The 72,089-nt window shown below is 44.0% G+C and overlaps 1 protein-coding gene across 1 annotated transcript; it reads right to left on the bottom strand.

Moving 5' to 3' along the window:
• Positions 1-41,744: 41,744 nt before the first annotated feature.
• On the bottom strand, positions 41,745-69,602 carry LOC143767283 (oocyte zinc finger protein XlCOF8.4-like). The gene is made up of 7 exons (XM_077255499.1): positions 69,569-69,602; positions 67,603-67,752; positions 67,294-67,473; positions 67,088-67,211; positions 66,915-67,012; positions 65,447-65,537; positions 41,745-45,536 (listed from the first exon to the last, which is right to left on the bottom strand). Exons 1-7 carry the CDS (start codon positions 69,593-69,595, stop codon positions 44,641-44,643), a joined length of 1,566 nt encoding a protein of 521 aa, XP_077111614.1. The 5' UTR covers positions 69,596-69,602; the 3' UTR covers positions 41,745-44,640.
• Positions 69,603-72,089: the final 2,487 nt, after the last annotated feature.

The raw sequence follows: 72,089 nt of genomic DNA, 5'->3' as shown, positions 1-72,089 counted from the left end.
GTACGTGTGCTTCTACCTGGCAAAAGCAGTCGACTTGCTCTTTCTACGTGCACATTTCCTTGGCCAGCTTGTCAACTTTTTCCTCTAGTTGTCGGGTGATACCGGTCGAATTGGACAACTTCTCCTGCAGGCTCTGTTTTATCTTGGAGTTGTTCTCCAACTGCGATTCCAACTGTTGGAGCCCTACCACCACCCTGGGACAGTTTTATGTTTCCTACGTTCTCAACTACCTCAGTGCTGGGTTTTGTCAGTTGTAAAGTTTTCTTCTTATCAAGGACATCAACCTTGTTGGCACCTGTCCATCACTCTTCTCCGCGGGTGCAATTTGTTCACCCTCTTTTCCCCTTTTACGTCTCCGGCGACGGGAAGTAGATTTGCTATTTATTCCAGAGTCAGTCTTACTGCCCTCTTTTCCGCTTTCGTCACCGTCTGAATGGGAGTCACCACACCCGATCGGTCATCTGGGAACCAGTAGTCCCCACCTAAACAGGTCACATTTTCTGGCATGGCTGCCACCGCCATCCTGACTTTACCCTGTGGAGCCCTGTCATTCCCCTGTGTCAGTAATTCTGATAGCATAATATCATACTCCGTTGTAGCGATTGTTACTGGCCATGACATGTCACAGTCACCCCCAGAGCCTGTCTCAAACCCCACAACATGGTGAACCCTCAAGTCACTCTCTAACCGGGTGTCAGCTTCAGAGGCTTTATTCACCAGGTCACTTACAGTCATATTGTGACACACTTCAGGTGACGTTAGGTCAGTAAGTTGGGCAGATGCATCTTTTCCTCTGGTCACCCGTATGTCTGACCCGTCAACTTTGGGAGGTATAAACGCTTTAAGGTATGCAACCCCACAAGCTGAGAGCCCTCCATTCTCCTGCTGTAGAGAAGCTCCCATCTCCCACAAGTCTACGAACAACCCAGATTCCCAGCCTATTATCAATGGACAGGTTATATTTGAGTCTACAGCGACACCATGGATTGCACTGTCCCTGGCCGTCTCGAGGAAATCCCTGGCCACTGGATAGTACTTAGTGTGCCCATGGACACAGGTGACCCTGACCTTCCTATCAGGTATTTCAAATACCTCAGGTGCAACCCTCACCAGAGTCACTGGGCTCCCAGAATCGACCAGTCTGCACATTTCCTTCTCATGCACCCGCAGGGCACCCCCCCGTAAACTTTCACCAGGTGGATAGTTCACACAGCATACCGGACACACATAACTTGCATGCCCTGGGCAACCATTTGTCTGTGGCACCCCTTTGGGATGCTCCACCCCTTTTGGGAAACCACCATTCCCTGGGACTCCACCCCCTTTTGGGTCACTAACCCTGTTCGGGTTACCGCCCTTTTTGGGATTCCACCCCTTTTTTGGGCTACTACTGCTGTTCGGGTTACCGCCCTCTTTTGGAACTCCACCCCTTTTAGGCAACCATCCCCATTTGGGTCACCGCCCACTTTTAGGGACACATCTCATGAACTCCCACAGTACTCTTAGGCACCAGTTCGCACAGTACCCAAAACGTCTCTTTAGGTCGCACTGGCCCTTTAAGACTGGACAATCTGGTCCACCAGTGGGTTTCTTTTTTCCTTTCACTTCACCAGTCCCTGCTGTTACTGTCACAGCTCCTGCTGCAGCCACAAACACCGGCACCTCGAGTGCTGATCACAAGCTGCTGCTGCTACTGCAGCTCCTCTTCACAAAGCTCTGTACGGTTCCACCGCAGACTTCGTGGACCCGCCGATCCACAGCAAGATGTTTGTCACCTTTGTGGACCCGCGGATCCACAGCAAGATGCTAGTCACCTTCGTGGACCTGCCGATCCATAGCAAGCTGACCTGAGGAAACAACTTTGTGACCCCGCCGAGCAACAGCAAACATCGCACATGCTCCCTGGACCGTTGCCCGCAGTCTAGCACCATATGTAAGATTGCACTTACTAACGGGTTGGGGAATACTCGCTTGGCAGCGATATAACACACAGCAAGACTTTTTTATTCAAAAGTTCAACTGGGCTTATTACTCCATAAACCCCAGTAGCACAAAACACAAAGTAACAATCTTCATAGCATGGCAAAACAAAGTAAAAATGTTCACAGTGTGACTCTGTTCCATCAGGACTGTGACCATACACTCTTGCTCGAGTCCAATATTCAGGCTCGCTCTGGAGCCAAACGCACACAGTCTGGTATTACCTGCTCGTCAGCATTGCAGGTTTTCACTGGCAGTACGACATGGGTCCTGTTCTCCGGAGAAGCTGCCTACGGGGATCACCAACTTGCCTGGCCAGTACACTATAGTCAGTTCCAGACCCACCGAAGGACTGTAGCTTCCCCACACAGTAGTTGTCACTGGCTCTGCAGATACCTCTCCTCACTTCGTGCTGTTCAGGGATCCGGTCCTACTCCCAGGACCTCCCAACACCCAGGTTACTCAGGATTACACAGGTGGCCTGTCCAGGTACTATTCAGGACGTCCATCCCCGGCTGGGACCGTCCAATACCCAGGCCACCAGTAGCAAAGTCCCACCACGTGCTCTTCAGGGCTAGCACACCCAACACCGAGGTTTCTACCAGGACCTTGCACCTCGACCATTTAGGTCCTCTCACTCAGACCCATGTGACCCACACCCTGGTCACTGTTGTGGATTCTGTTTGTGGGCTCCCTCTGGTGGTTACTGCTGGTACTGGGTGACTTTGGTGGGTTGCGGCCTTTGGTTTCCACCTGTCCATCAGAGGCTGGGTGTTTCCTATTTTACCTGGCCTTTCTGTCATTCCCTTGCCGGCTATCAATGTATTCAGATGTGCTCTGTTTGGTTCCTGCCTACCTGCTCCCAGATCTTTCAGGATAAGCTAAGTGCTGATTTTCAGTTGTTTGGTTTTTTGTCCAGCTTGCTTATTATGTCTCTATGCTAGCTGGTAGCTCTAGTGGACTGAGGTTCTCCCCATGTGCCATGAGTTGGCACATGGGTTCTTGTAATCTCAGGATGGTTTTTTTGATTAGGGTTTTTTGCTGACCGCTCAGTCCCCTTTTGTATCGTTCTGCTTTCTAGTTTACAGCGGGCCTCAATTTGCTAAATCTATATATATCATCTCTATGTGTGTGCCTTCCTCTCATTTCACCGTCAATACATGTGAGGGGGCAACTATATCTTTTGGGGTTCATTCCTCTGGAGGCAAGTGAGGTCTTTATTTTCTCTGCAGTACTAGTTAGCTCTTAGGCTGGTGCGTGGCGTCTAGAACCAACGTAGGCACGCTCCCTGGCTATCTCTAGTTGCGTTTGTCAGGCGTAGGGCAGCGGTCAGCCCAGGTTCCATCACCCTAAAGCTCGTCCGTTATTTATTTGTACTTTGCTTGTCCTGTGCTATCCCTAGCCATTGGGGATTCATGACAGTATAGCCGGCCCACAAAGTGTTAATTGTTTGGGCTGAAGCAGGAGAAAAAGAAGTGTTTAAGGGAAATTTTTTTTTTTTTTTTTTCCCTTCAGAGTTTTGCTGCCTAGCCCTTAATTGCTGTCTAGCTGCTTCTTACCTCCTCTTAACCCTTGAATGGCTCTGATCTTAGCTGTTTAACATGGATGTCCAGAGTTTGGCTTCCAGCCTGAGTAATCTCGCGGCAAAAGTTCAAAACATACAGGATTTTGTTGTTCACACTCCCATGTCTGAACCTAGAATTCCTATTCCAGAGTTCTTCTCTGGAGATAGATCTACCTTCCTGAATTTCAGGAACAATTGTAAATTGTTTCTTTCTTTAAAATCTCGCTCCTCTGGAGACCCTGCTCAACAGGTCAGGATTGTAATATCTTTCCTGCGGGGCGACCCTCAGAATTGGGCATTTGCATTGGCACCAGGGGATCCTGCATTGCTCAGTGTGGATGCGTTTTTTCTGGCATTGGGATTGCTCTATGAGGAACCCAACCTGGAGATTCAGGCTGAAAAGGCTTTATTAGCCCTCTCTCAGGGGCATGATGAAGCGGAAATATATTGTCAAAAATTTCGGAAATGGTCGGTGCTTACTCAGTGGAATGAGTGCGCCCTGGCTGCAAACTTCAGAAATGGTCTTTCTGAGGCCATTAAGGATATTATGGTGGGGTTCCCTACGCCTACAGGTCTGAATGAGTCTATGGCTATGGCCATTCAGATTGATCGGCGTTTGCGGGAGCGCAAACCCGTGCACCAGTTGGCGGTGTCTTCTGAACAGGCACCTGAGACTATGCAATGTGATAGAATTCAGTCCAGAAGTGAACGGCAAAATTATAGGCGGAAAAATGGTTTGTGTTTTTATTGTGGTGATTCAGCTCATGTTATATCAGCATGCTCTAAACGCACAAAAAAGCTTGATAAATCTTTTGCCATTGGTACTCTGCAGCCCAAGTTCATTTTGTCTGTGACTCTGATTTTTTCACTGTCTTCCATTTCCGTTGATGCCTATGTGGATTCGGGCGCTGCCCTGAGTCTTATGGATTGGTCATTTGCTAAACGCTGCGGTTTTAGTCTGGAGCCTCTGGAAGTCCCTATTCCTCTGAAGGGAATTGACTCTACACCATTGGCTATGAATAAACCGCAGTATTGGACACAAGTGACCATGCGCATGACTCCCGTTCATCAGGAGGTGATTCGCTTCCTTGTACTGTATAATTTACATGATGTACTAGTGCTGGGTCTGCCATGGTTACAAACTCATAATCCTGTCCTGGACTGGAAAACTATGTCTGTGTTAAGCTGGGGATGTCAGGGGGTTCATAATGATGCACCTCCGATTTCTATCGCTTCATCTACTCCTTCTGAGATCCCTGAGTTTTTGTCTGACTATAGGGATGTTTTTGAGGAGCCTAAGCTCAATTCGCTCCCTCCTCATAGAGATTGTGACTGTGCTATAGAATTGATTCCTGGCAGTAAGTTCCCTAAGGGTCGTTTATTTAATCTGTCACTGCCAGAGCATACTGCTATGCGGAATTATATTAAGGAGTCCTTGGAAAAGGGACATATTCGTCCATCTTCGTCCCCTCTGGGAGCAGGTTTTTTTTTCGTGGCAAAAAAAGATGGTTCCCTGAGGCCTTGTATAGATTATCGCCTTCTGAATAAGATTACAGTCAAATATCAGTATCCATTGCCATTATTGACTGACTTGTTTGCTCGCATTAAGGGGGCTAGGTGGTTCACTAAGATAGATCTTCGCGGTGCGTATAATCTGGTGCGGATAAAACAAGGTGATGAGTGGAAAACCGCATTTAATACGCCTGAGGGCCATTTTGAGTATTTGGTAATGCCTTTTGGACTCTCCAATGCTCCGTCAGTCTTTCAGTCCTTTATGCACAATATTTTCCGTGAATATCTGGATAAGTTTATGATTGTGTATTTGGATGATATTTTGGTGTTTTCTGATGACTGGGAGTCTCATGTTCTACAGGTCAGGAAGGTGTTTCAGGTTCTGCGGGCCAATTCTCTGTTTGTGAAGGGCTCAAAGTGTCTCTTCGGAGTCCAGAAGATTTCTTTTTTGGGGTACATTTTTTCCCCTTCTACTATTGAGATGGATCCCGTTAAGGTTCAGGCAATTTGTGACTGGACACAACCTACATCTGTTAAGAGCCTACAGAAGTTCTTGGGGTTTGCTAATTTTTATTGTCGGTTCATTGCAAATTTTTCCAGTATTGTTAAACCTTTGACTGATTTAACTAAAAAGGGTGCTGATGTTGCTAATTGGTCTCCTGCGGCTGTGGGGGCCTTTCAGGAACTTAAGCGCTGGTTTTCTTCTGCTCCTGTGTTGTGTCAACCAGATGTTTCACTTCCTTTTCAGGTTGAGGTTGATGCTTCCGAGATTGGAGCGGGGGCGGTTTTGTCACAGAGAAGTTCTGATGGCTCGGTGATGAAGCCATGTGCATTCTTCTCTAGAAAATTGTCGCCCGCCGAGCGCAATTATGATGTGGGTAATCGGGAGCTTTTGGCCATGAAGTGGGCATTTGAGGAGTGGCGTCATTGGCTTGAGGGTGCTAAACATCGTGTGGTGGTCTTGACTGATCACAAGAATCTCATTTACCTTGAGTCTGCCAGGCGTTTGAATCCTAGACAGGCTCGTTGGTCGTTGTTTTTTTCTCGTTTCAATTTCGTGGTTTCATACCTGCCAGGTTCAAAGAATGTGAAGGCAGATGCTCTTTCCAGGAGTTTTGTGCCTGACTCTCCTGGAGACTCTGGGCCTACTGGTATCCTTAGGGATGGGGTAATATTGTCCGCCGTATCCCCAGACTTGCGACGTTCATTGCAGGAGTTTCAGGTGGATAAACCGGATCGTTGTCCACCAGAAAGACTGTTTGTTCCGGATGATTGGACCAGTAGAGTCATCTCCGAGGTCCATTCTTCTGTGTTGGCTGGTCATCCTGGAATTTTTGGTACTAGAGACTTGGTGGCCAGGTCTTTTTGGTGGCCTTCCTTGTCTAGGGATGTGCGTACCTTTGTGCAGTCTTGTGAAGTGTGTGCTCGAGCTAAGCCTTGCTGTTCTCGGGCCAGTGGGTTGTTGTTATCCTTGCCCATCCCGAAGAGGCCTTGGACGCACATTTCCATGGATTTTATTTCTGATCTCCCAGTTTCACAGAAAATGTCCGTTATCTGGGTTGTGTGTGACCGCTTTTCTAAGATGGTTCATTTGGTGCACTTGCCTAAGTTGCCTTCCTCCTCTGAGTTTGTCCCTATGAAGGTCTCTTCTCCTAAGTTCAAGCCTCGGTTCATCGGTCCTTATAGGATCTCGGAGATTCTTAACCCTGTATCTTTTCGTTTGGATCTCCCAGCATCGTTTGCTATTCATAATGTGTTCCATCGGTCGTTGTTGCGGAGGTATGAGGTGTCCGTTGTTCCTTCGGTTGAGCCTCCTGCTCCGGTGCTGGTGGAGGGAGAATTGGAGTATGTTGTTGAGAAGATCTTGGATTCTCGTGTTTCCAGACGCAAACTCCAGTATTTGGTTAAGTGGAAGGGTTATGGTCAGGAGGATAATTCCTGGGTGGTCGCCTCCGATGTTCATGCGACTGATTTGGTCCGCGCCTTCCATAGAGCTCACCCTGATCGCCCTGGGGGTTCTCGTGAGGGTTCGGTGACCCCTCCTCAAGGGGGGGGTACTGTTGTGGATTCTGTTTGTGGGCTCCCTCTGGTGGTTACTGCTGGTACTGGGTGACTTTGGTGGGTTGCGGCCTTTGGTTTCCACCTGTCCATCAGAGGCTGGGTGTTTCCTATTTTACCTGGCCTTTCTGTCATTCCCTTGCCGGCTATCAATGTATTCAGATGTGCTCTGTTTGGTTCCTGCCTACCTGCTCCCAGATCTTTCAGGATAAGCTAAGTGCTGATTTTCAGTTGTTTGGTTTTTTGTCCAGCTTGCTTATTATGTCTCTATGCTAGCTGGTAGCTCTAGTGGACTGAGGTTCTCCCCATGTGCCATGAGTTGGCACATGGGTTCTTGTAATCTCAGGATGGTTTTTTTGATTAGGGTTTTTTGCTGACTGCTCAGTCCCCTTTTGTATCGTTCTGCTTTCTAGTTTACAGCGGGCCTCAATTTGCTAAATCTATATATATCATCTCTATGTGTGTGCCTTCCTCTCATTTCACCGTCAATACATGTGAGGGGGCAACTATATCTTTTGGGGTTCATTCCTCTGGAGGCAAGTGAGGTCTTTATTTTCTCTGCAGTACTAGTTAGCTCTTAGGCTGGTGCGTGGCGTCTAGAACCAACGTAGGCACGCTCCCTGGCTATCTCTAGTTGCGTTTGTCAGGCGTAGGGCAGCGGTCAGCCCAGGTTCCATCACCCTAAAGCTCGTCCGTTATTTATTTGTACTTTGCTTGTCCTGTGCTATCCCTAGCCATTGGGGATTCATGACAGGTCACATTATCTAGGTGTTACCACTCAGTGTGGGTGTGTAGCTAGTTTGACCCTACCATCTCTCATAACTAGCCCTGCGAGCCTCCCATTAAAACAACACAATTACTTGTGGGACTACAGGTCCCAGAACAACCTAACTTCAGGCTGACAGCGCAGAGTCTCCTCTGCGACACACATATCGGCCATTCACAATACTGCCGGATTTTATCACATCACCACAGTCATGCCTGCTATCGCCATGCATTCCTATGGCCTCAATACGTCTCCGTGCGTATGCTGGGGGAACCATGCAGCGCCCCCTACCAGTTACAGGTGTCAAGGCATCACTATATATATATATAGATAAAAAAGAACACAGAAGCACATGTACATGAATCTAGGCCATGTGAAAACACAGACAAATATCCAATATGAATCATACTTCTCAAAAATATTTTTTCACAAATTTTTTCTAAAATTTTTTTTTCATAAAACTTACAGTAATAGATTTATTGAAGATTCTTAGCGCATAAATTGGCCAATTCATGTGTGCCCATCAACCACGGCAAGGTGATCTCCTTCTGATGGGTCCTACTCTACCGTACATGCCACTCTTGGGCCACCAGCCTACAACCATGGACAAACATGTCACTCTAGGGCTAAACCTACAATTTATGGGCAGGTAGAGTTGATTACCGCCACCTGCAGGGTCAATGGGAGGAGTGCAAGATCAGCCTGGAAGCAGCCAGCATCCAGTAACTAAATAGAGGAAGAAAAAAAACAACCAGCACTCCTAATGTGAACACGTGCACGCTGCAAACTGCATAATATAGATAAAAAAGAACACAGCAGCACATGTACATGAATCTAGGCCATGTGAAAACTTGTAGGTTTAGCCCTTGAGTGACATGTTTGTCCATAGTTGTAGGCTGGTGGCCCAAGAGTGGCATGTACGGTAGAGTAGGACCCATCAGAAGGAGATCACCTTGCCGTGGTTGATGGGCACACATGAATTGGCCAATTTATGTGCTAAGAATCTTCAATTCATCTATTACTGTAAGTTTTATGAAAAAAATTTTTTTGAAAAAATTTGTGAAAAAATATTTTTGAGAAGTATGATTCATATTGGATATTTGTCTGTGTTTTCACATGGCCTAGATTCATGTACATGTGCTGCTGTGTTCTTTTTTTATCTATATTATGCAGTTTGCAGCGTGCATGTGTTCACATTAGGAGCGCTGGTTGTTTTTATATATATATATATATATATATATATATATATATATATATATATATATATATATATATATATATATATATATAGGGTACGGAAAGTATTCAGACCCCTTTAAATTTTTCACTCTTTGTTTCTTTGCATCCATTTGGTAAATTCAAAAAAGTTCATTTTTTTCACATTAATGTACACTCTGCACCCCATCTTGACAAAAAAAAACGTAAAAAATGTAGAAATGTTTGCAAATTTAGTAGAATAGAAAAACTGAAATATCACCTGGTCATAAGTATTCAGACCCTCATATTTAAGTCACATGCTGTCCATTTCCTTGTGATACTTCTTGAGATGGTTCTACTCCTTCATTGGAGTCCAGCTGTGTTTAATTAAACTGATAGGACTAGATTTGGAAAGGCACACACCTGTCTATATAAGACCTCACAGTGCATGTCAGACCAAATGAGAATCATGAGGTCAAAGGAACTGGCCAAGGAGCTCAGAGACAGAATTGTGGCAAGGCACAGATCTGGCCAGGGTTACAAAATAATTTCTGCATCACTCAAAGTTCCTAACAGCACAGTGGCCTCCATAATCCTAAAATGGAAGAAGTTTGGAACCACCTGAAGGCTTCCTAGACCTGGCTGTCCAGCCAAACTGAGCAATCGTGGGAGAAGAGCCTTGGTGAGAGAGGTAAAGAAGAACCCCAAGATCCCTGTGGCTGAGCTCCAGAGATGCAGTAGGGAGATGAGAGAAAGTTCCACAAAGTCAACTATCACTGCAGACCTCCACCAGTCGGGCCTTTATGGCTGAGTGGCCAGACGGAAGCTTCTCAGTGCAAGACATATGAAAGCCTGCATAGAGTTTGCTAAAAAAAACACATGAAGGACTCCCGGTCAATGAGAAATAAGATTCTCTGGTCTGATGAGACGTAGATGGACCTTTTTGGTGATAAATCTAAGCGGTCTGTGTGGAGAAAACCAGGCACTGCTCATCACCTGCCCAATACAATCTCAAAAGTCAAAAATGGTGGTGGCAGCATCATGACATGAGGGTGTTTTTCAGCTGCAGGGACAGGACAACTGGTTGTCATTGAGGGAAACATGAAAGCAGCCAAGTACGGAGATATCCTGGATGAAAACTTCTTCTAGAGTGCTCTAGACCTCCAGACTTGGCCAAAGGTTCACCTTCCAACAAGGCAATGACCCTAAGTACACAGCTAAAGTAACAAAGGAGCGGCTTCAGAGCAACTCTGGACCATTCTTGACTGGCCCAGCCAGAGCCCTGACCTAAACCCAATTGAACCTCTCTGGAGAGACCTGAAATTGGCTGTCCACCAGTGTTCACCATCCAACCCAATGGAACTGGAGAGGATCTGCAAGGAAGAATGGCAGAGGATCACCAAATTCAGGTGTGAAAAACTTGCATCATTCTCAAGAAAACTTATGGCTGTACTAGCTCAAAAGAGTGCTTCTACTCAATACTGAGCAAAGGGTCTGAATACTTATGACCATGTGATATTTCAGTTTTTATTTTTTAATAAATTTGCAAAAATTACTACATTTGTTTTTTTTCAGTCAAGATGGGGTGCACAGTGTACATTAATGAGAAAATAAAATGAACTTTTTTGAATTTACCAAATGGCTGCAATGAAACAGTGAAAAATGTAAAGGGGTCTGAATACTTTCTGTACCCACTATATATATTTTTTTTTTCTTTTTTCCTATAGTGCAAACAATGGAGTTGTCAAACAAGAAGCCAGAGAAGCAACATAAGTTATTTTTTACTTGGGATAAATTACTTTACCATGTAGAAGTCACAATGCCCACCCTATCATATTGCCAGATATAGAGCCCTCACATACTACAGATACGGCAGCACGGTGGCGCAGTGGTTAGCACAGCAGCCTTGCAGCGCTGGAGTCCTGGGTTCTAATCCCACTAAGGACAACATCTGCAAAGAGTTTGTATGTTCTCTCTGTGCTTGTGTGGGTTTCCTCCGGGCACTCCGGTTTCCTCCCACATTCCAAAGACATACTGATAGGGAATTTAGATTGTGAGCCCCATCGGGGACAGCGATGATAATGTGTGCAACCTGTAAAGCGCTGCGTAATATGTTAGCGCTATATAAAAATAAAGATTATTATTATACAGTACCACAATGGCCAATAATGCCCCAACCCCAATGCAAGGTAGTGCCTCAAAACAATGCCAGTCAGTGCCCTACTACAATAAAGCACATGTCTGCTCAACCACAGCTCCCAACTGTTCCAGATCCAGTGGGACAGGTTTGGGGAGCTGTTCAGGGAGGTCAGGGCAATATTCTGTATCTTCACAGCATAGACAATTGCCTTACCATACGAGATGTGCAGCACCTGAAACAATGGACACTGGAAGCCTGTGCTAGCATTTCTTCTTCGGTGTTGCTGTCAGAGTGTTAAGAGTGGGACAAGAGGGTTGCATTGACAATCCAACACAATCGGCAGCACTTTGAACACATTTTATAAGTGGTCAAAAACTTGTAAATAACTAATGAAAGATTAAAATTACATAAAAACCAAGCGCACCACTGCTTTTCTTGTGAAATTCTCAATTAGTTTGATGTGTCACATGACCCTCTTCCCATTGGAAAAAATAAAGTTGTATCCAAAATAGCCAAATTCAAAATGGCCACCATGGTCACCATCCATTTTGAAAAGTTTTCCCCCTCCTATATACTAATGTGCCACAAACAGGAAGTCGATATCACCAACCATTCCCATTTTATTTAGGTGTATCTTTATAAATGGCTCACTCTGTATATGTTTTACACCAAAGTAGTCTTTTGATATTACAGATGTTTATACTACCGCAATTTTGTTTGATTACATTGTGAATGTCCTGTACCATACATAATGCTATGAATTTCAATATGTTGTATGCCTTGTACTGAGTACTTTCATTTTTTCTTATAGTTTTACACTGATCCTATCAATAAAAGTTGTAAAGGACCCCCTGCATCTACCTCAGTGCATCGATAGGAAAGAGTTTAGCTGTCTGTCAACTCGCTTTTCTTAAGTGCAAAGTAGAGTTTACCAGAACAAGAAAGCTTGGTCTCAGTCGCAGGTCATGGGTCTTGCAACAGGATAATGACCCAAAACACACAGCTAAAATCACCCAAGAATGGCCAAGAGGAAAATATTGGACTATTCTGAAGTGGCATTCTATGAGCCCTGACTTAAATCCTATTGAGCATCTTTGGAAAGAGCTGAAACATGCCATCTGGAAAAGGCAACCTTCAAACACGAGACAACTGGAGCAGTTTGCTCTTGAGGAGTGGGACAAAATACCTGTCAAGAGGTGCAGAAGTCTCATTGACAGTTACAGGAATCGTTTGATTGCAGTGATTGCCTCAAAAGGTTGTGCAATAAAATATTAAGTTAAGGGTACCATCATTTCTGTCCAGGCCTATTTCATGAGTTTTATTTATTTATTTTTTTTAAATTCTGTGGAAGCAAGGTTGAAAAGCAATGTCTGACTTTCATTTGATCATTTTCATAGATTTGTAATTTATTATTACTTTTGTCAGATTCAAGTTATTTCTGTGACCATTGTGGGTTTTTCTGTCATTAAACGAGAGGTACAAACAATTTTGACCACGTGTGTGTGTAAAGGTATGAGTTGGGGTGTGGCTAGGGGTCGTGGACAACATCTGGCATGGCACGATACGGATAGTTTGTCCCTCTTTCTGTTCTTTAAAAGTTGGGAGATATGGCTCAGGATTTCAACCAGTCCACAGTCTTATGTTTCATCTTCAGGATTAATGCGCTGCTGCAATAATACAGTTCCAGAGTTAATGAAGTAGTAATGGTGGTTTATTCAACGCGTTTCAAGGTCTACACACCAAACAGGGATGCTAGACTGCACTAATAATATAATGTCAACTTTATTAAAGAACAGGTAAAACCGAATACATAAAAAATGAGACACCACAGAGAACAGACACAACTGGAAGGGATGGCTGGAAAATAAGTGGCTAACATAGAACAACTACCTCCCAGTACGATATCAAAGCAGATAGTAATAGCACTCAACCAGTTCCAAAATATAACTACCGATATGGTGACTGAAAAAGTGCAACAGTGCAATCAATCAGACAATAAATTAATAAATATTCACAAATGTGAGGTAGTACCAAGTGGTATACTATATATTATATATTATAAGAAGTATGTAAAAAGCATCAGTCAGCATATCGGAAAGTATATCATACATCCATTAGTACATACCAGGAGGAACTTATTTACCTAATAGATGCCACCAGCCAGGGACCCGACCACACCGTTTCAAGGTCTTAATGACCCCTTCTTCAGGAAATGCCACACAAAACATAAAGAAGCAATACACTTTAAGTACATGCAAGATTCAAAAAACGGAGCCAAACACTCATGACACGTGATGTCGGAGTTCAAAATTAACAGACAATAAATGTATGTTTGTCAACACAAAATAGAAGTTTCAATTGCTTACTAATGAATTCATATCTGTTACAGGAAATCAAGCAGAAAACTGATAAATAAAAAACGTATTACTATCGATTGTATAAACTATGAGTGCTCTACCAAAAAGGTTCCCAAAAAAAAGGATGAGAACCCGCAAGTAGAGGCATCCATGTACCACATTTGGCCACGCTGCAGTCGAGCCGCCGTAACAGTAAGTGAAACTCGTGAAGGGATTGAATGAGGAGAAATAAAATATTTTGTTGAAATACCACCAGAAAAAAAACAATAAACCTTTATATAATAAAAATTATTAAAAATTGTTACCAAAAAAGTGCTGTTTTTTTTTTTAAAAAACAATAAAGAGGATATCTATAAACGACAAATAATTATACATCCATCTTCTAATAATCTTTAAAGAAACATCCTAACCTTTTTTGGTAACAATTTATATATATATATATATATATATATATATATATATATATATATATATATATATATATATATATATCAATTATTTTTATGAAAAACTGAAAGCACTTTTTGGTAACAATTTTTAGTAATTTTTATTATATATTTACATACTTTCATAAGATAAATTATTAATAAAAGTTTATTGTTTTTTCCTGGTGATATTTCAACAAAATATTTTATTTCTCCTCATTCATTCATTATATCCCTTCACAAGTTTCACTGACTGTTCCGGTGGCTCGACTGCAGCGTGGCCAAATGTGGTGCCTGGATGCCTCTACTTGTGGGTTCTCCCCGGATTCTCATCCTTTTCGTTTGGGAACCTTTTTGGTAGAGCACTTGTAGTTTATACAATTGATAGTAATACGTTTTTTATTTATCAATTTTCTGCTTGATTTCCTGTAACGTGAATTCATTAGTGAATTCTATTTTGTGTTGACAAACATACATTTATTGTCTGTTAATTTTGAACTCTGATATCACGTGTCATGAGTGTTTGGCACCGATTTTTGAATCTTGCATGTACTTAAGGTATGTGAGTGTATTGCTTCTTAATGTTTTGTGTGGCATTTCCTGGAGAAGGGGTCAATAAGACCTCGAAACGCGTTGAGTAAACTACCATTACTACTTCATTAACTCTGGAACTGTATTATTGCAGCAGCGTGGAAGTAATCCACACTCCTTGTGTACATTGTTCCATATGGTCATTAACCGTCCCGTGGATCTGCAGCAGCCGACATTTTGAGCCCTTACCTAGCACCACCAGGTGAGCAGTTTTCTTGGAGATTATTGCATTAAAACTTTGGGATAAGACCCTATTTGCGCTTTTTCCATCCCTCTGTCTCAAAAAATCTTCAGGATTAAAACATTCCTGGTGATTGGTACGTCAGGCTGGCAGGTGATCGGAACCTGGGCAATGAGCTGCAATATATAGAATTAAAAATCTGCAGCAAATAAATAGAATTTTACGAATAGTATACAATTGTCCTCTTTTAACAAGATGAAACAACCCTTTGAAAATTTGGACCTCAAGATCTAGACCAAGTTTTGATTTTTAAACTCCACAAGGTCATTCCCATTTTGAAAATGCTGTCGCCTGAAATTCATTTTGGGTAAATTATAGGCCTTGAGTTGCCTGGTCCCGTCTTATTCCCCGTTAAGGATAAATAAGGTCGGGAAAACGTGGCAGCCTTGCCTTGTTCCATTTGTTATATAGAATCAGGGCCATATTTGCCACTAGGCACGTGAGGGCACGTGCCTAGGGCGCCAGGATGCGCGGGGTGGCAGCTGAGCAAGGGTTTTTTTTTTTTAAGGTCTGGGGTCAACCGCCTGCCCACCTCCCCCCGCCTGCCCATACTTACCCTCCAGTTCATCGCGCTGTGAAGAGGGTGAGTATGACGGCCCTCCGCCCGGGAGAGTATGAAGGAGGACAGGGGAGGATGCAGGACGGGGGAGGATGCAGGAGGATGGGGGAGTATGAAGGAGGACAGGGGAGTATGCAGGAGGACGGGGGAGTATGCAGGAGGACGGGGAAGTATGCAGGAGAATGGGGGAGTATGAAGGAGGACGGGGGAGGATGCAGGAGGACGGGGGATGATGTAGGAGGACGGGGGAGGATGTAGGAGGACGGGGAGGATGTAAGAGGACGGGGAGGATGCAGGAGGATGGGAGAGTATGAAGGAGGATGGGGAAGGATGCAGGAGGACGGGGACGTATGAAGGAGGACGGGGGAGTATTCAGGAGGACGGGGCAGTATGAAGAAGGATGGGGGAGGATGTAGAAGTACGGGGGAGGGTGTAGGAGGACGTGGGAGTATTAAGGAGGATGGGGAGGATGCGGGAGGACAGGGGAGGATGAAGGAGGACGGGGAAGTATGAAGGAGGACGGGGGAGTATGCAGGATGGGGGAGGGTGCAGGAGGACGGGGGAGGGTGCAGGAGGACGGGGAAGTATGAAGGAGGATGGGGGAGGATGCAGGAGGATGGGGGAGTATGAAGGAGGACGGGGGAGGATGCAGGAGGACGGGGGAAGATGTAGGAGGACGGGGAGGATGTAGGAGGACGGGGAGGATGTAAGAGGACGGGGAGGATGCAGGAGGATGGGAGAGTATGAAGGAGGACGGGGAAGGATGCAGGAGGACGGGGACGTATGAAGGAGGACGGGGGAGTATTCAGGAGGACGGGGCAGTATGAAGGAGGATGGGGGAGGATGTAGGAGTACGGGGGAGGGTGTAGGAGGACGTGGGAGTATGAAGGAGGACGGGGAGGATGCGGGAGGACAGGGGAGGATGAAGGAGGATGGGGAAGTATGAAGGAGGACGGGGGAGTATGCAGGAGGACGGGGGAGGGTGCAGGAGGACGGGGGAGGGTGCAGGAGGACGGGGAAGTATGAAGGAGGATGGGGGAGGATGCAGGAAGATGGGGGAGTATGAAGGAGGATGGGGGAGTATGCAGGATGACCGGAGAGTATGAAGGAGGATGGGGGAGGATGCAGGAGGATGGGGGAGTATGAAGGAGGACGGAGGAGGTTGAAGGAGGACGGGGGAGGATGAAGGAGGACGGGGAGGATGCGGAAGTATGAAGGAGGACAGGGGAGTATGCAGGAGGACGGGGGAGTATGCAGGAGGACGGGGAGGATGCAGGACGGGGAGGATACAGGAGGATGGGGGAGGGTGAAGGAGAACAGGGAGGGTAAAGAAGGATGGGGGAGGGTGAAGGAGGACAGGGGAGGGTGAAGGAGGACAGGGGAGGGTGAAGGAGGATGGGGAGGATGAAGGATGACAGGGGAGCCAGGCATATAAGGATGGCAGGGGGAGCAGAGCCACGCATATAAGGATGGGAGGGGGGAACAGAGACACACATATAAGGATGGGAGGAGGGAGCAGAGCCACACATATAAGGATGAGAGGGGGAGCAGAGCCACACATATAAGGATGGGAGGGGGAGCAGAGCCACGCATATAAGGATGGGAGGGGGGAGCAGAGCCACACATTCAAGATGGGAGGGGGGAGCAGAGCCACGCATATAAGGATGGGAGGGGAGAGCAGAGCCACGCATACAAGATGGAAGGGGGAGCAGAGCCATGCATATAAGGATGGGAGGGGGGAGCAGAGCCACGCATGCAAGATGGGAGGGGGGAGCAGAGCCACGCATACAAGATGGGAGGGGGAGCCATGCATATAACAGCTGGAGCCACAGAGCAGGACAAGAGGGTTGAGCCACACATGATGGACAGTAATGAGGGGATAATACATTCCCGGCTTATACTCAAGTCGATAAGCTTACCCAGTTTTTTGTGGCAAAATTAGGTGCCTCGGCTTATACTCGGGTCGGCTTATACTCAAGTATATATAATATATACACATGTATGTGTGTGTGGCTGTATCTATGTAGCTTTGTTTCCATAAAAAGAGGGGGGCCTAGGCACAGTTCTTGCACAGGGGCCCCAAGCTGTCAGTGTTCGCCCCTGCCCAGGTAACAATTGTACTCGCATCTTACAGAATTGAGTACAATTGAGGCTCTGACTGCCAGGTCAGAGCGACGTGAGCAGCGTGATCAGATCATGTGATCACGCTGCTGACGTCGCTCACTTGCACTGCAGAGGCAAACACTGGTGGTAAGTGCCCCAGTGGAGCAGAAGACACAGAAGATTAAGTGCACGGGAGGGGGGGACAATTTGAGTGGGGATGTGTTGTGAGTTCCGTTCTTGGGCTCCATCCTGTGGTTGCAAATGGTATTTTTGGGAGTTCTGCTCTTGGGCTCCCTCTGGTGGTTTCAAGTGGTACTTAGCAGCTGCTTTCACTAATCGGTTCCCTGGCCTTGTTATTTAATTGGGCTTTGGGCTGCAGTGGATGCCAGCTGTCAATGTTCCTTCCTGTGGATTCAGTCCTTTCCTGGAAGTTCTCTGTTGGCCAGTCCATTTCAGCTTAAGATAAGTTCTGCTAGTTTTTGGGTGTTTCCCTGCCTATGACCTTTTGTTCAGTTTAAGTTATGTCTCTTTTGTCCAGCTTGTCATCATGAAATATTCCGGCTAGTTGGAAGCTCGGGGTTGCAGATTTGCCCCTCCACACCGTGAGTCGGTGTGGAGGTTATTTTTGTAAACTCTGCGTGGATATTTAGTTTTTATACTGACCGCACAGTAGCCTTTTCTTTCTCTGTCTATTTAGATAGTAGTGGCCTCCTTTGCTAAAATCTAGTTTCATTTCTGAGTTTGTCATTTCCCTCTTCACTCACCGTCAATATTTGTGGGGGGCTATCTTTCCTTTGGGGGGTTTCTCTGAGGCGAGATAGTTTTCCGTTTCCATCTTCAGGGGTAGCTAGTTCTTAGGCTGTGAAGAGGCGTCTAGGCAGAGATAGGAATGCTCCACGGCTATTTCTAGTGTTGGTGTTAGGAGTAGGGATTGCGGTCAGTAAAGTTACCACCTCCACAGAGCTAGTACAATATTTGTTTTACCCACTAGGTCATTTTAGTGCTGCTCCGTAATCACTAGGTCATATAGGTGATTACTGTCTGTAGAGCTGCCACCTCCTCTGAGCTTGTCCATGATTGGTTTTACCCACCAGGTCATCTCAGTACCACTCCGTAACCACCAGGTCATAACAGTACAGCTGGCCCACAAAGTGTTAAATGCATCTCAAAAGAGGGAAGAGAAAGTTCTGAGTCATTATTTTTTTTTTCTTGTTGCTTGTTTTGTCCTTTTTTTTCCCCTTGATTTTTGGATGGTGCAGGAGCTTGGTACTGATATGGAGGTTCAGGGTCTGTCTGCGCATGTTGATCATCTCGCTGCAAGGGTACAGAGTATCCAAGACTATGTTGTTCAAACTCCTGTTTCTGAGCCTAGAATTCCTATCCCTGATTTGTTTTCTGGGGATAGATCTAGGTTTTTGAATTTCAAAAATAATTGCAGATTGTTTTTTGCTCTGAGACCCCGTTCCTCTGGTGTGACCCCATTCAGCAGGTGAAGATTGTTATTTCTCTGCTGCGTGGTGACCCGCAGGATTGGGCATTCTCCCTTGAGCCAGGGAATCCTGCATTGCTCAATGTAGATTCATTTTTTCAAGCACTTGGATTGCTTTATGACGAACCCAATTCTGTGGATCAGGCAGAAAAAATTTTGCTGGCTCTGTGTCAGGGTCAGGAAGCGGCAGAGATATATTGTCAGAAATTTAGAAAGTGGTCTGTGCTTACAAAATGGAATGAGGATGCCCTGGCGGCTATTTTCAGAAAGGGTCTTTATGAAGCTCTTAAAGATGTTATGGTTGGGTTTCCCACGCCTGCTGGTTTGAACGAATCACTGTCTCTGGCCATTCAGATTGATCGGCGCCTACGTGAACGTAAGGTTGTGCACCATATGGCGGTGTCCTCTGGGCAGAGTTCTGAGCCTATGCAATGTGATAGAGTTTTGACGAGAGCAGAACGGCAGGAGTTCCGACATCAGAATGGGCTGTGTTTTTACTGTGGTGACGCTACTCATGCTATCTCTGATTGCCCGAAGCGAACTACGAGAGCTGCTAGTTCAGTTACCATCAGTACTGTACAGCCTAAATTTCTCTTGTCTATTACCCTGATTTGCTCATTGTCGTCCTTTTCTGTAATGGCATTTGTGGATTCTGGCGCTGCCCTGAACTTAATGGACCTAGAATTTGCCAAGCGCTGTGGTTTTTCCTTGGAGCCTTTGCAGAGTCCTTTTCCCTTGAGGGGGATTGATGCTACGCCATTGGCCAAGAATAAACCTCAGTACTGGACACAGTTAGCCATGAACATGGCTCCAGCACATCAGGAAAATATTGTTTTTTTGGTGTTGCATAATTTGCATGATGTGGTTGTGCTGGGGTTTCCATGGTTACAGGTACATAATCCAGTACTGGATTGGAAATCTATGTCTGTGACTAGTTGGGGTTGTCAGGGGATACATAGTGACATTCCTCTGATGTCAATTTCCTCGTCCCCTTCTTCTGAAGTTCCTGACTTTTTGTCGGATTTCCAGGATATATTTGAGGAGCCTAAATCCAGTCCTCTGCCTCCTCATAGGGACTGTGATTGCGCTATTAATTTGATTCCTGGCTGTAAGTTCACTAAGGGTCGACTTTTCAATCTGTCTGTGCCAGAGCATGCCGCTATGTGGACTTATGTAAAGGAGTCCTTGGAGAAGGGGCATATTCGCCCGTCTTCGTTACCGTTGGGAGCGGGATTCTTTTTTGTTGCCAAGAAGGATGGCTCCTTGAGGCCCTGTATAGATTATCGCCTTCTCAATAAGATCACGGTCAAATTCCAGTACCCTTTGCCTTTGCTCTCTGATTTGTTTGCTCGGATTAAAGGGGCTAGCTGGTTTACCAAGATTGACCTTTGAGGGGCGTATAATCTGGTCCGCATCAAACAGGGTGATGAATGGAAAACAGCATTTAATACGCCCGAAGGCCATTTTGAATATCTTGTAATGCCTTTCGGGCTCTCTAATGCTCCATCTGTGTTTCAGTCCTTCATGATATTTTTCGGGAGTATCTGGATAAATTTATGATTGTATATTTGGACGATATTTTGTTTTTTTCCGATGATTGGGAGTCTCATGTGAAGCAGGTCAGGATGGTATTTCAGATTCTTCGTGCTAATACACTGTTTGTGAAGGGATCTAAGTGCCTTTTTGGAGTTCAGAAGGTTTCTTTTCTGGGGTTCATTTTTTCTCCCTCGGCTATTGAAATGGACCCTGTTAAGGTCCAGGCTATTTATGATTGGACGCAGCCCACATCTGTGAAGAGCCTTCAGAAGTTTTTGGGCTTTGCTAATTTTTATCGCCGCTTCATTGCTAATTTTTCTACTGTGGTTAAACCTCTGACCGATTTGACCAAGAAAGGTGCAGATGTGGTGAATTGGTCCTCTGCGGCTGTGGAGGCCTTTCAGGAGCTTAATCGTTGTTTTACTTCTGCCCCTGTGTTGCGTCAGCCAGATGTCTCTCTCCCTTTTCAGGTTGAGGTTGAGGTTGACGCTTCTGAGATTGGGGCAGGAGCTGTTCTGTCTCAGAGAAGTTCTGATGGCTCTGTGTTGAAACCGTGTGCTTTCTTCTCCAGAAAGTTTTCGCCTGCTGAGTGTAATTATGTCGGCAATCGGGAGTTGTTGGCTATGAAGTGGGCATTCGAGGAGTGGCGACATTGGCTTGAGGGAGCCAAGCATCGTGTTGTGGTCTTGACCGATCATAAGAATCTGATTTACCTTGAATCGGCCAAGCGGTTGAATCCTAAACAGGCTCGGTGGTCTTTGTTTTTCTCCCGTTTTGATTTTGTGGTCTCGTATCTTCCGTGATCTAAGAATGTGAAGGCTGATGCCCTGTCTAGGAGTTTTTTGCCTGATTCTCCTGGAGTCCGTGAGCCAGCTGGTATTCTCAAGGAGGGGGTGATTCTTTCTGCTATCTCCCCTGATTTACGGCGGGTGCTTCGGGAGTTTCAGGCTGATAGACCCGACCGCTGTCCTGTGGGGAAATTGTTTGTTCCTGATAGATGGACTAGTAAGGTGATTTCTGAGATTCATTGTTCAGTGTTGGCTGGTCATCCTGGGATCTTTGCTACCAGAGATTTGGTTGCCAGATCCTTTTGGTGGCCTTCTTTGTCACGGGATGTGCGTGCCTTCGTGCAGTCCTGTGGGATCTGTGCCCGGGCTAAGCCCTGCTGTTCTCGTGCTAGTGGGTTGCTTTTGCCCTTGCCTATCCCTGAGAGGCCCTGGACGCATATTTCCATGGATTTTATTTCTGATCTTCCTGTTTCCCAGAAGATGTCTGTCATCTGGGTGGTTTGTGACCGGTTTTCTAAAATGGTCCATTTGGTACCTTTCCTAAGTTGCCTTCCGCCTCTGATTTGGTTCCTTTGTTTTTCCAGCATGTGGTTCATTTGCATGGTATTCCGGAGAATATTGTGTCTGACAGAGGTACCCAGTTTGTTTCTAGGTTTTGGCGGTCCTTTTGTGGTAGAATGGGCATTAATTTGTCTTTTTCTTCGGCGTTTCACCCTCAGACAAATGGACAGACGGAGCGAACCAATCAGACCTTGGAAACCTATTTGAGATGCTTTGTGTCGGCTGATCAGGATGATTGGGTTACCTTCTTGCCGTTGGCCGAGTTTGCCCTTAATAATCGGGCTAGTTCTGCTACCTTGGTTTCGCCTTTTTTTTTGTAATTTTGGTTTTCATCCTCGCTTTTCTTCAGGGCAGGTTGAGCCTTCAGACTGTCCTGGGGTAGATTCTGTGGTGGACAGGTTGCAGCGGATTTGGACTCATGTGGTGGACAATTTGACATTGTCTCAGGAAAAGGCTCAACGTTTTGCTAACCGCCGTCGGTGCGTTGGTCCCCAGCTTCGGGTTGGGGATTTGGTCTGGTTGTCTTCTCGTCATGTTCCTATGAAGGTCTCTTCCCCTAAGTTCAAACCTCGTTTTATTGGTCCTTATAGGATTTCGGAAATTATCAATCCGGTGTCTTTTCGTTTGGCCCTTCCAGCTTCGTTTTCCATTCATAATGTGTTCCATAGATCTTTGTTGCGGAGATATGTGGTGCCCGTGGTTCCCTCCGTTGACCCTCCTGCTCCGGTGTTGGTTGGGGGGGAGCTGGAGTATGTGGTGGAGAAAATTTTGGATTCTCGGCATTCAAGGCGGAAACTTCAGTATCTGGTCAAGTGGAAGGGTTATGGCCAGGAGGATAACTCTTGGGTTTTTGCCTCCGATGTTCATGCTGCCGATTTGGTACGTTCTTATCATTTGGCTCGTCCCCATCGGCCTGGGGGCTCTGGTGAGGGTTCGGTGACCCCTCCTCAAGGGGGGGGGGGTACTGTTGTTAGTTCCGTTCTTGGGCTCCATCCTGTGGTTGCAAATGGTATTTTTGGGAGTTCTGCTCTTGGGCTCCCTCTGGTGGTTTCAAGTGGTACTTAGCAGCTGCTTTCACTAATCAGTTCCCTGGCCTTGTTATTTAATTGGGCTTTGGGCTGTAGTGGATGCCAGCTGTCAATGTTCCTTCCTGTGGATTCAGTCCTTTCCTGGAAGTTCTCTGTTGGCCAGTCCATTTCAGCTTAAGATAAGTTCTGCTAGTTTTTGGGTGTTTCCCTGCCTATGACCTTTTGTTCAGTTTAAGTTATGTCTCTTTTGTCCAGCTTGTCATCATGAAATATTCCGGCTAGTTGGAAGCTCTGGGGTTGCAGATTTGCCCCTCCACACCGTGAGTCGGTGTGGAGGTTATTTTTATAAACTATGCATGGATATTTAGTTTTTATACTGACCGCACAGTAGCCTTTTCTTTCTCTGTCTATTTAGATAGTAGTGGGCTCCTTTGCTAAAATCTAGTTTCATTTCTGAGTTTGTCATTTCCCTCTTCACTCACCGTCAATATTTGTGGGGGGCTATCTTTCCTTTGGGGGTTTCTCTGAGGCGAGATAGTTTTCCGTTTCCATCTTCAGGGGTAGCTAGTTCTTAGGCTGTGAAGAGGCGTCTAGGCAGAGATAGGAACGCTCCACGGCTATTTCTAGTGTTGGTGTTAGGAGTAGGGATTGCGGTCAGTAAAGTTACCACCTCCTCAGAGCTAGTACAATATTTGTTTTACCCACTAGGTCATTTTAGTGCTGCTCCGTAATCACTAGGTCATATAGGTGATTACTGTCTGTAGAGCTGCCACCTCCTCTGAGCTTGTCCATGATTGGTTTTACCCACCAGGTCATCTCAGTACCACTCCGTAACCACCAGGTCATAACAGGGATGGGGGGATTTATTATGTGCAGGGAGAATTGGAGTGGAGATGGGGGTTCTTAATGTGTGGGGTGAGATTTAAGGGCACAAAATGAAGAGCAAAGGGGGAGATGGGGAAACAGTACTGGTGGAATGGGGGCATGTATGAGGAAACAATATGGGGAGATGGGTGCAGACAGTATGGGGAGCGAACGGGGGAATGTATGCGGACACAGTATGAGTAGCGATGTGGAAAATGTATGTGGACAGAGTACAGGGAGTGAGGGTGATGGGATATGTGCAGACACAGTATGGTCAGTCAGGTGAGCAGGCAGTATAGAAAGTGAAGGGTTAAATATATGAGGAGATAGTATGTTGAACAGGGTGATGTGAGAGGAGACAGTATGAGGAGGGAGGGGAATAGTGTGAGGAGACAATATGGGGGAGAAAAGTGAGTGGGCACAGAATAGAGTAGTGGGGGTGTAGCATCGAGGGACAGTGTAAGGGCACAGCCAGGATGCGACAGTATTTCAAGGAGGAGGAGTGTGATGAGTAGTGTTGAGCGATACCGTCCGATACTTGAAAGTATCGGTATCGGAAAGTATCGGCCGATACCGGCAAAGTATCGGATCTGATCCGATACCGATACCCGATACCAATACAAGTCAATGGGACTCAAGTATCGGAAGGTATCCCTGATTGTTCCCAGGGTCTGAAGGAGAGGAAACTCTCCTTCAGGCCCTGGGATCCATATTAATGTGTAAAATAAAGTATTAAAATAAAAAATATTGATATACTCACCTCTCCGACGCAGCCTGGACCTTACCGCTGGTAACCGGCAGCCTTCTTTGCTTAAAATGAGCGCGTTCAGGGCCTTCCATGACGTCACGGCTTCTGACTGGTCGCGGCCGCCCATGTGACCGCCACACGACCAATCACAAGCCGTGACGTAATTCTCAGGTCCTAAATTCCTAGAATTAGAATTACGTCACGGCTTGTGATTGGTCACGTGGCGGTCACATGGGTGGCTGCGACCAATCACAAGCCGTGACGTCATCTAAGGCCCTGAACGCGCTCATTCTTAGGAAGGAAGGCTGCCGGAAAGAAGCCGAGGGTGAGTATATTCCTATTAGGTATATACTCACCCTCGGACGCGCCCTGCTTCTTTCCGGCAGCCTTCCTTCTTAAGAATGAGCGCGTTCAGGGCCTTAGATGACGTCACGGCTTGTGATTGGTCGCGGCCGCCCATGTGACCGCTCACGCGACCAATCACAAGCCGTGACGTCATCCCTCAGGTCCTAAATTCCTAGAAGGGAATTTAGGACCTGAGGGATGACGTCGCGGCTTGTGATTGGTCGCGTGGCGGTCACATGAGCGGCACGCGACCAATCAGAAGCCATGACGTCATGGAAGGTGCTGAACGCGCTCATTTTAAACAAAGAAGGCTGCCGGTTACCAGCGGTGATGTCCAGGGGCCTTCGGACAGGTGAGTATATCAATATTTTTTATTTTAATTCTTTATTTTACACATTCATATGGATACCAGGGCCTGAAGGAGAGTTTCCTCTCTTTCAGACCCTGGGAACCATACACTGGAAACTTCCGATTCCGATTCCCGATACCACAAAAGTATCGGATCTCGGTATCGGAATTCCAATACCGCAAGTATCGGCCGATACCCGATACTTGCGGTATCGGAATGCTCAACACTAGTGATGAGAGTACAGTATAAATACTGGGCCCTATAGGGAGGACACAGTATGAGAGGAGAGGTCAGTGTGAAGAGCATGTACCATAAGAGGGACAGTGTGGGGGTAATATTTTGTGCAGACAATATAGTGAGGGGCAATTTTTTATACAAGAGCATTATGACTCTTGTATCTTTAAGGGCATCGTGGAGATTTTCTGCAAAAGAGTGGAGAAGATGGAAGTCTGCAGAGACGGCTGTGGATGAGAAAACTCATCATGGGGTCTGGACAAGATGAAGAAAAGAAGAACGGCTCCAGAGACGACGTCATCTATAAGGTACTGTTGTGAATTCTGCTCTTGGGCTCCCTCTGGTGGTTATAAGTGGTAGCGCTGCTGTCTCTGGATCGCATCAGGTGTGTTCACTTTTTGCAATTCTGACTGGGCTATTTAGTCTTGCTTGACCCTTTAGTCAGTGCCAGTTGTCCATTGTTCCTGGAGGATTCACATCCCTGCCTGGTCTCTCCTGCTTTGCTGTTCATTTCAACAAAGATAAGTTATGGCCTTGATTTTTGCTGTCCACATGCTGTGGGCCTTATTGTTCAGTTCTTTTCCATGTTTTTGTCTTGTCCAGCTTGGTCTGTATAAGGATTTGTTTAGCCAAGCTGGTATCTCTGGAGATGCAAATATACCCTCCATATCTTTAGTGTGCAGTGCATGCGTTGTGAGAATTCAGAAGTTGCGATGTCAGGATTCAGCTCTGCAGGTTCCAGCAGTTGTCACATGGACACTTCACACATATGTGATTTTCATATTTGTAGTCCTGTGACAACGAGCTTCTCTTCTGCTTGTTTTTCACTGAACATTGAGAGCATCAGGGAGAGGAGCTCGTGGGTACATGGCTAAGTGTGAAAATTGCATATGTGCTGGGGGGGCGCCAAAATGAATTCTTTCCCCGGGTGCCAGAAAACCGACATACACCTCTGCCGGTATGCTACTGCGAGCGGTGATTACCGGGTCCAGTGGAGGGAGGTCTGTGCACAGTGCAGCACAGGCAGTGAGGCAGGGACTGAGGGTGTGCACAGAGAGAAAGGAGACGCAGAGACTGCCCTTCCCAGTCTACGCCGTAGCCTGGAGCCCTCATTATCATAGGAATATGTCAGTTAAAGGGAACCTGTCACCCCAAAAATCGTATAGAGATAAGGCCACCGACATCAGGGGCTAATCTACAGCATTCTGTAATGCATTCTGTAATGCTGTAGATAAGCCCCCTGATGTATCCTGAAAGATTAGAAAAAGAGGTTAGATTATACTCACCCCCCAGGGGTGGTTCTGCTGCGAGCCGGTCCGATGGGTGTCGCGGTGCGGGTCCAGCGCCTCCTATCTTCATACGATGACGTCCTCTTCTTGTCTTCCTGCCCCTACTCCGGCACAGGCGTACTTTGTCTGACCTGTTGAGGGCAGAGCAAAGTACTGCAGTGTGCAGGTGCTGGGCCTCTCCTCAACAGGGCAAACAAAGTACGCCTGCGCCGGAGCAGGAATACAAGAAGAGGATGTCTTCGAATGAAGATAGGAGGCGCCAGACTGCGACGCCCATCAGACCCGAACTGAACCGCCCCTGGGTGAGTATAATCTAACCTGTTTTTCTTACCTTTCAGGATACATCAGGGGCTTATCTACAGCATTACAGAATGCATTACAGAATGCTGTAGATAAGCCCCTGATGCTGGTGGGCTTATCTCATATACAATTTTTGGGGTGACAGACTCCCTTTAATAAATTGTTTTTCTAAAGCTTTATAGTGTAGCTTTAGATCAGAGGGGGATGGATAGGGATGAGCTAGCAAGGTGCATGTGATGGCTATTTGCAGACATGTGCGGCACTTGCGGTTTTGCACTTGCGGTGAGACAAAAACACTGCTGGCAGCGTTTTTTCCCATTGCTGCAAGTACCGCATTTGCTGGATCGTGGCAAAACCGCAAGTGCCGCACATGTCTGCATGCAAAATCGAAGATGAGCTAAGCCCACCTTTATCAGGGGCTTATCTACAGCATTACAGAATGCTGTAGATAAGCACCCCGTGTATCCTGGAAGATGAGAAAAAGAGGTTAGATTATACTCACCCAGGGGCGGTCCCCGCTGCAGTCCAGGTCCGATGGGCGTCGCAGGTCCGGTCCGGGGCCTCCTATCTTCATCGGATGACCTCCTCTTCTTGTCTTCACGCCGCGGCTCCAGCGCAGGCATACTTTGCCCTGTTGAGGGCAGAGCAAAGTACTGCAGTGCGCAGGCGCCGGGCCTCTGACCTTTCCCAGAGTATGCGCACTGCAGTACTTTGCTCTGCCCTCAACAGGGCAGGCAAAGAACGCCTGCGCCGGAGCCACGGCGTGAAGACAAGAAGAGGATGCCATCCTATGAAGACAGGAAGCGCCGGACCGGACTTGCGACGCCCATCGGACCCGGACCGCAGCGGCACCGCCCCTGGGTGAGTATAATCTAACCTCCTTTTCTCATCTTTCAGGATACATCGGGGGCTTATCTACAGCATTACAGAATGCTGTAGATAAGCCCCTGATGACGGAGGGCTTAGCTCATCTTCAATTTTGGGGGTGACAGGTTCCCTTTAAGAGTTCATCTGTGGAATTACTTGCCTTTACAAAGTGTATGCGACCATCTGGTGTGTGTTGCAGAGGCAGTGTTGGCACACAGTTCTATACAGTGTCGAGCCCTATGCCATAAATATGGAACAGACCTCAAACCATAATATGGCAAGAACCACTCAGCTAAGAAAAGAGAGGTGACAGTCCATCATTACTTTCAGACAAGCCGAAGATCAGTTGGCTTGGAAAATCACTAGAGGACTGCTGCAGGAAACCATTAGAATTACTTCTGCTGCAGAGGATAAGTTTATTAGTTACCAGCCTCAGAAACTGCAAATTGACTGCACCTCATCTGAGATACCAGCCATCATAAATGATGCACAGATATGATGTAGCAGACACCTCTCAACATCATCTGTGAAGTGGAGAGACTGTGAGAAACTGGCCTTTATGATCAAATTGCTGCAAGGAAGTTACTACTGAGGACCGTTTTCAGTAGAGTCTTGTTTATGCTAAACAACACAAGAACTGGTCATCACATCAGTGAAAATCTCTACTGTGTTCTCATTAAATCAAAATGTATGATTTTTGGCACAAACCTCCGTGTTTGGAAAAGGTGAGTGTATAGTTTCTACATGTGTAGTCCTGACCATGAAGCATGAAGAGAGAGGTGTGATGGTGTGTGAGGGGCTTTGCTGGCTACACTGTGGGTAATTTATTTCACATTCAAGTCACAACTACCCAGAATGGCTATCACAGGATTCTGGAATGACATGACATCTTTTCTGGTTTTCACTTAGTGGGACCATCATTTGTGTTGCAAGATGACAATGACCTAAAACACAGCTGCAGGCTACTTAAGGGCTATGTGAGAGGGGTGAAATGCTGCATCAGAGGACATGGAATTCAAAATCCCTATACCATAACCCAATTGAGATAGTTTGAGATGAGCCGGACTGCAGAGTGAAGAAAAAGAAGATAACATAAGTTCAGCTCCTCTGGGAACTCTTTCAAAGACTGTTGGAAAGCCATTCTAGACAAATACCTGATAAAGCTAATTGAGATGTCAAAGGGGTGTAACGCTTTCATTAGATTGCTCAAAGAACCTCCTTTTACTCTACTCTTTATTTCCATACGCGTTGCTGCGTGATATTGATGCCTTCAGTCTGAATCTACAATACTGTATGTACACTACCGTTCAAAGGTTTAGGCTCACCCAGACAATTTAGTGTTTTCCATGAAAACTCCCACTTTTAATTAAACGAGTTGCCAAATGAATTTAAAATCTACTCAAGACATTGACAAGGTTCGAAAAAAAAGATTTTTATTTGAAATAATAATTTTCTCTTTTAAGCTTTGCTTTAGTCAAAGAATGCTCCCTTTGCAGCAATTACAGCATTTCAGACCTTTGACATTCTAGCAGTTAATTTGCTGAGGTAATCTGGAGAAATTTCACCCCATGCTTCCAGAAGCCCCTCCCACAAGTTGGTTTGGTTTGATGGGCACTTTTTGTGTACCATACGGTCAAGCTGCTCCCACAACAGCTCAATGGGGTGGAGATCGGGTGACTGAGCTGGCCACTCCATTACAGATACAGAATATCAGCTGCCTGCTTCTTTCCTAAATAGTTCTTGCATGATTTGGAGGTGTGCTTTGGGTCATTGTCCTGTTCTAGGATGAAATTGGCTCCAATCAAGCGCTGTCCACAGGGTATGGCATGGCATTGCAAAACAGAGTGATAGCCTTCCTTATTCAATATCCCTTTTACCTTATACAAATCTCCCACTTTACCAGCACCAAAGCAACCCCAGACCATCACATTACCTTCACCATGCTTGACAGATGGCGTCACTCTTCCAGCATCTTTTCAGTTGTTCTGCGTCTCACAAAGGTTCTTCTGTGTGATCCAAACACCTCAAACTTGGATTCGGCTGTCCATAACACTTTTTTCCAATCTTCCTCTGTCCAATGTCTGTGTTCTTTTGCCCGTATTAATCTTTGCCTTTTATTAGCCAGTCTCAGATATGACTTTTTCTTTGCCACTCTGCCCTGAAGGCCAGCATCCCCGAATTGCCTCTTCACTGTAGACACTGGCGTTTTGCGTGTACTACTTAATGAAGCAGCCAGTTGAGGACCTGTGAGGCATAAATTTCTCAAACTACAGACTCTAATGTACTTGTCTTGTTGCTCAGTTGTGCAACGGAGCCTCCCACTTCTCTTTCTTCTCTGGTTAGAGCCTGTTTGTGCTCTCCTCTGAAGGGAGTACTACACACCGTTGTAGGAAATCTTCAGTTTCTTGGAAAGTTCTCGCATGGAATAGCCTTCATTTCTAAGAATAAGAATAGACTGTCGAGTTTCACATGAAAGTTCTTTTTTTCTGGCCATTTTGAGAGTTTAATGGAACCAACAAATGTAATGCTCCAGATTCTCAGCTAGCTCAAAGGAAGGTCAGGTTCATAGGTTCTCTAATCAGCCAAACTATTTTCAGCTGTGCTAACATACTTGCACAAGGGTTTTCAAGGGTATTCTAACCATCCATTAGCCTTCTTACACAGTTAGCAAACACAAAGTACCATAAGAACACTGGAGTGATGGTTGTTGGAAATGGGCCTCTATACACCTATGAAGATATTGCGCTACAAACCAGACATTTCCAGCTAGAATAGTCATTAACCACATTAACATTGTATTTTTTGAATCATTTAATGTTCGCTTCATTGGAAAAAAACTGTGTTTTTCTTTCAAAAATTAGGAAATTTCTAAGTGAACCAAAACTTTTGAACGGTAGTGTACATTCCAATAAAAACAATAGAACAATCCTACTGGCCTAATTGAAGTGGATTGTCTGGTGCATTGCTCTGGGAATTTTCTGTTTTTTTTTTTCTTTTGTGTGTTTTAGAAGCCAAAATGCAATCTCAAGATAGACTGGCTAAAGTGGCTCAGGTGTTTAGAGACATTGGGTCTTACATAACATGGAATGTTGATTTCACCACACATCTGAATGAAGCAGAAAGACTTATGAAATTGGAAACAAGATTGTGGTGGAATCACACTACCCTGCAAAACTATGTATCAAAAGAAATGATTCCAAGAGGCCTGAGAATCAAAAAAATTCCAACTACTACATACTCAGATGACTTTAAGAGGGAATGGAATCAAATCCTTACTAATTGTTCTCTGAATTTAATGAAATTAATTATAAAAAATGAACAAGGGAAATTGGAAGAAACTCAAAAAAATGTGGAAAAAATAAAAATCACACTAGAAGAGTATAAAACGTTGCCACAGTATGAGTCATCCTTTGAAAAAGTAAAAGAAAATGTCAGTACCCTTGAAAATGAAATAATGAGCCGAAAAAGATGAAAATTTGAGAGAGATCTTAATGATTACTCGCCTGACAAAGTATATGAATGGGGACAGTGGGAAAATATGTATAAATCGCCCAGACCCATCCTAAAAAATAGCCAAGCTCGAAAAAAATCAACCAACAGACCTCAGGTAAATTTTACATCCACAGAGCCTGATTCTTCTGACACAAATGCGAGTACATCAGATGCTTCCGTGGCGAGTAATACTCGTGAAAATAGAAAAAGGTATGCGAAGGCATCAAAAAACGGAAAAGAAGAGGCGGGAGGAAGCACAAAAAATCAATCAGAAATTATGACACGATACAAAAAGAAACACAGACAATAAATATAAGTAATGTGGTTAATTTATCTTCCCAAACTCTGACTAAAGATCAATTAGACGTACTAGCCCTGGGTCTCAATTTTGTACCAGATGCTAATTTCAATCTCTTTATGACAATTCTAGACGTAAACAAATTTATGAGAAATCTCACTACAAAAAAATTTTTTTTGCTGAAGATACTATAACATCGGACGATGAATTAATGCCGAAAAAAATAAGTTTGAAAATTTAGATTTCAAGGAAGAAGTTGCTTTGAATTGTCTTTTAAAGCTTTCTAAAGAACAAGCGGAACCAAATGAAAGACTATGGAATTCATCAAAAAAATTTAAAACGAAAAATCCCTATTTCTATCCCGTACAAACAAGGGTTGTATGTATGGATAAATTTCAAGAACTTGTTGAGAGGGATTTAAAGGCTCTGAAAGATGGCTGGAAGGGAAAAAAATCGTAAAAATTTATCTCACAAACAACAGAAGGCGCTGTATGAACTGAAGCAGTTAAAAAACATCATAATTAGAAGAAGTGACAAAGGTGGCCTTATAATCGTCATGAATGAGAATGACTATAAGGAAAAAATGTATGAACTCTTGTCTGACATTTCCACTTATGAAAAATTCCAAAAAAAACGGACTAAAGAAATTAATGAGAAAATTGCAAAAATAATAGAAGAAGGTCTCAGTTTGGCGGTTTTAAATAAAAAAACAAGCAGAGTATCTGTATGTGAAATTCCCTAAACTAGCTATTATGTACGGACTACTAAAAGTGCACAAAAATGAGGGGCTACCAGCGATGCGCCCTATAGTGTCAGGAATTGGATCAATGACAGAACACTTATGTGAATGGGTGGACTCATTATTACAGCCTATTGTCACAAAAATGCCAGGCTACATAAAAGACTCAAGAGAAGTTCTAAAAACTCTTGCAAACTGGAAATGGAAACACAATTATGTTTGGCTGAGCTGTGATGTCGTGTCGTTGTACACAAGTATACCTCACGACATAGCTATGAAAGCAATGCAATTCCATCTAACAGAATATGGTCAATACTCTCAGGATCTAGTTAATTTTGCATTACAGGTTATATATTTTCTTATGAAACATAATGTTTTTGTGTTTGATGAACAAATGTATGTGCAAAAATCGGGAGTTCCTATGGGAGCCAAATACTCACCATCTTTAGCAAATTTGACTATGGCACATTGGGAACAAAAATTCATATACTCGGCAGAAAATCCATTTGTTGACCACATCTCCTGGTATGGCAGATACATCGACGACACCCTCATTATTTGGGGAGGGGGGCGATGTGTCTGCCATACCGAGATTTGTGGAATACATCAATAATAATGATTTCGGTATAAAATGTACATATAAATGTGATTGTCAGAGCATATCTTTTTTAGATCTTGAATTGTGTGGTATTGCTGATGAATACATTATCAGTAAAACACATGTAAAACCAATAAGTGGAAACACAATCCTACATGCCACCAGTAGTCACCCAACTCACACAATTAAAGCTATACCTGTGGGTGAATTTACTAGGCTTAAACGAAACTGCAGTAGGGAGGAAGACAAATTGGAGGAATTTAATAAATTAAAAAATAAACTTAGAGCACGTAACTACCCTCACTGGTCTCTGAATAGAGCCACAGCTATAGTGGATACAAAAAAACATAGAGCAGACTTACTGGTACCAAGTAGGATAAAAAACTCTGATAACAACAGATATGACAATAAACCTTATGTCTGCTTGCAATTTAGTCCGCAATTTAATCAAATCAAAGACATAATAAATAAAAGACTACCTGTTCTATATGAGGATAATACGCTCATGAACATTCTAAAAGATGGAATAAGTATAGTGGCTAGAAGAGCCCAAACTATTGGAGATATTATTGCCCCTAGTTCACACATGCCCAAATCTAAATCCAATACCTGGCTTGAATGCAAAGGTTTTTTTAGGTGTGGTACTTCAGCCTGCAGCACATGTGCACATTCCCATTTGGGTAACACATTTCAAAATTCCGAAAAAACAAAAAATTATAATATAAATAGTTTTATAAATTGTCACACTAAAAATGTGGTTTATAAAATAAACTGTGTAGCGTGCCAAATTTCTTATGCAGGGTGTACGTCCAGGAAACTAAAAACGAGCGTTACGGAGCATTTGAGAGATGTCAGTAATTGTAACATAATAAATAGAAACATCTCAATGGTCTCTAGACATTTTGGCACCAAACACAATGGGGATACTACAAATCTAAAAGTACATAGTATTGAAAAAGTCTATCCTCAAAGCCGCAGGGGAGACTGTTATGATCCGGTGACCTTGGAGCCGCATGAGACTTTCTCAGGAGTAGGTGGAACCTGTACTGACCGCAAACCCTAAACTGACACCGCAACGGGAATTCTATCTTGCCACAGAGCAGAACCCCAAAGGATAGGCAGCCCCCATCAAATATTGACTGTGAGTATTAGAGGAAAGACACACGCAGGCAGAAATCAGGATTTAGCAAAAGAGGCCACGCTGTTGTGAATTACGCTCTTGGGCTCCCTCCGGTGGTTGTAAGTGGCACTTTTGTGAGTTCTGCTCTTGGGCTCCCTCCGGTGGATTTAAGTGGAACTGCTGCTCCTTGGATTTAGCAGTCAGCAGCTGCTTCCACTGATCGTCTATTCTGGCTCGGCTATTTATCCTGGCTCTATCCTTCAGCCAGTGCCAGTTGTCAATGGTTCCTGCTTGGATTCACATCTCTCTTGGATTTCCCTGATATTCTGACCAGTTCAGCAAAGATAAGTCCTTGCTTTGTTCTTTTGCTTTCCACTTTTTGTGGACTTAATCGTTCAGCACATTCTATGTTTTTTCTAGTCCAGCTTGTCAGTATGGATTTATTCAGTTAAGCTGGAAGCTCTGGGAAGCAGATTTACCCTCCGCACCTTTAGTCAGGTGTGGAGATTTTTGTAAACTCTGTGGTGGATTTTTCTAGTTTTTAATACTGACCGCACATTATTCTGTCCTGTTCTATCTATCTATCTAGCTAGATTGGCCTCCTTTGCTACATCCTAGTTTCATTCTGTGTATGTAATTTCCCTCTCCACTCACAGTCAATATTTGTGGGGGCTGTCTGTCCTTTGGGAATTTTCTCTGAGGCAAGATAGCTTTCCTGTTTCTATCTTTAGGGGTAGTTAGTTCTCCGGCTGTGACGAGGTGTCTAGGGAGTGACAGGAACATCCCACGGCTACTTCTAGTGTTGTGTTAAGCTCAGGAACTGCGGTCAGTATAGGTACCACCTCCTCCAGAGCACGTCCCATGTTGCTCCTAAACCACCAGTTCATAACACCACACTAGCTAAATAGGAAAGGATAGGACAGAATACTAAGCGGTCAGTATTAAAACCCTAAAAATATCCACAGCAGAAAATACAAAAATTCCACCATCTAACTAAAGACATGGAATGTATATCTGCATCTCCTGAGAATCCAACTTGACTGAAAATATCCAAACACAGTCTAAGCTGGACAAGAAAAAACAATGAATAGCACTGAATTGTAAAGCACACAGCATGTGTGCTGCAGAGACAAAACCAGACACTTATCTTGGCTGATTTGGCAGCAGGGCAGGAGGAACCAGACAGAGATGCATAACCTCCAAGAACAATGGACAACTGGCAAGGGCTAATGAATCCTGCACACCTAAATACCCCAGTCAGAGCCGCAATCAGCAGGGACACCTGCCCAGGATTGCAACCCAGGGACAACTGTATTACCACCAGCAACAACCGGAGGGAACCCAAGAGCAGAATTCACAACAGTACCCCCCCCTTGAGGAGGGGTCACCGAACCCTCACCAGAGCCCCCAGGCCGATCAGGACGAGACAGATGAAAGGCACGGACCAAATCAGCAGCATGGACATCAGAGGCAAAAACCCAAGAATTATCCTCCTGGCCATAACCCTTCCATTTGACAAGGTACTGAAGCCTCCGCCTCGAAAAGCGAGAATCCAAAATTTTCTCAACCACATACTCCAACTCCCCATCAACCAACACAGGGGCCGGAGGATCAACAGAGGGAACAACGGGCACCACATATTTCCGCAATAAAGATCTATGGAAGACATTATGGATAGCAAAAGAGGCCGGAAGGGCCAATCGAAAAGACACCGGATTAATAATCTCAGAAATCCTATAAGGACCAATAAACCGAGGCTTAAACTTAGGGGAAGAAACCTTCATAGGAACATGACGGGAAAACAACCAAACCAAATCCCCAACCCGAAGCCGGGAACCAACACACCGACGACGGTTAGCAAAACATTGAGCCTCCTCCTGAGACAACACCAAATTGTCCACCACATGAGCCCAAATCTGCTGCAACCTGTCAACCACAGAATCCACACCAGGACAGTCAGAAGGCTCAACCTGCCCCGAAGAAAAACGAGGATGAAAACCAAAATTACAAAAGAAGGGCGAAACCAAGGTAGCCGAACTAGCCCGATTATTAAGGGCAAACTCGGCCAATGGCAAGAAAGCCACCCAATCATCCTGATCAGCAGACACAAAGCATCTCAAATAAGTTTCCAAAGTCTGATTAGTTCGCTCGGTCTGGCCATTTGTCTGAGGATGAAATGCGGAAGAAAAAGACAAATCAATGCCCAGCCTAGCACAAAAGTCCCGCCAAAACCTAGAAACAAACTGGGAACCTCTGTCGGACACAATATTCTCCGGAATACCATGCAAACGAACCACATGCTGAAAAAACAACGGAACCAAATCAGAAGAGGAAGGCAATTTAGGCAAAGGTACCAAATGAACCATCTTAGAGAACCGGTCACAAACAACCCAGATAACAGACATCCTCTGGGAAACCGGAAGATCAGAAATAAAATCCATAGAAATATGCATCCAGGGCCTCTCAGGGACCGGCAAAGGCAAAAGCAACCCGCTAGCACAGGAACAACAAGGCTTGGCCCGCGCACAAGTCCCACAGGACTGCACAAAAGAACGCACATCACGTGACAAAGAAGGCCACCAAAAGGACCTACCAACCAAATCTCTGGTACCAAAAATACCAGGATGGCCAGCCAACACAGAACAATGAACCTCAGAAATCACTCTACTAGTCCATCTATCAGGAACAAACAGTTTCCCCACTGGACAGCGGTCAGGTTTGTCAGCCTGAAATTCCTGAAGAACCCGTCGTAAATCAGGAGAATCAGGCAAAAACTCCTAGAGAGGGCATCAGCCTTAATATTCTTAGAACCCGGAAGATACGAGACCACGAAATCAAAACGGGAAAAAAACAAGGACCATCGAGCCTGTCTAGGATTCAACCGTCTGGCAGACTCGAGGTAAATCAGATTTTTATGATCAGTCAAGACCACAATACGGTGCTTAGCTCCCTCAAGCCAATGTCGCCACTCCTCAAACGCCCACTTCATAGCCAACAACTCCCGATTGCCGACATCATAATTGCGTTCAGCAGGCAAAAACTTACGGGAGAAGAAGGCACACGGTTTCATCAAGGAACCAACAGGATCCCTCTGATACAAAACGGCCCCTGCCCCAACCTCAGAAGCGTCAACCTCAACCTGAAACGGAAGAGAAACATCCAGTTGACGCAACACCGGGGCAGAAGTAAATCGGCGTTTAAGCTCCTGAAAGGCAGAAACAGCCGCAGAGGACCAATTCGTCACATCAGCGCCTTTCTTCGTCAAATCAGTCAAGGGTTTAACCACACTGGAGAAGTTAGCAATGAAACGGCGATAAAAATTAGCAAAGCCCAAAAATTTCTGAAGGCTCTTCACGGATGTGGGTTGAATCCAATCATGAATGGCCTGAACCTTAACCGGATCCATCTCTATAGATGAGGGAGAAAAAATGAAGCCCAAAAAAGAAACCTTCTGCACTCCAAAGAGACACTTAGACCCCTTCACAAACAAGGCATTATCACGAAGGATCTGAAATACCATCCTGACCTGTTCCACATGAGACTCCCAATCATCGGAAAAAATTAAAATGTCATCCAAATATACAATCATGAATTTATCAAGATAAGTCCAGAAGATATTGTGCATGAAGGACTGAAAAACAGATGGAGCATTAGAGAGCCCGAATGGCATCACAAGGTATTCAAAATGGCCTTCGGGCGTATTAAAAGCAGTTTTCCATTCATCACCCTGCTTAATACGAACAAGATTATATGCCCCCCGAAGGTCAATCTTCGTAAACCAACTAGCCCCCTTAATCCTAGCAAACAAATCGGAAAGCAGAGGTAAAGGGTATTGAAACTTGACCGTGATTTTATTCAAGAGGCGATAATCAATACAGGGTCTCAAGGAGCCATCCTTCTTAGCAACAAAAAAAAACCCGCTCCCAACGGTGAAGAATATGGCTGAATATGCCCTTTCTCCAAAGACTCCTTAACATAACTCCGCATGGCGGTATGTTCAGGCACAGACAGGTTGAAAAGTCGGCCCTTAGGAAACTTACAGCCTGGAATCAAGTCAATCGCACAATCACAGTCCCTATGCGGTGGAAGGGAACTGGACTTGGGCTCATCGAATACATCCTGAAAATCAGACAAAAACTCTGGAATTTCAGAAGAGGAAGAATAGGAGATTGACATCAAAGGAACGTCATTATGAACCCCCTGACATCCCCAACTAGTCACAGACATAGACTTCCAATCCAACACAGGATTATGTACCTGCAAAGACGGAAAACCCAGCACGATAGCATCATGCAAATTATGCAACACCAGAAATCGACAATCTTCCTGATGGGCTGGCGCCATGCACATGGTCACCTGTGTCCAGAACTGGTAGCATCAATGCCCCTTAAAGGAATAGGGTTCTGCAAAGACTGCAAGGGAAAACCACAACGCCTGGCAAACTCAAAGTCCATTAAGTTCAAGGCGGCGCCTGAATCCACAAACGCCATGACAGAAAATGATGACAATGAGCATATCAAGGACACAGATAACAGAAATTTAGGTTGTACAGTACTGATGGTAAATGAACTAGCGATCCTCTTTGTACGCTTAGGGCAGACTGAAATGACATGAGAAGCATCGCCACAATAAAAACACAACCCATTCTGACGTCTGAATATTGTTGTTCCGTTCTAGACAGAATCCTATCACACTGCATTGGCTCAGGCATCTGCTCTGAGGACAACGCCACAGCGCGCACAGTTCTGCGCGCCCGCAAGCTCCGATCAATCTGAATGGCCAGAGACATAGAATCACTCAGACCGAAAGGCGTGGGAAACCCCACCATAACATCTTTGACGGATTCAGAAAGACCCTTTCTGAAAATTGCCGCCAAAGCATCATCATTCCATTTAGTCAACACAGACCATTTTCTAAATTTCTGACAATACAATTCTGCTGCTTCTTGACCCTGAACCAGGGCCAACAAGGTCTTCTCCACTTGATCCACCGAATTTGGTTCATCATATAATAATCCTAAAGCCTGAAAAAAGGCGTCTACATTAAGCAAGGCCGGATTCCCAGATTCCAGGGAAAATGCCCAATCCTGAGGATCGCCACGCAGCAGGGAGATGACAATTTTAACCTGCTGAATGGAATCACCGGAGGATCAAGGTTTCAGAGCAAAAAACAGTTTACAGTTGTTTTTAAAACTCAAAAATCCTAGGCTCCAAAACTGGAGTCTGAACAATATAATCAGAAATCAGAATCAGAAATACCCTGTACCCTAGCAGCAAGCTGGTCCACACGAGAAGCTAATCCCTGAACATCCATGCTAGCACAAGACTCCTCAGCCACCCAGAGAAAAAGAGGGAAGAAGAGACCAAGCAGGCTACAGAAAAAAAAATGGCTCAACACCTTTCTTCCCTTCTTCTGAGATGCATTTAACTCATTGTTGGCCAGTTGTACTGTTATGATCCGGTGACCTTGGAGCCGCATGAGACTTTCTCAAGAGTAGGTGGAACCTGTACTGACCGCAAACCCTAAACTGACACCGCAACTAGAAGTAGCCGTGGGGTGTACCTAACACATCCTAGACACCTCGACACAGCCGGAGGACTAAATACCCCTATAGATGGAAATGGGAATTCTATCTTGCCTCAGAGCAGAACCCCAAAGGATAGGCAGCCCCCCACAAATATTGACTGAGTATTAGAGGAAAGACACACGCAGGCAGAAATCAGGATTTAGCAAGAGGCCACGCTAGCTAAATAGGAAAGGATAGGACAGAATACTAAGCGGTCAGTATTAAAATCCTAAAAATATCCACAGCAGATAATACAAAAATTCCACCATCTAACTAAGGCTACGTTCACATTTGTGGTCTGCGCCGCAGCGTCGGGCGCCGCAGCGTCGCCGCATGCGTCATGCGGCCCTATATTTAACATGGGGGCGCATGGACATGCGTCGCATTTGCGTTTTGCGCCGCATGCGTCCCTGCGGCGCCCGCGTCCGGGCGCAGAGGACGCAGCAAGTTGCATTTTTGCTGCGTCCAAAATCAATGAAAAAAAGGACGCATGCGGCGCAAAACGCAGTGTTGTGCATGCGTTTTGCTGCGGTTTTGTTTGCGTTGTGCGTTGCGGCGCCGACGCTGCGGCGCACAACGCAAATGTGAACGTAGCCTAAAGACATGGAATGTATATCTGCATCTCCTGAGAATCCAACTTGACTGAAAATATCCAAACACAGTCTAAGCTGGACAAGAAAAAACAATGAATAGCACTGAATTGTAAAGCACACAGCATGTGTGCTGCAGAGACAAAACCAGACACTTATCTTGGCTGATTTGGCAGCAGGGCAGGAGGAACCAGACAGAGATGCATAACCTCCAAGAACAATGGACAACTGGCAAGGGCTAATGAATCCTGCACACCTAAATACCCCAATCAGAGCTGCAATCAGCAGGGACACCTGCCCAGGACTGCAACCCAGGGACAACTGTATTACCACCAGCAACCACCGGAGGGAACCCAAGAGCAGAATTCACAACAGGAGACATTAAGAGACGCCTCCTCAAGAGGGAGGTGTTTTGGATCTATAATCTTAATACTCGTTTCCCCGCAGGCTTAAACAAAAGAAATGAAATTTTGTATCATTATTGCTAAAATGTTACAGCTTTTTTAATGTATACGTTTGATGTTTTATTGAAATTTTGTTTTGTCATATGTGTATTTAGGACCTTTTGGTCAATCATGTGATCATTTGTAAACCTGTGATAGGTTGAAAATCACTATATATGTAGTATTCACTGTTGAATGTTATTGGCGTAAGATCTACTGATCAAAACGCGTTGCCGTTTATTCCCTTTGCATTCACCTGTACTGTCCACGATATGTAAGGATTATCCTTTTTTAAGATGTTCTTGGATGAATAAAGAAATTTACCGTTTTACGAGAGCTGGAGTATCTACGTCTTTTCACATTTGCTGCTGCTTGGCGTCCCGGTCAGGACGAACTCTCGTGCTCTGTGTCGGATGGTCTGATTGGTGAGCTGGCTACGGCCTTTTAGCCGTTTTTTTTTTGCTTATGTTTAAAAACAAGAATACGGTGTATGAACATGTGTTTCCAAACTTTTGACTGGTACAGTACGTTGTAAACATTTCTAGTAAAACTAGAAAGGAGAAAAAAAAAATTGTGGTCATTATTTCTAGCACTTACATTAAAACACCTTAGCTAATGTCTGAAAAGGGGATGAATGAGCTTCATCTTCTGGGATGAAGAATAGTGTAGTCACTGTTTTAGAAGAAAGCAATTTATAGGGATACATTTCAACAATTTGGTAACATTTTCTGGGATAAAGGGTAAGTTTGGTGCACATTATATAATGCTGTGTCAATTAAAATTTCAGCCTCTTTTCAGCTCCCAGGGTAAAAAATTTCCCAACATGTTGTGCTGCTGACCTAAGAAAAAACAGATTTATATTCTAAATTATCACTTTTGAACGATACAATATACTATGTAATTCTACTTTCACTGGATCTATGCACATTCCAGCTCCTGCTCAACTCATTAGATTCTAAGGCAATATCTTAACATTTAAAGAATAAAGATCCAAACCCAAGTTATAAAAGTTCATGTTTAATAATGATTGATAACAAATTTGAAAGCGGTTGTCCAACGCCTTTCACTACGAGACTGCCTGATATGGCTCGTGGGAAGACTCTACTGTACTTGGAGGACAGTTATCGAGACAGCTATTTGATTCTCACCTGGACTCAACCAACTGTGGCAGACCATGTAGCCACTATGGAGGCTGTGAGCTGGTATGGTATTGAACGGCCCTATCTGTTGTCTGAATTTCAACAAGGTGTACCAAAATAAGGGTTCAGCTTCCTTATCTACTCATCTTTCCCATACATTGTTTTAATTGAGAGCTACGCCTGGGTTTATTTCACTCTCCATTCATATAAGTCCTGGTTTGGCATATGGAGAGGTAGGACATTTAATGATAGGGTCCATCCATATTTGGGTACATCTTGACGTGTTTGGAATCTTGACGTGTTTGGATGGCTTTTGCGCTCTCTCATCAAAAAACACTAAGTGCCTTACGTTTTTAACGGATTTCATATTTTCATTAATCGCAGTGTGCTGGAGCATTGTGTATGTATGTTTGTATATCGGCCACATAGAATATTTATGCACTTGTACACTGGGGAAAATAAGTATTGGATACACTGCCAATTTTGCAAGTTTTCTCACTCATGGAAAGGTCTGTAACTTTAATCATAGGTACACTTCAACTGTTCAACGGTAAGACAGAATCTAAAAAAAAACAGAAAATCACTTTGTATGATTTTTAAATAATTAATTTACATGTTGTTGCATGAAATAAGTATTTGATCACCTACCAAACAGCAATAATTCTGGCTCTCACAGCCCTGTTAATTTTTCTTTAAGCAGCCCTCCTACTCTACACTCTGTAATAATTGCACCTGTTTGAACTTGCTACCTGAAAAAAATAAACCTGTCCACACACCCAACCACATTCCAACCTCTCCACCATGGTCAAGACCAAAGAGCTGTCTAAAGGCACCAGGGACAAACTTGTAGACCTGCACAGGGCTGGGATGGGCTACAGGACAATAGGCAAGCAGCTTGGTGAGTAGGCAACAACTGTTGGCACAATTATTAGATAATGGAAGAAACACAAGATAACTATCAATCTTCCTCGGTCCGGGGCTCCATACAAGATCTTGTCTCATGGGGCAAGGATGATTCTGAGAAAGGTAAGGAATCAGTCCAGAACTACAAGGGAGGACCTGGGCAATTATGAGAGCAGGGACCAGTCTCCAACATAACAGTTAGTAGCACACTATGCCATAATTGATTAAAATACTGCAGGGCACGCAAGGTCCCTCTGCTCACACAAGTCCACGTCACAGGCCTGTTTGAAGTTCACCAGTGACCATCTGGATGATCCAGAGGTGACATGGGAGAAGGTCATATGGTCAGATAAGACCATAATAGAACTTTTTGGTATCAACTCGACTTGCCATGTTTGGAGGGAGGATGAGTACAACCACAAGAACATTATCCCAACCATGAAGCATGGTGGAAGAAACAAATTTTTGGGGGTGCTTTTCTGCAAAGGGGACAGGATGATTGCACCGTATTGAAGAGAGGATGGATGGGGTCATGTATCAATCAGTAAGAGCATTGAAGATGGGTCATGGATGGGTCTTCTAGCATGGCAATGACCTGAAACACACAGCCAGAGCAGCTAAAGAGTGTCTCTTTAAGAAGCATTTCAAGGTCCTGGAGTGGCCTAGCCAGTCTCCAGACGGAACCAATAGAAAATCTTTGGAGAGAGATGAAACTCAATGTTGCCCAGCGACAGCCCTGAAACCTGAAAGAGAAAGTCTGTATGGAGAAGGGGGTTAAAATCCCTGCTGCAGTGTGTGCAAACATGGTCAAGAACTACAGGAAACGTCTGACCTCTGTAACTGCAAACAAATGTTTCGGAACCAAATATTAAGCCATGTTTTTCTACTGTATCAAATCCCAATTTCATGCAAAACAATGCAAATTATGTAAAAATCATACAATGTGCTTGTTTCTTACAGTTGAAGTGTACCTATGATAAAAATGACAGACCTCTCCATTTTTTGTAGGTAGGAAAACTTGCAAAATCGGCAGTGTATCAAATACTTATTTTCGGCACAGTATATTTAATACTAAAGATTTGTAAGCTTTATTTTTCTTCTTTTGAATTTCAACAGTATCTGTGTTGGCAAAAGCAGACATAGCTCTTTGCTCTTCCATTCAGTATGTGCATCTGTGCACAGTAAGTGAAATTACATCACTATCACGTCATCCTACTGTGTTGTTGGCATTATGGGGAAATCCACTATGGAAGCATCTCATTGTGGGGAAAATGCACAGTGCATGTGGGGACATCTTTAGGGATGCAATACTGTAAAAAGTATACTTGTATTGGGGTGTGTGAGTGCCCTCTTTCCTCTCTATAAAAGATGGGAGGCATGCTTTTCAATGACTGCGCCAATGTACTATGAACCTGACAAATAATTGCTACTGTGTTCTTTTAAGGCCAGTTCAAACTTCTGTTACGAGGCCCCATGATTTCTATGTACGCCCCTGGCCTCATGTAATTATTGGGTCACCCTATTAAATGGATGAGTCAAGCTGATTATTGGATGGTTGCTTTAGCAACTGTCTTGCTCATGTATAGCAGCATCTCTCCAAGGCAGATGTCAAATCAGACAGAAAGAAACTTTACTAGATAATCCTTTTAAGTTGCAGTTATACATTATATACTGTATAAATGCTAAATATGAAACATACATGGTTCATATATAATTGCATTATTCTGATACTAATTGCTTTTCAATAACTAATAGTCACTGGTAATTGTGTATATTTTTAATAGATATAGTGTTCCACTGTTTTTATCTTACTATAACTTATATTTTTCTGTACACGTCAATAAAATGATACAAAAAAAGGCTAGTTCCATGAGTGTGTTCGTAGATGTTTAACAAGACTTGATTTCTCTGTAAAACATTTCCCACATTCTGAACATGAAAATGGCTTCTCCCCTGTGTGACTTCTCTGATGTCTAACAAGATCTCTTTTCGTGATAAAACATTTACCACATGCTGAACAAGAGAATGGTTTCTCCCCTTTGTGGATTCTCTGATGTGCAAGAAGATTTGCTTTTTCTGTGAAACATGTCCCACATTCTGAACATGAAAATGGCTTCTGCCCTGTGTGACATCTTTGATGTCTAACAACATCTGATTTCTTGGTAAAACATTTCTCACATACTGAACATGAAAATGGCTTCTCCCCTGTATGAGTTCTCTGATGTGCAACAAGATTTGATTTCCCTGTAAAACATTTGTTACATTCGGAACATGAATATGGCTTCTCCCCTGTGTGAATTCTCTGATGCACGACTAAAAATGATTTTTGTTTAAAAAATTTCCCACATTCTGAACATGAAAATGGCTTCTCCCCTGTGTGACATCTTTGATGTCTAACAACATCTGATTTCTTGGTAAAACATTTCCCACATACTGAACATGAAAATGGCTTCTCCCCTGTTTGACTTCTCTGATGTGTAACAGGTCTTGATTTAATACTGTAATTTGGGTTTTCCCCAATGTGAGCTATTTCATATTCAACAGATCTTCTGTGAATTTTGTTTTCAACAGTGGTCTTTGATGAAGCAGAAGGTAGGAACTGATGAAAAGGATCAGATGACAGATCTTTACAGTGAAGAACTTCAGTTGTATCTGGGATAATGGCATTATCTTGGCACAAATCTGGTTTGAAACCATTATTATCAGCTGCAAAATCTGAAAGTATCAGGTGTCCCTCTGAGCTCCTGGTACAGTCATCTGCCAAGAATAAAAATTATTTTATTTTTCTGCAACACTGCTTTGCATTTATATGTTGAATTCTTATTTATATTATTTTTTAGTTTATATAATTTCCATACAAGTTACAATGTAATTTACCTGCAGACTAAGACAGGAAAAAAAATGATAAATGGAAAACACGCCTCTGAAAATTAGGTATAAAAAAACCCAAACTTCAATACATACTCCAAATACAAAATCAATTAAAAAGTACTGCAAAAAGAAAATCTCCAGTGATATCACAAAATATATACTTCCGATGGTTAACAGCTCAATCAAGGTTTCTGAAATCTACAGTAAAAAATCTTTCTATGCAAAAAAAAAATATATTTCTGTTGAGGAGAGCCATAAGATCAAATACTTAATTAACCTCAAGACATAAGAAATTGAGAGAAGCGACCCATAACGCATATTGTTTAACTTTACATAAGCTTTCTCAGATCAAAGTGAGACCCTAAAGATGGCTGCCATTTCCTGTATCAGCACACCATGTGCTGATGTCCAAGATGACGCCAACCCTGATGACCTCATGGATCCGCCTACAGTGACGCCCATCTTGATGACCTCATGGACCAACCCACCCTGATGACCTCACGGATCTGCCCATGGACTTGCTCATTGCCCAACCCACTAACCAATGGAATACATCCGATCACTCCCATTTTAGAGCTTACCGAGTGCTCTGACTAAATAAAGCCCCTTGGAGCTGAGCCATAGATTGACCAAGGAGAGTTTACATCTGACTGTGTGTTGTCATATGTTATTCCTCTAGTGCGCACCTGATCAATATCCATTAGGCCAGGAGTAGGCAACTGAAGTGAAGTGAACATTTTATTAATTGTTCAACCGAACATATTTGGCCGCACAACCTGGGACCAGCAGAGGAAGAGCCCTGAACCCTGAGGACCGGTGAGTGGAACGGCATGACGCGCTGAATACCCCGAACCTGGAGACTGATCACCTCCTTATCAGAACACGGTAAGTCTGCTGATTTTTATAATCTGTATTCTTTACCTGTGTCCTTCGGGGTATCCTGTGCAGATTGCCTGACCGTGTCCCGCTTTGGTGGTATCTGTAAGACAGCAGAAGGGTCTCTCCGCTGCTGGTCATTTAATTGCAAGAACCGTCACGTTTTAATTGTCTACTGCCTGTTATGTGTTGTGAAGAGGGGAGATGACTAGTAGTTAAGAGAGCAAGCGGATTTTTTTTCAGCGTTTAAAAAAAAAAAAAAAAAAAAAAAAAAGCTCATCTTTCAGTGTTAAAAAAATAAAACATTTTTTGTCTGTGGTACAGTATACGGTTGTCGCCTGTGATACGATTTTCAGTTCTGTATAGGAGAGACGGAGTGAATTGACTTGGCATAGTAGGGGCTCGTTATCTTCGAGTGAGATGACTCAGTTCGGCGTGTAATAAATTGTATAGCAACCAGTTAACTTCGAATGAGATGACTCAGTTCGAGCCAATTAAATTTAGTTTTGCCTTGTGACTTCGAGTGAATTGACTCAGCATGGGGCCTGGTAATTTAGGAGTAATTTGATTAAGTAGGGAATAATTGGTTTGTAAAGTATGGAATACGGAAGTCAGACAGGGACTACGTGACAAGAAGGAATAGGAAGCGTGTGCTACAGACTCAGTTCTGTTTAGAATCTCAGGTTTGAGTCATCTCCCCGTCTTATTGTTTTTTTGTGTTTGTTATCTTATATATATTTATAGAAAGATGGAGAAATTAATGCAGTTCTGCCGTATTGGCACTAAGACAAATTCAGATGGCAAGTTAGAGCTGTGTACATTAGTAGCGACTCGTGAAGGGAAGAGTCGTGTTAAACAATGTAAAAAGCTTATGAAGTTGTGTGGAATGCCAGAAGGGGGAGGTTACAGCCCCTGGAGTGGAAGAATGTCTTGAAAGAAAGAAAAGGTATCCTAGAAGATAATGGATTGTTGTCTACTGCTACGGCATGGGAAAGAGTCTCTGAAAGTTTGTATAGAGAAAATTGGATAGAAGAGAAAAGGAATAAAAAGGGCAGAGTTTTGAGTTATGTGTATTACAAAAATATATCCTGTGAGCGGCCAACACCGTATAATGGTGGCCCAGAGCTATGCGCTAACCCTGGCAGCAGCCATTTTGTGGATGGGCCATGTGCTAATTCTAATAGCAGCCATTTTGTGGATGGGCCATGTGCTAATTCTAATAGCAGCCATTTTGTGGATGGGCCATGTGCTAGTTCTAACGACGGCCATTTTGTGGATGGCAAAAGTGTTAGCTCTAACGGCGGCCATTTTGTGGATGGCAAATGTAATTCTGGCGGTAGCCATTTTGTGGATGGCAAATGTGTTAATGCTGGCAGCAGCCATTTTGTGGATGGCAAATGTGTTAATGCTGGTGGCAGCCATTTTGTGGATGGCAAATGTAATTCTGGCGGCAGCCATTTTGTGGATGGCAAATGTGTTAATGCTGGCAGCAGCCATTTTGTGGATGGCAAATGGGTTAATGCTGGCGGTAGCCATTTTGTGGATGGCAAATGTAATTCTGGCGGCAGCCATTTTGTGGATGGCAAATGTGTTAATGCTGGTGGTAGCCATTTTGTGGATGGCAAATGTAACTCTGGCGGCAGCCATTTTGTGGATGACAAATGTGTTAATCCTGGCAGCAGCCATTTTGTGGATGACAAAATGTGTTAATGCTGATGGCGGCCATTTTGTGGATGGCAAATGTAATTTTAGCGGCAGCCATTTTGTGGATGGCAAATGTGCTGCTCCTGGTGGTGAATATACTTAGTCTAAGGCTACACACCACGTCACCAAATCCTTGTTACCCAGTAATGACCACTAACGGCCAATACTATATTCCTTCGGGAAGTGAACAGGTTTTACCCATGTTTCCCGTCTCAGTTGTTTCCAATGGGGCACTGACCCTTTCCCCTATCACTCCTGTCATGAATCCAGCAATCCTCCCACCTGGATCGTCCTCAGCACCGACCCTTTCTACTGTCACTTCCACTGCCAATTTAGCTGCACACTCACACGAGATGCTCCAAGCAATGGTCTCTCCTCCCAATGCTTCCACTACAACCACACTCTCACGCAGTCTACCTAACCCTATACCCAGGACCTCACAGACTCTCTTGCAGCCAAGCGCACACCTGTATGGGACGGTGGCAACTGTATCAAGGGGGGCTCTGTTATGATCCGGTGGTAGGATCACCAAACTGACCTGATAGGTAAACCAGAATATTAGGACGAGCTCTGGGGATGTGGAAACTATACTGACCGCAACACTGAACCTATCCAATACACACTAAAGGCAGCCGTGGAGCGTTACCTAAAAACCTAGACGCCTCATCACAGCCTGAGGAACTAACTACCCCTAGAGAGAAAGCCAAGCCTCACTTGCCTCAGAGAAATGACCCCAAAGTTTAGACAGCCCCCACAAATAACGGTGAGTTAAGGGGAAAATACAAACGTAGTAATGAAAAACAGGTTTAAGCAAATGAGGCCCGCTAAAGCTAAATAGACTGAAGATAGCAAGGGATCTGTGCGGTCAGTACAAAAACTATCAAAAACTATCCACGCAGAAAATACAAGAACCCCCACACCGACTCACGATGTGAGGGGCGCACTCTGCACCCCAGAACTTCCAGCAAGCAAAAAATCACATATAAGCAAGCTGGACTGAACTCATCATATAATGAAACATATTTTCAAGAGAAAAATGAGCAAACATGAACTAGCAAGACTTAGCTTCTCCGGATGGAGACAGGTCACAAGGAAGTCCAGAGAGATCAGAACCAGTACTGAATACAATGACAGCAGGCAACAAACAAAGGTGCAGGTGGAGTAAAAATAGGAACCAGCATAGCAGGAAATGAGGCAGCTGAGACCATCTCCAGACCCGCAGTATCGCTAAAGGCCACCAGAGGGAGCCCAGACGGAATTCACAACAGTACCCCCCCTTGAGGAGGGGTCACCGAACCCTCACCAGAGCCCCCAGGCCAATCAGGACGAGCCGAATGAAAGGCACGAACCAAATCGGCCGCATGGACATCAGAGACGACAACCCAGGAATTATCCTCCTGACCATAGCCCTTCCATTTAACCAAGTACTGAAGCTTCCGTCTCGAAACACGAGAATCCAAGATCTTCTCCACCACATACTCCAATTTTCCCTCGACCAAGACCGGAGCAGGAGGATCAACAGAAGGAACCACAGGCACCACATATCTCCGCAACAATGACCTATGGAACACATTGTGAATGGCAAATGATGCTGGGAGGTCCAAACGAAATGACACAGGGTTGAGGATTTCCAAAATCTTATAAGGACCGATGAAACGAGGCTTGAACTTAGGAGAGGAAACTTTCATCGGAACATAACGAGAAGACAACCACACCAAATCCCCCACACGAAGTCGGGGACCCACACAGCGACGGCGGTTAGCAAAGCGCTGAGCCTTCTCTTGTGACAACGTCAAATTGTCCACCACGTGGTTCCAAATCTGCTGCAACCTATCCACCACAGAATCCACCCCAGGACAGTCAGAAGGCTCAACCTGACCTGAGGAAAAACGAGGATGAAAACCAGAATTGCAAAAAAAAGGCGAAACCAAAGTAGCAGAACTAGCCCGATTGAGGGCGAACTCCGCCAATGGCAAAAAAGTCACCCAGTCATCCTGATCAGCAGAAACAAAACATCTCAGATAAGTCTCCAAGGTCTGATTAGTACGTTCGGTTTGGCCATTTGTCTGAGGATGGAAGGCCGATGAAAAAGATAATTCAATGCCCATCTTAGCACAAAAGGACCGCCAGAATCTGGACACAAACTGGGATCCTCTATCAGACACAATATTCTCAGGAATACCATGCAAACGAACCACATTCTGAAAGAACAGTGGAACCAAATCAGAGGAGGAAGGCAGCTTAGGCAAGGGCACCAAATGGACCATTTTAGAAAAACGATCACAAACCACCCAGATAACAGACATCTTCTGAGAGACTGGAAGATCCGAAATAAAATCCATGGAAATATGCGTCCAGGGCCAGGCAAAGGCAGAAGCAAACCACTGGCACGAGAACAGCAAGGCTTGGCCCGAGCACAAATCCCACAGGACTGCACAAAGGAACGCACATCCCGCGACAAGGAAGGCTACCAAAAGGACCTAGCCATCAAATCCTTGGTACCAAAAATCCCAGGGTGGCCTGCCAACACCGAAGAATGAACCTCAGAAATGACTCTACTGGTCCATCTATCCGGGACAAACAGTCTCTCCGGTGGACAACGATCAGGTCTATTGGCCTGAAATTCCTGCAGTACCCTTTCGCAAATCAGGGGAGATGGCAGACAAAACTACCCCTTCTCTGAGAACACCAGCCGGTTCAGAAACTCCCGGAGAGTCAGGCACAAAGCTTCTAGAAAGAGCATCAGCCTTCACGTTCTTCGAACCCGGAAGGTATGAAACCACGAAATTGAAACGGGAGAAAAACAGCGACCATCGAGCCTGTCTAGGATTTAGCCGCTTAGCAGACTCGAGATAAGTCAAATTCTTGTGATCAGTCAAGACCACCACACGATGTTTGGCTCCCTCAAGCCAATGTCTCCACTCCTCAAATGCCCACTTCATTGCCAACAACTCCCGATTACCAACATCATAATTCCGCTCGGCAGGCGAAAACTTTCTTGAAAAGAAAGCACATGGCCTCATCACAGAGCCATCAGAGTTACTCTGTGACAAGACAGCCACTGCTCCAATCTCAGAAGCATCAACCTCGACCTGGAATGGTAGAGAGACATCCGGCTGACGCAAGACAGGAGCCGAAGAGAATCGACGTTTGAGCTCCTGAAAGGCCTCCACGGCCGCAGGAGACCAATTCGTCACATCAGAACCCTTCTTAGTCAAATCCGTCAAAGGCTTAACCACACTGGAAAAATCAGCGATGAAGCGACGGTAAAAATTAGCAAAACCCAAGAACTTCTGAAGACTTTTTACCGATGTAGGTTGAGTCCAGTCATGAATTAGCCTGGACCTTGACTGGATCCATCTCAATGGTAGAAGGAGAAAAAATAAAGCCCAAAAAGGAAACCTTCTGGACTCCAAAGAGACATTTAGAGCCTTTCACAAACAAGGCATTGGCTCGCAGGACCCGAAATACCATCCGGACCTGCTTCACATGAGATTCCCAATCATCAGAAAAGACCAAAATATCATCCAGGTACACAATCATAAACCTATCCAGATACTCTCGGAAGATGTCGTGCATGAAGGACTGGAGCACAGAAGGGGCATTAGAAAGCCCAAAAGGCATCACCAAGTACTCAAAATGGCCTTCGGGCGTATTAAATGCTGTTTTCCATTCATCGCCCTGCTTTATACGCACAAGATTATACGCTCCACGAAGATCTATCTTGGTGAACCAACTGGCCCCCCTAATCCGAGCAAACAGATCGGACAACAGTGGCAAAGGATACTGAAATTTGACCGTGATGTTATTTAGAAGGCGATAATCTATACAGGGTCTTAGAGAACCATCCTTCTTGGCCACAAAAAAGAACCCCGCACCCAAAGGGGACGAGGACGGGCGAATATGCCCCTTCTCCAAAGACTCCTTGATATAACTCTGCATAGCGGCATGTTCTGGTACAGACAAATTAAAAAGTCGTCCCTTAGGGAACTTACTACCAGGAATCAAATTTATGGCGCAATCACAATCCCTATGAGGAGGTAGGGCACTGGACTTGGGCTCATCAAATACATCCTGGTAGTCCGACAAAAATTCAGGGACTTCAGAAGGAGTAGAAGAAGCAATTGACACCAAAGGAGCATCGCCATGAATCCCTTGGCAACCCCAACTTGACACAGACATTGCTTTCCAATCCAGGACTGGATTATGAGCCTGCAGCCATGGCAGACCCAACACGACAACATCATGCAAATTATGTAACACAAGAAAGCGAATCACCTCCTGATGTGCAGGAGTCATGCACATAGTCATTTGAGCCCAATACTGAGGTTTATTCTTGGCCAATGGCGTGGCATCAATTCCCTTTAGTGGAATAGGGAATTGCAAAGGCTCCAAGACAAAACCACAGCGCCTGGCAAAAGACAAATCCATCAAATTCAGGGCGGCACCTGAATCCACAAAAGCCATAACTGAGTAGGATGACAGAGAGCAAATTAAAGTAACAGACAAAATGAATTTAGGTCGTACAGTACCAATGGTGACAGACCTAGCGAAGTTTTTTGTGCGCTTAGAACAATCTGAGATAACATGAACAGAATCACCACAGTAAAAGCTCAACCCATTCTGACGTCTGAGATTTTGCCGTTCAATTCTGGTCAGAATCCTGTCACAATGCATAGACTCAGGCTTCTGCTCAGAAAATACCGCCAGATGGTGCACTGGTTTGCGCTCCCGCAAACGCCGATCAATCTGAATGGCCAAAGACATTGACTCACTTAGACCCGCAGGCGTGGGGAACCCCACCATAACATCCTTAATGGCTTCAGAAAGACCCTTTCTGAAAATCGCTGCCAGGGCACACTCATTCCATTGAGTGAGCACAGACCATTTCCTAAACTTCTGACAGTAAACCTCTGCTTCATCCTGACCCTGACACAAAGCCAGCAAGATTTTCTCTGCCTGATCCACAGAATTAGGTTCATCATAAAGCAAACCCAGCGCCAGAAAAAACGCATCTACATTAAGCAATGCAGGATCTCCTGGCGCCAGGGCGAATGCCCAGTCTTGAGGGTCGCCACGCAACAAAGAAATAACAATTTTAACTTGCTGAACCGGATCACCAGAGGAACGAGGTCTCAGAGAAAGAAATAATTTGCAGAAAAAAAAAAAATGAACTCAGGATTTCTCTTATCCCTCTTTTGCGATGCATTAACTCTTTACTGGCCTGCTGTACTGTTATGATCCGGTGGTAGGATCACCAAACTGACCTGATAGGTAAACCAGAATATCAGGACGAGCTCTGGGGATGTGGAAACTATACTGACCGCAACACTGAACCTATCCAATACACACTAAAGGCAGCCGTGGAGCGTTACCTAAAAACCTAGACGCCTCGTCACAGCCTGAGGAACTAACTACCCCTAGAGAGAAAGCAAGCCTCACTTGCCTCAGAGAAATGACCCCAAAGTTTAGACAGCCCCCACAAATAATAACGGTGAGTTAAGGGGAAAATACAAACGTAGTAATGAAAAACAGGTTTAAGCAAATGAGGCCCGCTAAAGCTAAATAGACTGAAGATAGCAAGGGATCTGTGCGGTCAGTACAAAAACTATCAAAAACTATCCATGCAGAAAATACAAGAACCCCCACACCGACTCACGATGTGAGGGGCGCACTCTGCACCCCAGAACTTCCAGCAAGCAAAAAAATCACATATAAGCAAGCTGGACTGAACTCATCATATAATGAAACATATTTTCAAGAGAAAAATGAGCAAACATGAACTAGCAAGACTTAGCTTCTCCGGATGGAGACAGGTCACAAGGAAGTCCAGAGAGATCAGAACCAGTACTGAATACAACGACAGCAGGCAACAAACAAAGGTGCAGGTGGAGTAAAAATAGGAACCAGCATAGCAAGAAATGAGGCAGCTGAGACCATCTCCAGACCCGCAGTATCGCTAAAGGCCACCAGAGGGAGCCCAGACGGAATTCACAACAGGGCTCAATCTGGGAGGGGGATACCAATAGCACAGGAAGCACAAAAGGGAGAGAATGTTGGCAACCTATTTTTGAAAAAGAAACTTCCTGAGGGACCCTTATTAGTGGTGGGAAAGGGTGACATAACAATGGAACGGACGCTATTGTTAATGCTGCCAATTCTCGGTTAGAGCACAACGAAGGTGTAGCTAGAGCTATAGTGGAAGCAGGAGGGGTGACTATTCAAGCTGACAGTCGAATCATTGTTGAGTCGCGTGGTCAGATAGCTGTTGGGGACATAGCAGTTACTAAAGCTGGCAATCTCCCGTGTAGAATGATCATACACGCTGTGACCCCTACTTTTGACCCTATACATACAGACATTAGTGCTCAGCAACTTCGTGCAGCAATAACTCGCATTTTAGAGTATGCGAATATTAGTGAGCAGATTGAGACCTTGACAATTCCCGCCATTGGTGTTGGCATTTTCGTTTTCCCTGTTCATGCATGTACAAGGGAAATCGTTGGAATTATAATAAACAAGTGTAGCCCCCCCAAGCATTTGCTGCCTCTCTGAAATCAAGTTAATTAGTAATGAGGACAGGACTGTTAAAGCTTTTAAGACTGCCTGCGTCACCTGGACCCCACATCATGATATTGCCCAAATAGAGCCTCTCATTCCAGAACTGTTACCTCCTCCTGCTCCTCATACACAAGGGATTACATCTGTACTCCCGGTGCCATCTATACTCCCGCCTCAGGTGCCACCACCAACAGTGCCAATGCTCATGTCTGAGGAGCCCGCCCTCTATGTCAAGTTTACACCCCAGCAAGCTGCTACTCTGTTGAACCAAGTTCCAGATCCAGAAAAACAGCCGATGCCTTTCTACAGAAGCATGCTTCAAATCCAAAGTAATTACCCAGCCAAGTGGCAAGATCTCATTTCCCTGGCAAATCTTAAAGCAGGCGATGCATATTGGCCTGTTATGGAAATCGCGTTCAATGATGCCTCACTTGCCAGTGACACTACATGGGACTCTGGTGTTCAGTTCTGCCAACAACTTAAGATATGGGCCTCGGATGAGTTGGCTGACCTATCACTTATTTTCGCCAATGGATTCCAGATGCCTCCAAGCTGATGCAGCCATTGTACGATGACCTCAAGACGTCAGCGTTTCTACTATGTCCCTAATCCGTGGAAGCTTTCTACGCTCTTAAACAGGCCATACAGTCTGCACCAGCTTTTGGAATCCCAAATTCTGATATCATCTGAGAACATCCAGTTCTCTTAATGGCTCCACACGACATAATTGCTATTCTTGCAACCTAAACATCTGTTGGTGCAGCCTCATATGAGACTCCAATGTTCACTCTTGGTTAAGGATAATGTCACTCTTGTCCGCTGCAGCATCCTCAAACTGTCCATGCTGCTTCCTCTTTCCAGGAGGGATGTGGATGATGATACTGATGCTCTCGGAGAAGATGCCTCTACACACTCAGAGGATCATGACTGTCTCGAACAAATGCAGGAAGAAGCAGCCATCAAGAAAAACGTGTCTGAAGACCCATTCCCACATGCTGACCAGACGTTCTTCACAGATGGTTCCAGATTTGCAGATGAAACAGGAAGGTTCCATACAGGATATGCCGTGGTTACACATGACCATTTCATCTCAGCCGGATCCCTACCACCGCACATGTCTGCACAAGAAGCGGAACTTAAGGCTTTGACACTGGCTTGTCAAGAAGCGACGGAGAAGCTTGGTCAACATCTACACGGATTCAAGATATGCTTTCGGAGTGGCTCATGACTTCGGCAGTATCTTGGCAGCCAGAGGATACCTAACGTCCAGTGGAACTCCTGTAAAACATGTTGCTACTGTACAAGAACTCGTGGCCGCTCTGGATCTACCTTCGGAGGTTGCAGTGATGGAGATCAAAGCTCATGAGAGATTGGATTCTCCAGAAGCAAGGAGGAACTTCTTTGCTGACAAAACAGCGAAAACTTATGCTGCGGATCCATTTGGGAAAGAGAAAGCAGCGATGTACGTGTCACAAGACACTGAAGAAGGGCCTAAAGGCTCTCTTATGAGGATTATCCATCTACATCAAGACAAGACATCAGATGATGAAAAGAAGTCATGGCAAGAAGGAGGAGCTAAAAAGGATGAAGATGGAGTCTGGAGGGTGAACAAAAAGCTCCGTCTACCCCGTAATCTGTACTCCTTGGTGACAGAATGGGCACACGGTATCACCCAGAGGCAAGCATCAGATGAATGACCTGATTTGGAAGACTTACATGGCACCTGGGATCTCTACTGTCACCCAAAAATATTGCAATTCCTGCCTTGTGTGTGCAACATGCAATCCAGCACCGCCCCAGTAAGTTACTCAGAAACATTTGGCTAAACCACTCTATCCCTTTCGGAGGATTCAGATTGATCACATTCAAATGCCAAAAGTAGGCAAGTACAAAAATGTACTGGTAGTGACTGACATGTTCTCAGGATGGCCTGAAGCCTATCCAGTAACCAACATGACTGCCAGAGTGACTGTTAAGAGACTGATGACTGAAGTAGTATGCAGATAAGGGGTCCCAGAGGTAATTGAGAGTGACCAAGGACCTACGTTCATTGCAGCACTGTCTAAGGAACTATGGACATTGGTGGGAGCTGATTTGGGTTTACATACTCCATATCACCCACAGAGCAGTGGGAAAGTAGAAACACTGAATGGCACCTTAAAAAATAAAATACTGAAAGCCAGTTAGGAGGTCAGACTTGGACAGACATTTTGCCCGTTGCCTTATACTCAGTCAGAAACACTCCAAGGGGTCCCACTAAACTTACACCATTCGAGATTCTTTTTAGGGGGCCTCCAAGGTTGGGTCAATATTTTCCACAACAGCTAGCCTTAGGAAGTGATACTCTTGTAAATTATGTAATTGCCCTTACTAAAGAACTGTCAGTAACACATGTACAAGTTTTATCATCCATTCCAGGTTCAGATTCCAGTGAAGGTACCCATGCTTTCCAAGCTGGTGACTACGTGCTGGTAAAGAAGTTCATCAGAAAGACATCCCTGGAGTCGAGATTTGAGGGTCCCTACCAAGTGCTCCTGACTACTCCTACTTCGGTCAGGGTTGCTGAGCACCTCCTGGATCCATCTCTCACATTATAAACTTGTTAGACAGTTAGGGACAGAGTAGGATCTGACCTGCTTGTCAAAGTCCAGCTACAAAGGGAGGTTTTCCACAAGGGAAAACTTGTCTCAAACTGGTGAAAACTCCAATCCCCCCTCCCGGGCGAGACGGTCAGATCTAGGATGTGTTACATCAGGGTGAGTCACATGTGTATTTTAAGAAACCATGGAGATGGGAGATTGGAGGGTAATAGATCCAGCAGGTAGGAAAGTCCCGAGGACATGGGTAACGCGCTCCGATATACCTCCTCGGTATACCCATAATTGGTCACACATTCTCTGGTGTCAATAGCATCCATATTGTCATGAAGCCTCTGATGTCATAGTGACACTTAACACTGGTGGGTTAGGGAACCACGGTGGGATCAGAAAAAAAAAAAGGTTAATAAAGTGTTTAGGGGGGGACTGTTGAGGAAAGCCATAAGATCAAATACTTAATTAACCTCAAAACATAAGAAATTGAGAGAAGCGACCCATAACGTGTATTGTTTAACTTTACATAAGCTTTCTCAGATCAAAGCGAGACCCTAAAGATGGCTGCCATTTCCTGTATCAGCACACCATGTGCTGATGTCCAAGATGACGCCCACCCTGATGACCTCATGGATCCGCCCAGTGACGCCCACCTTGATGACCTCATGGACCAACCCACCCTGATGACCTCATGGATCCGCCCACGGACTTGCTCATTGCCCAACCCACTAACCAATGGAATACATCCGATCACTCCCATTTTAGAGCTAACCGAGCCCCCTTAACAGGGGTTATATAAACCTGTGTTCTGACTAAATAAAGCCCCTTGGAGCTGAGCCATAGATTGATCAAGGAGAGTTTACACCTGACTGTGTGTTGTCATATGTTATTCCTCTAGTGCGCACCTGATCAATATCCATTAGGCCAGGAGTAGGCAACTGAAGTGAAGTGAACATTTTATTAATTGTTCAACCTAACATTTCTATGTAGCTAATGTCACAATTTGGCATGCAACTTACTGCATGCCCTTTAAATTTGTATGTATCAACGTACTAACCTCTTCCCGGCATGAGCTGCATATGTACAGCGCTACGGGAGCTGCATTCTGCAAACCGCCATGCACATACTGCTTCACGATCACGCAGGCTCTTGCTGAGTGCCATAGCAATCAAATGTGGGTGTCAGCTCTATATGGTAGCTGACACCCTGCAGCAATGCCCACGATCATTGCTAGCACCAACCGCAGGCGTTTAACCCCTCTGATGCCACTTTCAATAGCGAGAGTGACATTGATGGGTGGGCATCGTATAGGGATGGAGCTCCCATTAGCACACCTGATTGCGATCGTGTTGTGTCAATGGTCTCCATGGAATCTCCATGCCGAAAGTTGGCCCCAGGGTCACCGTGGGACGGTGGCCTGTAAGCTCCTGCTCAGAGCAGGAGCTGACACACCTCATCCCTACCTGCTATGCACAAATCTAATGCCCTGCAATGCAAAAGCACTACAGAGTACTAGATCAGTGATCAGGGCAGGAAAAGTTGATGTCCCATTGTGGGACAATGCAAAGAAGTTAAAAAAAAGCTATTAAAATTGTAAAAAATATAAAGAAAATACACAAAATAAAGAACAATGGGAACAAAGAAAACTAAAAAGTATTAATCCAATAAACACCTTTATTTATGTAAAAACAAAAACAATAAAAAAGTGCACATATTGGGTATCCCTGAGTCCGGAATGACCCCACCCTTCAGTGAACACTGTAAAAAAAAAAAAACATGAGGCAAAAAAAGTATGTTTTATCATCATACCACCAAACAAAAAGTGGAATAAAACACGATAATAAAGACAAGTGTAAATAAAAATGGTATCTCTGAAAAAGTCTTCTTGTCCTGCAAAACACAAGCAGGCATACAGCTCCATCAGTGGAAAATTAAAAAGTAGAATAAAGTGATGCAAAACTAATTATTTTTTCCATAAAATAGATTTTATTGTGTAAAAGCGCCAAAACATTTAAAAAAAAAATAAAAAAAAAAATTTGGTATCTCTGTAATCGTACTGACTAAAGCTGCCTTATCAATTTTGCCACACGTGGACCGGCATAAAAAAAAGCAATACCTGAGTTGCAGTCATTGTTCATTCTGCCTCTCAAAAATCGGAATAGAAGGCAATCACAAAATGTCATATGCCCAAAAATGGTGAAAATTAAAACTTCAACTCGTGCCGCAAAAGAGAAGCCCTCACATGACTTAGTCGAAATAGCTATAAATTTTACATATCTAATTATGGGGATGTGCAATAAAAAGCATCTTTTAGTGTGTGACAGCAGCTAAACATAAAAAAAAATACATATCTGGTATCGCTGTAATCACACCCACCCGAAGAATGAAGTGGTCTAATCACTTATGCCGCACAAGGAACGGAGTAAAAAATACATAAAAACAATTCATCACCTGCTGTTTATTATTTCATTCTGCCTCCCAACAATCGCAGTGAAGCTCGGCTCACATTTATCCTGCACCTGCGCTGAGCGCTTACACCGGGGTTTCCGTGTAATTCTCTGGAATACATGATTCAGATGGAACCTCTGGCGGAAGAATCCTTATAATAAGGCAGATGGAAGCACTGTGGATGCTGTCTGACATGTGATCCGGACTTGTCCATCTATTTAGGCGTGCATAAATGTGGGGTCAACCACAGTTTTGTGTACTTGTGAACAGAAGGACACCGCTGAAAAGAAGCCAGACTCTACTGCCTCATTATAGTGAATGGCTCCCTTGTGGGTTTCATCTGAATCACGTTATTCAGAAATTTAGATGGACACCCCAATGCGAGTGGCCAGCATAGAGTGCCAGAAAAATGTGATCCCAAACATTATGTAAAATGTTCCCAATAAAAGCTTCAACTCAATCCACAAAAAAAGCAAGTCCCCACTCAGGTCCGTCATCTGTTAATGGAAATATAGAGGTCTTCCATGTTACTGGTAGTTCAAAGGCTCTGGAAAAGGACCATGGCTCCTTGCCCCCCAAAAGAAATTCAGAAAATTCTGCACCCCCAAATCCAAATGCCCCCTCCTTTCTGAGTCCCACAGTGTACCTAATTTACAGGTGCTTGTCTCCAGAAGCACGAGCTGGGCACAATGTACTGGGCGCTACAATATACTGGGCACTACAATGGCAGCTTGCAATTTTCACTCAGCAACATCCTCTATTGCTTGTTTCCCAGAAAACACCCATGGAGTCAAAATCGTCACTACACATGTATATAAATTCCCAAAGAGGTATAATTTCCAAAATGGGGTCACTAGGGGCGGGGGGGGATTCTGCTCTTTTAGCACTTAGGTGCTCTGTATATGGAGTCCGTAAACTATTTTAGGAAAATCTGCACTCCAGAAAGGAATTAGCATTCTATCTCTCTGTCTCACGACCGTGCGGCTGAGCCCTTCTGCATTCAATTGTGGGACAATTTTTGGTGTAATTTTTAGTCATTTCCCAGTGTGAAAAGTAAAATCTGGGGCTAACACAACATCTTGGTGGTAACTATTTTTTTCTTCCTTGCCCAATGATATGACGTCCTGTAACATACCTTTGGTGTCAATATGATCACTGAACCCCTAGATGAATTCACTGAGAGGTGTAATTTGTAAAATGGGGTCACTTATGGAGGGTTCTACTGTTCAGGCACTTCAGGAGCTCTACCAATGTGACATGGCACACTCAAATCAGTCCAGCAAAATGTGAACTCCATTATGGTGCTTCTTCCCTTCTGAGCTTCGGACTGTGCCCCAAAAGTAGTATTCCCCCAAATATGGGGTATTGCTGTTCTCAGGAGAAATTGCACAACAAATTTTTGGGTCCATTTTCTCATGCTATCCTATGAAAAAAAAAAATTGGGTTAAAACAACTTTGTGTGAAAATTTTTTATTTTTTTATTTTCACAGATCAAAGTTGTAATATTCTGTGAAGCACCTGTGGGTTCAAAGGTGCTCACCATATGTCAAGATAAATTCCTTGAGGGGTCTAGTTTCCAAAATGGGGTCACTTGTAGGGGGTTTCCACTGTTTAGGCACATCATGGGCTCTCCAAACAAGACATGATACCTGCTGACCATTCCATCAAAATGTAAGTTCCAAAACATCACTCCTTCCTTTCTGAGCCCTGCCGTGTACCCAAACAGTAGTTTTCCCCAAATATGGGGTAACTGCATACTCAAGAGAAATTTCACAACACATTTTGGGGTCAATTTTCTCCTGTTACTAATGTGAAAATAAAACATTTGGGGCTAAATTAACATTTTTGTGGGAAAAATTTTATTTTTAATTTTCGTGGCTCAACTTTATAAACTTTTATAAAGTACCTGGGGGTTCAAGGTGCTCATCACACATGTGCATACGTTCCTTGATGGGTCTAATTTCCAAAATAGGGTGACTTGTGGGGGGTTTCCACTGTTTAGGGACCTCTGGGCCTCTCCAAACTCAACATGGCATCCGCTAATGAGTCCAGCAAATTTTGCATTCAAAAAGTCAAATGCCGCTGCTTCCCTTCTGAGCCCTGCTGTGTGCCCAAAAGTTTTGCTCCAAATATTTGTAATCGGCATATTATGGTGCAATTACTCCTGTACCCTTGTGAGAATCCAAAATTTTGGGCAAAAGTTAAATTTTATTATAAAAAGTTAACTGTTCATTTTTCTGTGAAGCACCTGAAGGGTTAATAAACTTCTAGAATGTGGTTTTGAGCACCTTGAGGAGGTGTAGTTTTTAGAATGGTGTCATTTTTGGGTATTTTCTGTCATATTGACCCCTCAATGTCACTTCAAATGTGATGTGGTCTCTAAAAAATGTTTTTGTAAATTTTGTTGTAAAAATGAGAAGTTGCTTGTCAAATTTTAACCATTATAACTTCCTAACAAAAAAATTATGCTTCAAAACTTGTGTTGATGTAAAGTAGACACATGGTAAATGTTGTTTTTTTAAGTATTTTGTGTGACATATCTCTCTGATTTAGGGACATTAAAATTAAAAGTTTGAAAATTGATACATTTTCTACATTTTTGCCAAGTTTTGGGTTTTTCACAAATAAACACAAGTCATATTGAAGAAAGTATTACCACTAACATGAAGTACAATATGTCACAAAAAAACTTCTTAGAATCAGCGGGATCCATTGAAGCGTTCCAGAGTTATTACCTCATAAAAATAATTTTTTAATACGTAACTTTCAGAGGATTCTTTTTCATTTATCATTTTTAGTTCTGTTTCTTTTGACTCCTACTAATACATTTTCCCATTTAGGTTAGGGGTCTAAAGGTTAACGTTTGTCCTTGTGGAGAGTGACAAGTCGAAGCAGTGGATACAATAAAGGAGAACCTGTTGTTTATACTATTTTTTCCTGTGATGAAAGCCAATGGAAACCTTGTCTTCCATCACAAGTGTACAAATATAGGAGCACTGGAGGATCTGAAGAATTGTTATAGTGTCTGCCATTACTAGCTCTTGCGGTCGAATTTTCCACAGTCTGGCTGCTGTAACTGTAAAGAACCCTTTCCCGTTTAGCTGCCAAGGTTCTTTTTTGAGTGCCAAGTTTTTTCTGATTTTGGACTATTTTGGGCTGGATGCCCTACTTGAGCACCTATATAGTAGTACGAGTGCCGTGTTGCACAGCCATGTTTGAGGTTACAGGTTACAGGGGAGCCTCATAAAGAAGAAGTTTCAGGTCTGTGAGAGCCAGAAATCTTGCATGTTTTTAGGTGACCAAATACTTATTTTCCACCATAATTTGAAAATAAATCTCACCAAATCAGACAAGGTGATTTTCTGGATTTGTTTTCTCATTTTGACTCTCATAGTTGTGGTCTACCTATGATGTCAATTACAGGCCTCTCTCATCTTTTTAAGTGGGAGAACTTGCACAATTGGTGACTGACTAAATACTTTTTCCCCACTGTAAATGAGGTATCCTGATGCAACTTTTTCTAAGCTAAATATGCCCAACTTTTCCAACCTCTCATAATAAGAGAGGCCTTCCATCTCCTGTAATAATATTGTTGCCGCCTATGAACTGAATGTAACTTCTGAATATCCTTTTTAAAACGTGGAGCCCAAAAACTGGATCCCATATTCAAGCTGTAGTCTTAAGAGTAATTTACAGAAGAGTAATAATACATTGGGATCACAGGATTTTATCTCTGTTTTTATACACTCTAAAATCTTGTTTGCTTTTGCGGCTGCTGATTGACATTGAGTAATGCTGCTCAGCTTACTTGTAACAAGAATACCTAAAGCACCCGTTACACTAAACGACTTACCAACGATCACGACCAGCGATACGACCTGGCCGTGATCGTTGGTAAGTCGTTGTGTGGTCGCTGGGGAGCTGTCACACAGACAGCTCTCTCCAGCGACCAACGACAGGAGAACTACTTCGGCATCGTTGAAACTGTCTTCAATGATGCCGAAGTCCCCCTGCAGCACCCAGGTAACCAGGGTAAACATCGGGTTACTAAGTGCAGGGCCGCGCTTAGTAACCTGATATTTACCCTGGTTACCATTGTAAAAAAAAACAAACAAAAAAAAAAAAAACACTACATACTAACATTCTGATGTCTGTCACGTCCCCCCGCTGACGTCCACAGGGTTAAAACTGCTTTCAGCAAGAGCGCTGCTAATGCACGCACTGCTGCCGAGAGCTTCCCTGCACTAAATGTGTCAGCGCCGGCAGTAACAGCGGTGACGTCACCGCTGTGCTCTGCTTCACGGCCGGCGCTGACACAGTCAGTGCAGGGAAGCTCTTGGCAGCAGCGCGTGCATTACCAGCGCTCCTGCCGAAAGCAGTTTTAACCCTGTGGACGCCGGGGGACGTGACAGACATCAGAATGCGAGTATGTACTTTTTTTTTTTTTACAATGGTAACCAGGGTAACTATCGGGTTACTAAGCGCGGCCCTGCGCTTAGTAACCTGATATTTACCCTGGTTACAAGTGAACACATTGCTGGATCGGCGTTACACACGCTGATCCAGCGATGACAGCGGGTGATCAGCGACCAAAAAATGGTCCTGATCATTCCCCAACGACCAACGATCTCCCAGCAGCGCCTGATCGTTGGTCGCTGTCACACATAACGAGATCGTTAGCGGGATCGTTAGCGGGATCGTTGCTACATCACCAAAAGCGTGACGTTGCAACGATATCGTTAACGATATCGTTATGGGTGACTCAGCCTTAAGTCCTTCTCCTGTTCTGTAGTCTCGAGTACACTCCCATTTAATGTATACGCAGCAATAGGATTATTCTGTCTTAGGTGCATTACTCTACATTTATCTATATTAAATCTCATTTGGCAAGTGTTTACCCATTGAGTTATCTTACCCAGATCAATTTGCAATATTTTAACGTCAAGATCAGATTTTAATATCCTACATAGTTTGGTGTCGTCAGCGAAGATTGACACTTTACTCTCAATCCCATCATTAATAACGAGATTAAAATAATTAGTCCTAACACTGATCCTTGTGGTCCACACTGAGAGTACATCACCAATGTACAACATATGTAAAACCATTAAACATTTTTGGAAAAAAGGGCAATTTGATGAAATTATTTAAAGAGAAAAAATGTTTAGGTCTGAAAAAATAGTGACTTTTTTGAACTAAAAATTTGGATTCATGTATAAAGTGCAGTTCTGAATCAAGATTATATAAGATCATGAAAAAAGTCCCAACTGCAATTGTAGAAACAGCAGAGGGAAGTTAAATTGTTAGGTCCCTGTTTACTGGTAGGATATTGAGCTGGTAGAACATTGTTTACTTTCACACATATCTCATTTGAGGATACCAAGTCATTATGGTTTGAACTAGGTGAATGGTATGGTTTATGATTTAAACTTGGTAAAAATCACAAAATAAATTGGTTTCACACATTGCTGTTCCTGCGTTTTTTTCCACCAAAAACGCTACAAAAACTGATAGCTGTTTTTCACTTACTCATTGCTTTCAATGGGTGAAAAAAATGCTTTTACATGCAGTGGCTGAGAATTTGTAATTTCTCTGCATTTAATGATAACTACTCACCTGTGCGGTTATCTGTAGGAATCTCCTCTTTACACCACTCATCACCTCTCACATATGTCTCTGTAGTATTAATATGGGGCAGATCTTTACCCTGAAACAAATATTGTAGAAGTCACAGACAGTTGAAGATGATGTCTGAAATGATTGAGAATAACAGAAAAGATTATAAATGAATATGACTACCACAAATGACAGCCATAGTTATCACGTCTGCAGGTCTCCTAAATAAATCCAACTTGTCGATTCCTATTGTAACCCGCTGTTGGTATAACCAGAAAATTGTGAGAGGATCCAGACAACATCTATCCTGTCACCTCCACCAAGTATAAAACATATACTGAACGGTCACATTACACTTATCTGTTAGTACATAGGACCCCCTTTAGTCTTCGGGAAATCAGCAATTACATCATAGATTCCACTAGATAATGGTTCTGCAGGAGTATTTGGCTATGTCGAAAAGATAACTTCTTGCGTTCACCACAAATTAGATGAAGGTACTGACATGCTCTCAACAGCCAGTTCTATCATGTCCCAGTGAAGCTTTATAGGATTAACATCTGGGGATTATGAAGTCCAAGAAAGCAATCCATAATTGTACAACATTTGTGACCTCGGTCAGCCATAATAGGTAAGATCTAATATCAAAATATTCATTCAAAGGTGAAAGAAGATCCAGAAATTGCAATGAAAACATTCCCGGCGCCATTACTCCACCGCCAACAAACTGAAATGTTGACACCTATCAGTAAGGGTGCATGAATTCATGCTGCTTTTGACAAATTCGAACCCTCCCATCAACACAGTGCAACAGCAACCTGAATTCATCCGACTAATCTTTTTAATTGTTCCACTCTATAATTTTTGCATTCTTTAGACCAATTACGTTTTTTCTTTCACTTTCCTTTAGACATCAATGGTATTGGTCATCTGCTGTTATAGCCAATCTGTGCTGAGGATTGGTGAGTGTATTCAGACACATGAGTTGCGACACCATTGCTGCATTCAGCTGTAATATACGTGACTGTGTACCACCTGTTCCTTAGAAACATTCTTGATGTCCTCCTTGTTGAGTTATTTACATCCGCACTATCTCCTCTCATTGGAGGTTTTTTCTCTATTACGACATTCCCTTGACAACACTGCATATATAAAACATGGAGGTCTGCAATTTTATATATATAGTGGCCCTGGATAATCTAGAACTGATGATCATGTCTCATTCAAAGTCACTCAGATTACTTGATTTCACCATTCAAAGGTGGAGTCACTAATCCCTGCATTCTGCTGCATTCCAGGGGCACTGGTGTATTTTCCATACTGAAAAGCTTTAAACAAGAATAGGCAGGTGTCTCTAATAAATTATCCATTCAGTGTATAAATCTGGTGATAACAGTAGAGAACACAAGACCTTCACAGCCTTCTGCACATCATGGGGGAGATCTCATGACACCTTCTCTCCATCTACCTGATGATGCTGAAGAACATTGGGATCATCTTGTTTACAGTCCTGTGGAAGAAGAGGACGGGGACATCTCTCTGGTGTTGTCCTCTCACCGGATAGAACTGGAGGAAACACATACAGGGACTGAATTCATTCTTTACAGATAATTGTAGGCCGTATTTTGTTCTGTCTATTACCTGGTGATGTGAGAGGCTGGGGAACCTCCATCATGATGTTCTTGTACAGATCTTTGTGTCCTTCTAAATACTCCCACTCCTCCATGGAGAAATAGACGGTGACATCCTGACACCTTATAGGAACCTTACACACACAATGATACCGTCATCCCCCGATCCCTTCATAGCATTACTGTATAATGTCCCAGCATTCCCAGCAGTGTCACCTCTCCAGTCAGCAGCTCGATCATCTTGTAGGTGAGTTCTAGGATCTTCTGGTCATTGATGTCCTCATGTATCAGGGGGTGAGGTGGAGGCCCCGTGATTGGGCTCAGGGGTCTTCCCCATCCCTCAGACACAGGGGCCTGACAGCGCTCACTAGACGTCTTCTTCACTACTGTGTAATCCTGGTTATGGAGAGACACATTAATAAACCTCACTACAGACATTCCCAGAGTCCTCACCTCTCCAGTTCTGTCCATCTGTTATTCCCATAGATAAGAATGATATAATGTGACGTCATCAGAATCTCTCACCTCTCCAGTAAGCCGGAAGAGGATCTCTAGGGTGAGGTGTAATATCCTCTCCACCATCTTGTCCCTGTCCCTATCCATCCTTGTAGGGTCACTCAGGAGAATTCTCTTATATAGAAGATCTCCACTGAGAGGATCCAATATTGCAGGGACCTGAATGGGGAGAAGATGACGATGTAACATCATAAAGATCCCATGTAAGAAACCTCCGGAGCTGTTACCGGCGTCACATGATCACTACATCCAGTCATGGCCCCGTCCTGCCCCCGGTATAACACACAGTCCCGTTATATGATAAATAATAAAGGTTCATATGTATAAAACTGATCGTGCTGCTGTTGAAGAAGATTAGTTCCATAATATTGAACACATCCAGTTGTTGTTTTTTTTACACGTTTCAGGTTCGGTGCAAGGACTTTTTCTCAACAAGCTACAGTCGCCCACGGTCAGTTTTTTACGTCTGCACCTCTATCATTTACCGTTTTACATACAGTAGAAGCCTCTCTCTCTTCTATGACTGCAGCAGCTAATTACCACACAGCGCTTATCGGAGTTGTGTCAGCCACAACCTCATCAGGGAGCTCGGCCTCATCCCATATTCCCACTGACCCCACAGTTACCCAATGCGCATCTCTTTGTCTCCTTTTTGTTTTTCTTCTTGAAACAATCCCATTATAGTCACATTGAGAGATGTCTCACACATTGAGAGGTGTCTGTCTGCTCTCTGCTGGATAAGGACAATAAGGCGCCGTGCTAGTGGCAGCCCATTGCAGCAGCAATAGTTTTAGTTTTATTGAGCAGTGTAGGTGCCCCCCAGGGAACGGTGCTTGCACCCTTTCTATTCACACTGTATACATCGGACTTTCAGTATAAATCTGATCTTTGCCACCTTCAAAAATTTTCGGATGACTCCGTGGTTGTGGGATGTATTAGGGGAGATCGGGGGGATGAGGAATATAGAAGGGTGGTGTCGAATTTCGTGGATTGGTGCAATGGTAACTATCTACAACTAAATGTTAAGAAAACCAAGGAGTTGGTGGCGAACTATAGCAGGATTAAGTTGGAATGCTTACCGATCACTATTGCTGGTCAGGAGGTAGAGCAGGTGGAGAGTTATAAATATTTGGGGGTCCATTTGGATAGCAAACTGGACTGGAGATGCCACTCAGAGACTGTCTACAAGAAGGGGATGAGCAGATTGTATTTCCTAAGGAAACTGAGGTCTTTTAATGTGTGTAGCAAATTGTTAGAAATGTTCTACCAATCTGTAGTGGCAAGTGCCATCTTTTTTGCAATCATATGCTGGGGTAGTAGCGTGCGGGCCTCTGATGCTAATAAGCTGAATAAGCTTATCAAAAAGGCAAGCTCTGCTGTACGCTGCAATCTGGACTCTCTTGAGGAGGTAGTGGAGAGAAGAACTCTGAAAAAGTGTATGGCAATCATGAACAATAATGCACATCCACTATATGAGCTATTCATGAGACAGAAGAGCACCTTCAGTAACCGGCTAATACTTCTGAGATGTAAGAAGGAAAAATATAGGAAATCGTTTGTGCCAACTGCGATGGGAATGTACAACAATAACATTAGGGTTAAATCATAAAGGGGATTGTCTACTTTATTCCTTCTACTTTTCAGTTCACCCGCTGTGTTTGTCCTATTCTAATGTATAATGTCCTCTGTCAACAAACTGTCATGTCAATTATGTAATTCATTTTATGATTCTTATGATGTAAGTTGTGCTGCTGTGATACCATAATTTCCCACGGGATCAATAAAGTGTATCGTATCGTATCGTATCGTATCGTACAATATCTACAATCCAGCACCCAAAACACAGAACTCATGTAAAAAGTCTTTAAAAGAAACTGTATCTTGGAATGGAGAAACTCAAAGACAGCTAAATATGATGAGCACTGAGGGGGTTAATGTCCCCTGCGCCCAGTAATGGGGAATCTCCAGCACCTACCTCCACCTGCAGAGCCTCACACCACATATATGGCTGTTCTGTGTGCACAGGACCTGTGATGAGGTCACAGGAGGGGAGGAGTCAGGGGTCACATGATCAGGGGCCTCAGTGTATGCAGGACTCTGCTATGCTGGTTGCAGGGTCGGTTCCAGGTTTTCGTGGGCCCCTTCAAACACATACCATAATTCATGATGCACCGATAAGACAGAGAAATATAAGTGTAATACAATCACAAAGATTTCACATCTTACATTACATGAGTGACATCTATTGTACATTGTACAATAGGTCAGAAACCGGACAGTATAGTCATTCATTCAGTATTATGGGCACCACATAGCACTCCATACAGTATTATGGGCAAAAAAAAGTCCTCTATACAGTATCATAGGCAAAAACATAGTCCTCCATACAGTATAATGAGCCCCATATAATGCTCCATGCAGTATAATGAACCACCTATATATTACTCTATGTAAGTAATATACACCGCACACTCAATGGGTATATGATGCGAAAAGGGAAGTACAATTTATTTGTATAATATTAGACAAAATAATCAATAATGTAGAGGGCGACCAGAAGAATAAGCTGACGTTTCGACTCCTCCTGAGTCTTTATCAAAATTGGTCGCTTTAAGAATACAAATAGAAGTAACAATGGAAGGATCCCTTGTAGGGATAGAGAAATCCTGTTGGCATGGGGTGGGGGTATAAGTAGCCTTCCCAACGGGCATAGGTCTGTGTGTACTTTTATCTTCCTAGCAGCGCTCCTGCGCCTAGCTGCATATGGTAAGCTAGGCGCAGGAGCGCTGCTAGGAAGATAAAAGTACACACAGACCTATGCCCGTTGGGAAGGCTACTTATACCCCCACCCCATGCCAACAGGATTTCTCTATCCCTACAAGGGATCCTTCCATTGTTACTTCTATTTGTATTCTTAAAGCGACCAATTTTGATAAAGACTCAGGAGGAGTCGAAACGTCAGCTTATTCTTCTGGTCGCCCTCTACATTATTGATTATTTTGTCTAATATTATACAAATAAATTGTACTTCTCTTTTCACATCATATACCCATTGAGTGTGCGGTGTATATTACTTACATTGATGTTTATGGGCTTAATTAGTCCACTACACCAGCACCTCGCCTAGCTTATTTCCTAGTGCGCTCCAATTTTTGTCTTATATATTACTCTAGACAGAATAATGGACCCCATATAATGCTCCATGCAGAATAATGAGCACCATATATTGCTCCATACATAATGAGCCCCATATATTGCTCCACACAGAATGAGCCCCATATATTGCTGCATACAGTATAATGAGCCCCATATATTGCTCCATACAGTATAATGAACCCCCTATATATTACTCCAGACAGAATAATGGGCCCCATATAATGCTCCATGCAGAATAATGAGCACCATATATTGTTCCATACAGAATGAGCCCCATATATTGCTCCATACAGTATAATGAGCCCCATATATTGCTCCATACAGTATAATGAGCCCCATATATTGCTCCATACAGTGTAATGAGCCCCATATATTGCTCCATACAGAATGAGCCCCATATATTGCTACATACAGTATAATGAGCCCCATATATTGCTCCATACAGTGTAATGAGTCCTATATATTGCTCCATACAGTATAACGGGAAATATATAATGCTCCATGCAGTATAATGAGCACCATATATTGTTCCATAAGGAATAATGAGCCCCAAACACACACAAATATTTGCATCACTAAATAAACATTTAGCTGATACTACGTCAATAATTCTAGTTGTTAAGATACTGGGCTTTTATTGTAGTGTAGTGTAGAAACGTTGGGTTATGTACTAGTTGATTTTAAAAAAAATGTGCCAGAATTTTACTAACCCTGTAATGACAGTGTGTCTTTTCATACTGACACCGGAGATGGATGATGTGATAAAATAATTACGGCGCACTAGGAAATGATTACTAAAACCGATCTAAATGTCATGAAATGAAAAGTGACCCTGACCTAAAAGATATGATGAATTGGAACAACAGTATGATTAATCAAAATTACAAAAATACAAATGCAGCTGTCAGCTTACACTACAGTAAGGCCAGGTTCACATTTGCGTCTGTGTGCGCAGGGTATGATCCACGTCGATCCACATGCATCACACGTACATATCTTTAACATTGTGTACGCAGTGACATGTTTTTGCTTGCGAATGCTTACGCATGCTTACGCATGCGTCGTTTGGAGGTATGTGGCGGGTTCCAGTGAACGCAACATGTTGCATTTTTTGTAGCTGCAAAAATTGCGAAATCGTCTGCATGCGGACGATTGCGTAAAAAAACGCATTACTGCCTATCTGTGGGAATGCATGGTTACGCAAGGACATGTATACGCTTGCGTTCGATACGCATGCGTACTTCTGACTAATTTTGCCTTGGAAATTATGTTACCACCTGAAAATTGCCAGCTGTATAAAAGGGGGTCTGGATACAGGAAGTCCATTACTCTCAAGACTC

This window comes from Ranitomeya variabilis, chromosome 4 (genome assembly GCF_051348905.1).
Source record: "Ranitomeya variabilis isolate aRanVar5 chromosome 4, aRanVar5.hap1, whole genome shotgun sequence".
In the NCBI taxonomy this organism is placed as follows: domain Eukaryota; kingdom Metazoa; phylum Chordata; class Amphibia; order Anura; family Dendrobatidae; genus Ranitomeya; species Ranitomeya variabilis.
This window is presented reverse-complemented; position numbering and strand designations above follow the sequence as displayed.

Coding starts and splice junctions, on each gene's coding strand:
- LOC143767283 (XM_077255499.1), bottom strand. CDS start 69,595: ATGTGGTGTGAGGCTCTGCAGGTGGAG. Junction 67,013..67,087: donor CCAGCCTCTCACATCACCAG/GTAATAGACAGA, acceptor TGTTTCCTCCAG/TTCTATCCGGTGAGAGGACA. Junction 65,538..66,914: donor ATGTTCTTCAGCATCATCAG/GTAGATGGAGAG, acceptor TATTTGTTTCAG/GGTAAAGATCTGCCCCATAT.